This window comes from Harpegnathos saltator, unplaced genomic scaffold (assembly GCF_003227715.2).
Source record: "Harpegnathos saltator strain DR-91 unplaced genomic scaffold, Hsal_v8.6 scaffold87, whole genome shotgun sequence".
Lineage (NCBI taxonomy): Eukaryota > Metazoa > Arthropoda > Insecta > Hymenoptera > Formicidae > Harpegnathos > Harpegnathos saltator.
The window spans coordinates 405,011-475,714 of record NW_020230714.1 but is presented as its reverse complement, the minus strand read 5'-3'; the positions used below and the strand labels follow the sequence as shown (position 1 = coordinate 475,714).

Genomic DNA, 70,704 nt, shown 5'->3' with positions numbered 1-70,704 from the left:
CACACTCGCGCGAATCCCCGCCACGCGCGCGGACATTAGTCTGCGTAAGCGCTCGCATATATCTGCGGCTGATGCGCGCGTCCGTCCGGCGTCCTTCAGTAACGTTCGATGCTCGTTCCTCTCGCGCGTGACGCGAGAGAGCCTCCCCAAAACCGGCCGGATCTCGAGTCTGTCTCGAGATCTCGCTCGTTTTCGGCCGGATGTGTCGCCTCCGAGGAGACGGTTCCGGGGAGAGCGCAGGTAGTCGCCGTGTGGTCGGCGCACTTTTTGCCGGCGCCGAGAAAATTGTGACTGTCCTTCCAGTTGGAATTCCTCCGTCTGTTCTTCCGAAAACGATTGGTCCGCGTCCGTGTCTGTCTCGTTCGATCGCTCGACCGCTCTCCCCTCTCCCCTCTCCCCGCGTAGAAAGCTCTCTCAGCTCCGCGTCGAGATTGAGCATTTTATGCGCGCGACGCAAATGGGATTGCCGATTGGGGGGTGGCTCCAATCGGCAGGTTCTCTCGAGGCTTCTTCTTCTCTGAGGAACAGCGTGACATGAGCGCGTGAAAATTGCGCCGCTAAATTATGAAAGCGTCTTACGTGCCGGATTCCTGATGCGGCGAGGGATGCTTTTCCACAGGTATTCGGGCGTCTGTCGATAAGGGGAAAAGGTGCAAGTGGATTTGGCAGCCGCTTCGCGGGAATGCTCAATATTTACGTCGCCGTTCGATCGGCCGTCAGGAGCAGGTAAGGTCAGTGGAAAATAAGAGCAGCGGAGGGCAAACTGACGTGGGAGTTATCCACAGTAGAAGAGGGACGGACGCGTCAGGCGAACAAGCCACAGGTTGGCCGACTTCCGTTAAGATGGCGCCAAGGGTGCTTCGGGATCCGAAGGAAATCCCAGCCGGGATATACACGCGCTACGTTTTCGCCAGGCTTCTCCTTCAACCCAGCCGTTTCATTTGAATCTCCAGAGGATCCTTCCGCGCTCGGTTCTTCACTTGCTCGGGAAAAAATTTCTCTCCTTCAGCGGGTAGCCGGCGAACTGTGTGTACGGCCTAGACGTGTACGTTGTAGAAAACTGCGGATGAAAGGGGTAATCTAGAGTCACTCGAAAAAGGACGAGATGCGCGCTAGGGGATACTACCGCTAGGACGAGTAGGATCTTTACCTGAGGAGAGCCCGGAGGAGACAGTAAATCACGTCGATACAAATCATGTCGGCGGGTAAAAGAAAGAAAGTATTTTGACCAGCATCGAGTGAAACACTCGGGCGGCCGGCCAAACGCGTGCGTTCCGAGCGGAGGCAAAAGTTGCCGCGGATAAAAATGGTAACGAGCCGTACTGTTTCTCCAGTCAAGACCAGTCAACACGCGCGCGCGCGCGCGGCTCGGCCGAAAAGATCTTTTTCGACGCATCCGTAATACGCATCTGTGTGTTACATCCCCTGGAATAAACGCGAATAAATGCAGTAACTCTGAAACTAAATAGACGCGGACGGAAGGTCGGTCTCTCGAACAATGGAGAGACGAGCTTCCATATGGAAGCAGCGCGCGGCGCGCGATACCAGAACGAACGAGATGCCGGAGTGGGCCCGGCAGGAGAAGAAGCAGCAGCGGCAATGGCATCGTCGAAGACGAAGAAGAAGAAGAAGAAGAAGAGGAGAAGGAGGAAGAGGAGGAGGAGAGGAAGGAGGTAAGAGAGAAGAGAAGAGAAAAGAAGAGTCGAGACGATGGAAGAATAGGCAGTACCAGACGCGAGAGAGGCAGTCGAGCTCGCGAAAGAGAGAGGAGGGGGGCAGAGAGAGAGAGAGAGAGAGCGAGGCACAGCGGACAGCAGGTGCTTTGTCACCGCGCGAGTAAATCCGGCCAGTTCTGTTGCGCGCCTCTGCATAGCACTTTGCGAGTCGCGGCTTCGCAGTCCTCCACACGCGCTCGCGAGCGCGCGCTTTTGTACCGATGACGTCACTGAAATATGGTTGGCCTTTTTTCGACAGTGGCGACGGCGGGGAGAGGAGGTTGAAGGGTCGCGCGGGGCCCGCGCGCCGAGCGCTACGGGTCTGCGCGGGCCTGCAGCCAGAGCGAGAGAGAGATAGAGAGAGGGGGGGGGCAGGGGCCGGGGGGAGCGTTTTTGTTTCCTGGTGACATTTATTTGGGCGCTCGGGGGACGTCGGGGTCCGCGCTTTGCATAAGTCAGGTGTAGCCGTGTGTGAGTGCAGGCACTGTGATATAAATCCTGGCGCGAGGAGACTGCCCAGTGGCTACCTCCTCCTCCTCGTCCTCCTCCTCCTCCGCTTCTTCTTCGCTCCGGCGTCCTTTCCTTCTCGCTTTCTCTCTCCCTCTCTCTCTCTCTCTCTCTCTCTCTCTCTCTCTCTCTCTCTCTCTCTCTCTCTCTCTCTCTTTCGCTCGCTCGCTCGCTCTCTCTTTCTCTCTTTCCCTCCTCCACGTGTCTTCCTGCACGCTTGCTTTTCTCTCGCTCTCGCTCTTTCTCTCTACCTCCTTCTTCTACCGCACCGTGTCCCCTCGTCCCTCGTCCTTACCGCGAGACTCTCGAGCGCAGTATGGTGCACCCTGTTCTGCATATAATGTACCCAACCACTGTTTCACCCGCGCCCTCCCCCCCTGCCCCCTCAACCGGACTCGCTCCACCCCTCCGACACATGCAAGTCGGCCGATCGGTGCAACGTTGATGACCCACGGAAGGATCATTACCGAAGCAACGAGTACCACGGTGTCCTCTCCGGGCTCCCGAAGGAACACGGCCGCCTCCTGCTCGGGCAGGGACTCGTTTGAATGCCGGCGCTGGTACCGAAAACTAACGAGCTGATAAGGCCGTACCGCGGCGAAACGGACGAGAGCGAGTCCGATCGTGCAATTACATGATTAGTATGGATAGATATGGAATTTACGAGGCGGTATTTTTTTTCCTACATCATCCTCCCCTCGGCCGGCCGGCCGGCCGGCCGGCCTGTCGACGGAGCGCCGACGGATTCATCAATATCATCCCGACTGCGTGATATGCGCCGTGATATTAATATTTTCTTTTTTTCTTAGATGATTATACACGCGCGCGAGAGCTCGCGCATGCATAAATCGCGCGTGCGCATCTGTCGACATTCACCTGCCGTGGATGCCGGAGTAATCGGGCGAGTTTCATCAAAGCTGCGCGAGGAAAGATCAATTCGCTGAATTAACGCGACGAACGAACGAGCCGGACGAGACGAGCGATCTGTTGTTCATTTCTTCGCGTCCGTTCGATCGAATCTTTGTTCCCCGCGCTTTGTTTTCACCGCCATCACGTTGATTGATTTTATCCACGGTAAAGCGGAATTCCTTTTTCCAAACTGGCCGCTCCTCGGTGTCTTTGTCCAACAAAGTTTTTTCATTCTTGGATCTGCCGTCGTGCAACACATATCCACGTACACACACACACACACACACACACACACACGTACACAGAGTGTCGGGTTGCATCGGTTACTTCGTAACCCCGTTGAGGCGCCGCTGAAATAGATCAGGGCCACAAGGACTTCGTAACGACCGACCGCGAAGACCGATGCACGAATCGCGGTAATCTTAAATCGATATCTCGGGGTGTTTAGTAGATTTACCGGCCAAGTCGGGGCACATATAATCCGATCGTAACAGCCGATGGTTGATGCCGTGCTTCATCGTAACGAACGGTCGCCGCGCTACCGCTGCACTCTACGTAATACGTTTCAGATAAGCTAAGAACGTAGTAACTCTCGCGTCGTAATAATTCTAACAGACGTACGAGGGCCGTGCTGAATTCGAGTTTCTTAAGCATGGCCGCGCGAGAGCGAGCGAGAGCGATCGACGATCGCTGTCGAAGGCGCGCGCGGTGTTGAAATTCAAGCGGCTACTAAAACAGACGACTGTAATTGCACGTTAGAGAGAGGGAGAGAGAGTCGGATGCCGAGAGTCACCGTTCGCGGCTCGCACGCGCGCGCGCGCGCGCGCGTAAAGGCGGCGTTGTACTTTCCAAGATTTGAATCGCAGCTCGGCCGCCGCGCACGATGTATGATAATAAGGATTCGCCGCACAATTACACACGCCGCGATCGAACATGTGAAATTATAATACGAGAAATATTCACTCGGCCAGGCGCGCGCAGCTGCTCGAGCTTGATATTTCTTTCTTATTTCCGCAGGCGGCCGCCTGCATGTGACTCGCGCGCGCGCGCGCGCGCGCCTTCCTACCATACACGCACGCTTGCTTACTCTCTCGTGATGAACATCAAATCGATTTTGTCGACGTGCAATAAGCTCACCGGTAGCGGCTCATACGTTCCGTTTAATGAAGTCGAATTGACATCGAAACGCGCGCGTTTTGCATCTTTTTCGCTGGGATATCGATTGCAGGTGAAAGAGATAGAGAGAGAGAGAGAGAGGGGGGGGAGGGGGAGGGGTCGCGGATAGGCAGGCGCCTGTGCCCCCTCGTGGAAAAGAGAAGGAGAGAGAAAAAAACAGGTATGCGACGATGGTACTTTCGATCGCGAATAATTCAGACGGGGGAGTCATTTAAACGTCCGAGCACGTCGCTCGACAGGTGTAGGCATCGATTAGCATAAGGTAACGACGCCAGCGAACACGTAAACACGTCCCGGCCGGGCGATCGATGGATCACGATCGCGCCGATCTTTCCGACGATCATGATTAAAGTGGGTCTTTAGAGTGCTCGACGTAACGGATCGCCCGTTCGTCGAAAGGAGCACTTCTTGAGGGACAAACTCCGTATATTCTCGGACGTATCGTCCTGCCTCGTCCGCGCGCGGGCTTCTTTCACCTGTGTGAGCAGCCCGGATGACCTTGGCTGTGATTAACACCCAGGTAAGCAGAAACACCGGCTCGCATATACGTCGACCTGCCGAGCAGGTTCAAGGTCTCTCTCTCTCTCCCTCTCTCCCCCCTCCTCCCTTCCTCCCTCTCTCCCTCTCGTCGTCCCTCCCTCTTTCTCTCTTCGCCGGTACCGATCGGCGAATTTCAGGGAAATTCCGCGCGTCGATTGTTCGTTCGACGCAAATGGTCCAGCCCCCACGTTCCTCTCATCTTCTCATACTTTATGCGTAAGATTCCGAAACTCTCCGGATGGAATTCGAAAGCGAGAAGCGAGTGCCGAATCGCAACGCGACCACGAGGACCAGCGAGGTCATGAGGGAGCTTCTCACTCGTCTCCTCGCTCTTGCATCGGTAACGTCTTCCGTCGCGGCGGCGGTGGCGGCGGCGGCGGCGAGTCCGCCAGGTGATCATATTGGATTTATGCGCCGCTCGGTATAATGGCCTATTACCGGCGCGCATTGTAATGAGCGGATCAGCCGATGTTAACGGGAGGCTGGGGGGGGGGGATAGCGGATTCTTTTCGCGAGCGTGTAGCAACCGCGAAAGTGAGCGCGCGCTACCGAGGGGACCGCGCGCGCGCGCGGTTGCGGCTACGGCAGCCTCCTCGCCCGCCTCGGCCACGGGGCGATCCTTAAAAGGGCTGTCACCGTAGTCGCCCGGATAGGATAATAAGATACCTTCTTGCTCCCGCTTCTTGGACAACGGGCGCTGGCTGTCCCGATCGTGACCGTCTTGTCACGAGGCCAACGCGTGCAGCACAGCGATGGCCAACGCGCGCTGGCCTGCCTGGCGGGCGGGTCTTCCTAGTCTCCCGGTCCGCCTCGTGCTCGTGCGTATCCTTGATGTTCCCCGACACCTCCTTAAATCGCGCTCGACGTCTAACCAAGAAAGATGGACCCTTCCTGGCCGCTATGCCGCGGTCTCGTTTGACAGATCGGCTGTGTTAAGGGGAAAAAACTCTGGGCATTTGCATCGCGCGCAACGGAAGGAAGAGAAGGCGAGATTTATTGTCCCGTAAGTGTTACGTGTGTGTGCGTGTATGTGTGTATGTGTGTGTGTGTGTGTGTATGTGTGTGTGTGTGTATACACGTTGCATGCGGATAACGAGTTACGAAAGGATGACGTATGATGAGAGCAGAACCAGGCAAATGAAGCTGCAGAGGCGTGTGTGTGCGCGTGCGTGCGCGCACGGGTATTAAAATTTATTCCACTGTAAGATATGGAATCGACGTAGCGGCTTCGTGTTCTCGCTCCTCCTCTCTTCCTCTCCCTCTCCCTCTCCCTCTCTCTCTCTCTCTCTCTTTTCTCGTGGTATCTCTTCTTTAGAGATCCAAACTGCGGAGACCCCCTTCGCGGAGAGACGACGGCGCGGGAACAGCAAACATTTTCCGCTTGTTCATTTCCGCGGCTCTCGCTAATGTGCCTATACATTTAATTCCATTTTAATACAAGCTCGTGTCCGAAATGTATGTATACATATGCGCGGTGCGAGTGGTCGTTCTCCGAGCAATAGCCGACACGAGATACCGATAGTCCCGAGAGCGACCTAATCCCACACGTTACACACATATAGGCGGGCAAGTATCGAAGTTCACGAGGATCGAACGGGGTCCGCAGATCGTATCTGGCGAGCGAGTTTACGTAGAAATCCGCGTTCTACCGGCGGAGAGCAAGCAACCGAGAGCTGGACCGACCTAACTTTACCGCGCTCTCTCGAGGAGTCAGCCCCCTCGGCTGCTAGTATCGCACTACGAATCGTCTCTCCTGGATCTTTGCCGCATACATTATCGCTCGGACTGCGGCGAAAGCTCGCCGGAGCCGGCGAGGAAATAATTTTCGCTACTATTCCGGCGGAGGTGCTTCGATCCGCCGCAGGAGGGAAAAAAATCTATTTGACTAACAAATTGCCTTGCCGTGCCGCGCGAGCCGATGTACGTTCGTCTTTGGGATCTGAGGTATCTCGCGACGTTCGACTACGTACGAGAAGAGATATTAAGTACGGACGCGTAAATTTGAGTGTCTCGGCTGGAACGTTTCGGTGTAAACAAATATCGAGGAGCGATCGACTCGCGGGGAGCTGACTTCCTCAGGATCTGCTCTCACGTCGCGCGAGCTCGAACACTTTCGTTTTTCTACAATTTCCGACCTCACGCGCAACGTGCGAACGTTGAGCGTTGCGATAATTTGAGGCAAATTGTGCTCACGTCGGTCTCTGCGTCGGACTTCAGACAGGCCCGTGTCTCGTTCGGCTGAGAAAAAACAACGCTATATCATTAAATTCGAGTCATGTCGCGATTCAAGAATTTTGAGTTACGTTGTGTTGGCCTTTTCGGGCGAATGGATTTAACCAGTTTACCCTGGGATGGACAAGTCTGTGCGAAGATAGTTGACGAATGTATGTTTAAGTGTGGGAATACTATTGGAGATTTGATTTAGGAGACTGGAAATTAAAGAGGTTAAAATTGAAATAAATATTTTTAAAGGAAGCAAACCTACCAACAAACTTCTCAAAGAATTAGAATAATCTTTATGTTTAAGAATCTGTGTCTCAATCGCAAGAGCCTCTTGCGAATGAAAAGTGACTAATTTCTGTCACAAAGTGTCAAAGGTATGAAAAGTATAACCTAGTGTGTTTCACAGTATGTTTCACAAATGATCTGCATTAAGCTTTAAGTGCAAGTGACGACAAGTAACCCTTTGAATCACTAAATCACAAGAAGCTAATGACTTACAGAATGTGTCTACTGAAGAGCTACCTACCCTAGCTTGCGCATCGCCTTTTATAACCAGGTGGTCAGATACTCCCGCGCGCGAGTTCTCATCACCTCGTAAGAAATAGGGAAAAGATGTTTCTCACGACACAAGAGTCATGATCAGTAATCGACGATCAATATTCCATTGTCAATTGTCTTTTATAATTTCTCACGATCTCCCGATCTTACTCCGAGTCGTGATCCTATTTCGAATCAATATCTTATTTCGATAGTCGTGATCATGTTCTTTAAAAGTCTTTAAAGTCACGTAGACACGTGACAAGATAAGTGTTACGGTGTGCGCGTATGCGTGACACCTGGTGTACACGGCGACTTGGATCCTCGAATGCGTCGCGTAGAGTCCACGTGCGTGGCCGCACTTAGCCGAGCGCTCAGGCCGAAAGCCAGTGACGTTTATGGGCCCATACGGCGGTTACTCGGAGCGAGCTGATCGATTCATAAAGCATCCGGGCCGTGATTCTCCGCTAGTCACAAATCAACTCAACTGGATCGTTCGGGCCCAGTGTTTCGGTGCTCCGCAGCCGGACAGAGAGCGGAATGCACCTATGGATGTGCTTGCGCGCGCGCACGACGGCTACGCATCACGGACGCAGAGAATCGAGGGGCAAGAGGGAGGAAGGGAAAGGGGAAGGGGGGTCACACGTATCCAACGTATATACACGTCGCTTGGGAGCGACGGAGGAGAGAGAGAGAGAGAGAGAGAGAGAGAGAGAGCGTCCATCGTCGAGCCAACAGCGAACCTTCGTCTTCTTCGTGGTCTCTCGCAATGGACGCGGTGTGATACACGTAAGGCGACGCCCTTAAATCACTGCGGGCCCCGAACCTTCTCTCTCTCTCTCTCTCTCTCTCTCTCTGCTGGCCCCTTCACCCCACCGCAAGCCGAGCTGCTTCGGAGAAGGCTGGGGCTCGGGGTAAAAAAAGATGGATTTATAAGGGGCCGCAAGCAGCCTGGCGTTTCGGAGATTCCTCTCGTTTGCGATTCGGGGACGTATCGCCCTCGAACTGCGCCTTATGCCTCTCTCTCTCTCTCTCTCTCTCTCTCTCGAGAGAGAGAGAGAGAGAGAGAGAGAGAGAGAGCGCCCTATCGATCCGAGGATTATGCGCGATCTTGGGTCCCACCGAGCCAACTGCCGCAGAATGTTGGACTCGCTCGTTTTAAGAAGACGCATGGACGCAGATGCATCATATCCCGCTTGCTTTTGTATCTATCAACGCGCGCGACCAGCCAGCCGATCCAGCATGGCCGGATCTCGGAATGCGTCTCATCTCATCGGCCGAATGCAATCTTATCAGACTCTCAGTTTGATAGAAAATCAGGTCTCTTGTTACTGCCGACGTGACGAGATTCCGAGCGACGTCAAAGTGTCGATGTAACTCTCGTTCTTCAAATTTCCAGATTCAGGTCCCAATTTTGCCCGAGTTTCCCCCAATTCAAGAAAACCTCTTCGACCCCTCCGATCCGTTGACGTTGCAGCGAGCAGAGAGCCAACGCGGCTTCGTTCGCAGGCCGATCTTGTGTATCGCGAGTAAAAAATCGATGTTTAATAAACATTCAACAAGGACACCGCTTTTCAAGCTCGGTTGAACGCGAACGGCTCGTCCAGCGTCCGCAGCGCAAGCAACCTAACCCTGAAGTACAGAATCAGACTGCGAGCGCGGATCATATTTAATAATCATTCCCGCCGCGCGCGACGCGTGACGCGATTATTACAGCCGGTAGGATGCACTCCGCGTGACGTTGCGTATGCGTGTCGCAGCCCTGCGGAGAAAGCTCGTTGTGAGAGAGAGAGAGAGAGAGAGAGAGAGAGAGAGAGAGAGAGAGAGGAAGAAGGAGAAGGAGAGAAAGGGAGGGAGAATGCCATATTGCGCAGCCTTGATATTTACGATTGAAACAAATCAAAAGTTATCAAGCATTCCGGGCCGGCGATAAAGAACACAGAGGGGACGCGGAGGCATTCGAGGCTCCTGGGGGAGACGTCATCGGGAAATCCTCCTCCGCTGGCATCTCGCGAGCGTTCGCCCACGTCATATTCGCGGCACGCGTTATACACATCCCGTCGCTGACGATTATCGTCTCATCGCCGGCGATAACGACGCGCGTTATTACGTCCGCCGAAACGCCTCGCGAGGATCTCGCCGTCCATCGCGATGAAGACCGCCGCGGTATTCGCCAGTCGAATCTTGGGCTTCGTGTGAAGTTTGTCTTCGGATCGGCGAGTTGAGCGACAAGGGAGCGAGAGCGCGAGAGGAAAGTACTCGCCGCGCGATTTTTGTCTCTCCGAGAGCGCCCTCTCGGAGAAGGTCGCTCGCGACGACTTTGATTTCCCGGCGATCTCGCTGAGGCAACGCGACACGCAACGCTCACCCCGCGGAGCCGAGTCGACGTTCACCGGCATCATTCGATAACTCACGATTAGCGTAACACGCTCGGAACAAGATATCGTCGTCGTCGCGCATGGCAGCGCCGAGCAAAAAGTCCGCTTGTTTCGGCGTGGACGCGCTCTTAAATCCTCCCGGGGGAACGGCGCGAACGGCGAAACGTATAGGTGACACGTCGGGAAGGAAGGAGACACAGAGGGCCAGAGAGAGAGAGAGAGAGAGAGAGGGACGCGCGCGCATCGTGCTTTTTCAATCGGGTTTCGGCGCGTCCTTTAATTCGTCGAGGATAACGCCTCACGTATACGCACGCACGCAACGCGTTTCTGCATTTGCATTCTCCTGTGTAAGAGGCGCGCACACGCACGCCGACAAGTAGACAGCAGGCATCGAATGTTTAATTCAAAGTACGCGAAAGGGCCGTGTGCGCGAGAGTGCGAGAGTGCGAGAGAGAGAGGGGGGGGGAGGGGGGAGCCGCACGTTCATGCGTGAGTGCGCGCAGCAGAAAAAGAGAGAGAAAGAGAGAGAGAGAGAGAGAGAGAGAGAGAGGGGGGGAGCAGGACGAGCAGGGAGAGCGTAGGGTAGCAATTGATGGGACAGGGTGGCGCGTTTGTTGAGCTAATTACTGTAAGGCGAGGCGCTTACGCGCGCCGCTACATACAAACGGCATTAAAGGTGGTGGTCATCAATCCCCGGTAGGGCCTCTTCGCCCGCCGCGGCGAGTCGGCCCTCGCCTCGCCGCGGAGGACTCTTCTCTTCGCTTCGCTCCTCGTCGCCCCTCCGTCGCCTCCTCGACTCGCGCTCTTGCCGCTCTGCCGAGACGCGACATTACAGATAAGATCGCAGCCGCGATACACGCTCTCGGCGATCCGAATTCTACCCGATCTCTCGGCGGCGATCCCCGGATCCGAACAATCCTCTCTTCGTCCTCTCCGAGTCCTGCGCGCAGGCTCGTGCATTGAAGCGATTATACCGCGACATGGTGTTTTCGCCAACAGCGCGCGCGCGCGATCTCCGGGCTCTCGTCGTCTTGGCGTCTCGGTCGAGAGACGGGAGAGAAACGGCGCTCGCGTGGTCCGGGCGAACGTATCGCAACCGCGACGGCGCTCTCGTCCAACCGTCGTTCCCGAGGCCCGGCCTCTCTTCGGCGAAGACTTGATTATCCGAGAGACGCCGGCGCTCCGGGGAGAGCTCGAAAACTGCTGCGTACATCATCGCGCGCGCCGGTCCCGCAGCGCTCTTTCTCCCCTCCCCTCTCTCTCTCTCTCTCTCACGTTCACGCACGTCGTGACGTAAATAATTAAGACGGCGTTTCAGCGCTGGTGCAAGGTGCAGACCGACACCCGCCGTCTCTCCTCGCGACGTGACACCGGCTGAGCTCACGCGTGCGGACACGCGAGGTCGGGCCTGACGAAATATATCGTCCTGAATCCGCGCGCGCGCGCGCACACGATGGAATGCCGGCGGGCGATTCTCGCGGGGGTGAGAGGGGGCGAATGTGCTCGCGTGTATCGCCGCCGCGAGAGAGAGAGAGAGAGAGAGAGAGAGAGAGAGAGAGAGAGAGAGAGAGAGAGAGAGAGAGAGAGAGAGAGTGCCCTCCCGGCGTCGCGCTTTGTCCGCCTCCCGGCGTCTCGTGGGGAAGCGAGTGCGAGCGTGGGACATACGGGGTCGAGAAAGGATCGGGTGAAATAAAAGGGACGCGGAAGAATCGCGCCATATGCGAGAAAGAGAGAGAGAGAGAGAGAGGGGACAAGGAGGAGGAGAGTCCCCCCGCCGCACGAAGTATCGCGCGGATTCATCGGGATAAACCGCGCGGCGCGATCAATCACCGCGGTGATTAACTGCGCTACCTACGGAATCGAACTCGGCCTGTAATTTATGGCGGTTTTTCTCGCCAAGATATAAGGGACACGTTGAGACGCGCGCGCGGCGCAGGTGTTTGTGTAGGAAGTACGCACTCTCGTTATTGGAACGCGTTATTGACGCGGTCGGAGCGCGGGGCGGATTTTTCCTCGGGTCGAGTCGCAGTGCGTTTCCGCACGCGTGGACGACGTCCTGCGAATTCTTCGTCGCGCAGGAAGCGGCGAGTGTGGTGGAACCTGCGACTTGCACGGCGCAGAATTATCGGGCCGGCACAAACGCGAGCGCCTGCCGGGTCTCTTACAAGCAAACCTCCGGGGAACGTCAGACGCTGATTTGTTTCCAATCTTTCATAGTTATTTTTGGTGTCAAAATATAAAGAAATCTGTTATCATTTTCAGCTTGAATTAATTTTTTCAATTTTGTCGAAATTTCTCAAGCTTTTTGTTCATTTCTTGTTGAATTCTTGCCAGATTTTGACGTTAAAATGAGCTGCTGTTTGCTGGATAGCGAGCCGAAAGATTAGCCAACGTCGAATGTAGCGTAAAACTGAACACTTTTTCAACAATGACGTCGGTCATATTAGATCCGCCATTTTGAATTTTACAAAATTTCTGTTCTGATTCATAATCTGCGACATGTGTGTGCAAGTTTCAACAAATCAGATGTATATATTTTTAAGAAATATTGTTTTAAATATGTATAAAATAGTGTACTCGTGCAAAATTTCAAAAATTTCCAAAAAGTTGAAAAAATTAATTTAAGCTAAAGATGATAATAGATTTCTTCATATTTTGATATAAAGAATAACAGTAAAAAATTGGAAACAAATCGGCGTCTGAGGCGTTCCCCGAGATTTACTACTTGTTAGCTCGGGTTTTAAGTCGCTAATTGGGCTTGGACGCGACTTGTAAGTCCGAATTATATTACAAATCACTCGATCGCAGATCGCTCTCGGTATTTCCAGCCCATTGTTCGACAAATTGTTATAGATTCATGAATCGCGCTGATTATCGCGCTCGCCATCGATCTCGCGATTGTTAGTTGCAACGACGAGAAATTGCGCCGGAGCGGCCTCGATTATATACCGTGCGGGTGACAACGTTGATTATGAATAACGCCCGAAGTTTAATACAAATTGCTAACTTTCAGCGTCAAAATCGCGCCAAGTTTGGGCACTAATGCGCTTAAATAAAGAAACATTACTCACACCTCGCGTGAGTAATGCCGTTGTTCCGCCTGGATCGCGCTCGACGTCGATGACGCGGAGCAATTTTCTAAACGAAGCTGACGATGACGCACATTTAGCGTGTTCACATTACCGCGGCTTATCCCTTTCGCAATGGCGCGAATGGCGCCGCTCGCGACTTTTCGCGCGTATTATTCAACCTTCACGATCAACTGCCAGCCGAAGGAAAAAGAAACGAGACACTTTATATCGAGATGTAACATGCGCTTGGCACGGTTGCAGCTCACACGAGATGTGACAGCGTCTGAAGTAGCCTGCGCATCTCGGGAGATGCAAGGACGAAAAGTAGGGAAGGATTCGCATTCGCGATCAAAAGCGACGGGGACGGGGTTAACTACCGCGCGCGCGCGCGAGTGCTCGGATGAGCACTATTGTGAATGCGGCTCCTGCGCCATCGATATAACTTTCCAAGTGTAATTGAGGGAATAAAGTCCGCGAAATTTCGCGAGCCACGACGCTGGCGAGGATCGTAAAGAGGATGAGCATGTCCCGGCGTAACCTGAGGCTGCGAAGGGGCTGCAGAAACGCGACGAGGACACGTCGGGAAATGAAAACGAGGGGCGTCCCGGTGCCGGCGACGTCCTACCAACCCCATGGGGAGCCGGCACGTTATATCTTCATTAAGCAGTATACCTAACCGCCCTGTCGCGACTTCTTAGCACTTCGCAGTTCGCGCTAATTCCATGTTACTTCTTCTTTCTACATATCGGCTTCTCCGTTCGCCGTTCGCGTGCTCAACTAAAGACGTTCGACAGCGGACTGCTGTCCGGACCCCGGCATTCTTCCCCCTTTTTGATGTCCTTCATTCTCGCCGAACAGGCGAACTGGTGAAGACATATTTTATCAAAAAAAAAAAAAATCGGGCACGATCCGCTTGACGATTTCCCTCCACCACGCTTCCCCCTCTGCTCGTCGATGTCTCTTTTCAATTTTGACACGTTGACGCGACGGCGAATATACAAAGAGAGAGAGAGAGAGAGAGAGAGAGAGGGAGAGAGAAGAAAAAAAAGAATCTACCTCAGAAAGCCCGGATGACCTCCCGCGCGATCGAGACGCATGTCACCCGGTCCTCCACGCTTATTAAATCGAACAACCTTAACGACCTCCTTGTCGGTATTCTTCGGCACTGGAAGAACCGGCAGCGCGCGCGCGCGCGCGCGCGCGAGAGAGAGCCTCCTTAGGATTGAAACGCGACCCTTTGTCCGGCGAGTAACGCCCGCGAGAGAGTCTCAGGGCCGTGTCGACGGCGGAGGGTAGGGTCCTGGCGGTTGCCGAGGAAATTCCAGGTCCCCGAATCGCCGTAAGATCGGGACACATCGTTATGGGTCCGCGCGCGCTCCTTCGTGCCTCTCGCTCGCACCCGGGCGGTATCGGGGCGGAGGACCCGGTCCAGAAGGAGGACGCGGTCGTAAATATTCGGGCGCCAAATAATGCCGGTTCCGAGCGAGAGCAAGCGACCAGGACTGCCGCTCGACCCGTAATGAAGGACATCCTCGTTAATTAGTCAATAAATTATCCTTCACGCTCACGACGCCCGTGGTCGGCCTCCCCGTTCGCCTCCCCCCACCCCACCCCCCCCTGGTCGCCGTTCTCTCCGGGGCCGGGAGTGCCCGAGAGGGCCGAATACTTTACGACACCTATCTCCCACGACAGCACGATGCATTTCTCACAATCAGCAGCCCCGAAGACGGAAACGCGTCTCGTACCACGAGATCCACGAGGTGGTCCATCGCGCGTCGCTCGAATCTCCGCTGGGCCGTCGCGACGTGTTCAACATCTCTCTCTCTCTCTCTCTCTCTCTCTCTCCCCCCCCCGCTCTCTGCCCGTGTCTCTTTCCTCGGAGAAGCGTCCCGGTCTTTGCGCGTCTCACGGGAATGTGTTCTCTCTCTGATAGCGAGGTGACGGCCTCAATCACGACGAAAATAGATCCTCACGACACGAGCGAGCGAGGGAATTCGCGCGCGCGCGCGCGCGCGCGAACCTGTTTCGGCAGAAGCGGCCGGCGTTGTCACAGGAGACGCTTTGATCGGCTGGAAAATGAATATCGCATGAAAGAGTGCCGCACGCGCGCCGCGCGCGCGTGTATCGACTGATTTCGAATTCGCGAACGTCGCTTGCCACTCCATGATGAGTTTATCATCGACGCGGCCGGAATGTTAATCGCGCGGCAACTCGATTTTCGCGCGACGCGCTCGTGGGAGCGTTGGTCGCTTCGTGCGCCGCGCGCCGCGCCGCGCCGCGCCGCGCGAAAGACGGCGATTATGAAGTTGACGCGCCCGCGCTGCGCTTCTGTTTCCTCCTCTTCTCTCCCCCCTCTCCCCCCCGCGCCCCTCCTCCTCCCCCCTCCTCCTCCTCCTCGACCTCTGCTTTTTTCCGCGCGAGCCTCCCTCTGCTGCTCGATTAATTCGCCCGTAATAGCGATAACCGAGCTGACCGCTCGTTTTTGCGTCTTCCGAGATTCACGCCGGTATGCCGGCGAGATGCAGCCGCAGATAGCGCAATTACCGTCGAATTCTTACGCTAAACATTGTAAGCGCCCCGGTGGAAGCGCGCGTGCTGCGCGTCCACCGCGCAGGTGGACGCAGAGTATCCCCGTAATGTCTCGCGCGCCGCGACGCTCGCTGCGCAGCGGGCATAAAGATTCGATCCTATACGCGCCCAAGTTACATACCGTGCCACGTGACCGTACATCACTTTAACTACTTCCTGGCTCGGTACAATTCTACCGGCCGCGCGAGAGACGGTGCTCATCTTGCGAGGAATCGGCGCGAGACACGCCGCATCGCCGCGCGCGGTCTGCGCGACCGCTCTTCGATGATAGCGAGAGTAGAAGGGCTGACCGGGCGAGGGAGAGGGAGGGGGGGGGATTAACGTGGTCGAAGAACTTTTGGTGAGAAAGATATATCGACATGCTCGTGTTCTCCTCTCCTTTCATGACACGGCTCGGCTTTATAAAAGCCTCGGGATAAGGCGGTTATAATTGTGACTTTTTTTCAATCGTTGTTATTTGTATATTCAAGTGTATAATAATGTGTACAGTTGTAGCTCAGTAGTTATTATTATACATACATACGGAATGTTTGGCGATATAACACATAAAGCCCTCGTGCGTGTGTAGATTGGACGGAATTCCTCGTCCGCGAGAATCTTGCGAGAATAACCATATAAAATGTTTTGACTCGCTAATTCGTGAGTCAGGATAAACCGAACGAGAAGGAGGTCCCTTGCCAGGAAACCACACGAGAGCCTGCGGCTTGTTCATCAGAGGAGATCGCCGCGATATCGGTCAGCCAGTCTTCTCTCATGAATAACTGAAAATTTCGCGCGATTATTCGCGCAAGACCGAATCTACACGTAACACTCAGGACCTTTGTATGTCCGTATATATATCGCGAGTGATCGTCACACACACACACACACACACACACACACACATACACACAGGCGTTCCACGCGGCGCGACGATCCGTTTTCCGAGCAATTAACCCCTGGTGACACGCGACGTGCAGGTGGAAATAGGATCGACCTGACGAGACCGCGCGAGCGTCTTCGACGTGACGGATCCTGGCTTCCTTCAATCGGACGAGTTCGGGCCGGCGGAAAAGAGCTCGAGGACGTACTTGTGCGCGAGGTCGGGCGTCGGGAAGTGATCGGCGTGAGCTTCCGACAGGTGAGCGCGGAGTTCCTTGGCGAAGTTCGTGCGGAACGGCCCCGACGTCGTGGCGCCGTCGTCGCACAAGCTGCACTCGTAGATCGTCTCGCCGGGATGTAGATTCGTCGACAGCACGTGCCTCCGGAGGTTCTCCTGCGAACAGAGCAGAATCGAGTCCGCGAATCTAAGCCTGAGCTTCAGGGAAGAGAGAGAGAGAGAGAGAGAGAGAGAGAGAGAGAGAGAGAGACCGAGCGGCTGCAAGGCTGCAGCGATTAATGAGTCGAGTGAAACGGCAACAACCGATCGATGCCAAGGGCCTTTATCGGACGAGTGAAGCGCCGTTTTATGAGCGCACGCTCGATCGCTTTGCGCGTTTCTGCGATTTCCGCGGCGATCCGGCGGCCGGCCGCGTCGGGGCGTTGCTATTAAAATTTCATTGGAAACTAAAAGCACACACAAAGAAACCTTTCACCGCGATCGGCCGTAACGAACGGAATCGTCGGTCGCCGCGCGCTAGTCGAGTCGGCTTTTCGTTCGCATTCGTTCGGCTGTGTGGGATACCTGGTGGCGACCCGGTGGCGCGACCGGGGAATCGCTCCGCCGCAGAACCGGACGCCCGCGTTCATTGGCTACGCCGTTGGCGCATTTAAAAGGCGCTTTACCCTCTCGGACTAAGTAGCCGGTCGTAGTCGTAAACATCTTCCTACCAGGCGGGCTTATACGAGCCGTTGATGGCAACGGCAACATCAAATTTAATTTCCCATAAGTAAATCTTTCCGCGGCCAGCGCTCCGTGACGCGGCGCAGATTAAGCCTCGTTCACACCGCCATGGGCGGTCGCGCGCGCGCGCGCGCGCGCGACCGCGGCCTTTATTGCGTCGAGCCGCGAGTCGAGCCGCGACACGCAAATGCCGTCACGCAAATCTGCCATAGGAGTTTCATTAGATCGCCGATCAATTGGGATTTCCACGAGAATCATTCCGTCCGAGGCGCGGCTCCGTTTTTACGATTTACCTGCCAGGGACGGATGACGGCCGCGGCGGCGGCAGGAAGCAAGCGACAACACACACTCGCGACGAGACTCGCTCGAGAAATCGGAGACTTGATTTCTACGTGCTAGGCTCGGCGAGATCGAGCTTCGGGAGAGCCGTCGCTAGAGTCGTTTGCGGCGGAAAATGTATGGGATTCGTCTATTGTTATTTTCGAGAAAAAAAAACAGATTCACCCGTAAGACGGGTAGCGCTGCGTGCGCGGACCTCTCTCGCGTGCGAGCGAGCGAGCGCCGTTATTAATTCGCTCGCGCGATAGAGAGACGCGACCGACTGCAATTGCAACGTAAACATGTCGACGGATGCGCACAAACCGCCGACGAGTCCGGCTGGCAACGACAGGCTCGCGAATAGCTCGTAAAATTTTCGGGAAGGGAGCTTAACCCAGATCGACGTTTCACGATTCGTCCGCCTTCTCCCTTGTCCTCCTCCCTTTCTCTCTCTCTCTCTCTCTCTCTCTCTCTCTCTCTCTCTCTCTCTCTCTCTCTCTCTCTCTCTCTCTCTGTCTCTCTCCGCATATCCCATAAATAAGCGACATTTAATCGGTCGGCTCGCGTATTACAATATTGCGCGCAGGACGATCAAAATTATAACTCAGACCGGTAGAATTCGGCCGATTGAGCCGGGCCGCGCGAGATTTGTCGGTGAAAAAAGTCACGGCGGTAAACGGCGAATGCGCGAGTCATGTCAGGCGTCGGCGATAAGAAACGCCCTGATCGTTTCACATACTTCGCGAATAATTACAATCAGACTACCTCGAGAGAACGAAAAATTCATTAGCGCGCGCGCGAGAGAGAGAGAGAGAGATATAGAGAGAGAAAGAGAGAGAGAGAGAGAGAGAGAGAGAGAGAGAGAGAGAGAGAGAGAGAGAGAGAGAGAGAGAGGGAGGGAGATGGGAAAACGCTGTTCCGCTCGAGTGAGATGCGCGTGTAGGAATTAGCGTTCGAGAGAAACGGCGAGTCGATCTCGGTTCGTCGCGTTAAAAAATGGCAATCGAACGATCGGCTCTTTCACGCTCGAAGGCGCGACGCTTTCGGAGCGGGGGGGGGTGTCAGCTCTCTTCGACGAGTTTCGGCGACTGATGCGGCAGGAAGAGAACGCTGCTTTCAGATTCAGCGTTAACCAGTGTTCGAGGACTTACCACCCTCGGCGAAAGTTTTCCAAGTGGCGGCGGCGGCGGCGGCGGCGGCGCGCTGCGAGAAGCCGGAGGGTAGAACGCTGTCGAGGCGAGGGCGGAAGTGTCGGTCGTGAAAAAAAAGGCGTGTAACCATCCGAGGTAAATCATAACGTGGGGAGGAAGAAGGAAGGAAGGAAGGAAGGTGGTGCGCGTAATCTCGTCGACGCAAGGCGAGCCGTCCGCTCCGGCGGCGGCGGCGGGGAATCCCCTCGTTAAATCGCACCGCGCGTTGCTCGCACGTTCCTTCCTTATTAAAGTGCCGTGCAAACAGCTATCGTCGAGCTCGATACTTTTCGCAGTCTCCCCCCTCCCCCTGTCTCTCTCTCTCTCTCTCTCGCTCGCTCGCTCGCCGTACGCCTTGCGACGGATTATTTTTTCTTCCATCCCCGCAGCCGCGCGAAATGCCATCGCTGATTTATCGATGCCCCGAGATATTTGAGTAATCGGCTAGACTCCGGGCTAGAGCCGAGCGGGATAAACGCTTTCAAAGTCGCCGGCGATCACGCAGCGGACTTTTTCGAGACAGCCAATCCGCGTTGCGTGCACGCACCGCTCGCTCGCACGGAGCGCGCGATCGGTCCGCGACCGTTAAATCAATACGCATCTCGCGCTCTCTGTACGCGCGACGCGATAAAATGGCACCTTTAATTAACGCTCCCGCGTGTGCCCTCGATCGCCGACGCGATGGTGATTCCAACGCTGTCGCGGCGCCGGAGCATCCCCTCTCGCCGATCTCAAAGAGAGGGACGAGAGAGAGAGAGAGAGAGAGAGAGAGAGAGAGACGAGAGAGAACACAGCCCTCTGATCGATGGCCCCGCGGAGGCGATTGGGAACCACTGGAATGAGTTTATGTCGCTATCAAAGAGACACGGAGGCCTCGTATGCGAGTCGCATCCCAACTCAAGCTTCAAAGGACATTAGCATACCGGCCGCTCGGTATGACTGGCCTGTGCGTGTGTGGGCATCCAGTGAGCACAATTAACTCGTTATCTTATCGCGCCCCGGCGGCGGCGGCGGCGGCGGCGGCGGCGGCAGAGGCGGCGGCGCGGTCCAAACGTTAAGGTGTACTTTGCTTAATTTACGCCGCGGACTCAGCCGCCGGACAAAAATTGGACTACGGCGCGAGAGAGCCCCGAGAGTGCCGCGCGCCACCGCGACGTTTTAAGCGGAGCGGACTTCGAGTCCCGATGAGCGCGCGCGCGCGCGCGCGCGGTAGGTCCGCCAGGATGCGTGTCTGGCCGAAGGACGAAGGACGCTACTGGTTTTAGTCGCGGCAGAGCCCCGTGAGACTCTGAGCTCCAGCTCCTGCCTGACGATGACGACGATGAGGTCCGGCGAAACGAGTCGGGACAACTCTCGTTGCTTCGCTTCGCTAAGGGATGCTCGAGTCGACGTTTTCGTCCTGCGCCTTGAGCTTTTTTGAGACTCCGAGCGCTCTCGAGAGGTGCACGTCCGTCGATGACGGAGATTTGAAGGTTGCGGAATCGAGGTATGTGCGAGTCACAACCGCCGGCAAAGTGCCGGGTCGTGAGGTTGGAATATTCGGGATTGATGGATGATGACTCTCGCGCTGGATGTTTGAGTCTGGCATCGAATCGTTTTTTTTTTTCGCTCGGGGAGGAATTCCTCGTTATGAGTACGTGTGTGTGTGTGTGTGTGTGTGTGTGTGTCGGGCGCAACAACTCACCAGATTGTTGCAAACGTAGGAGCAGTGCCGGCACTTGTACGGTTTCGAGCCCGTGTGCAGCCGCACGTGTCTCTGCAAGTGGGAGCTGACTTTCGTCTTGAAATTGCAGCCGGCGAAAGTGCAGCGGTGGATCCGCCGTTCCTCCGCGCTCGCGGGATCCTCGTGCTTCGCTCTATGCCTGCAACAAACGCAATCGCGCATCGTACAATCGCGCGATGGCGATAACGGCGGCGATAATCGGACGGGCCGTAAAGCCTCCTTGCAAATTCGCGCGATTTTATGGAAAGCGATCGCGTTGCACGTTCTTTCCGTTCTTCGGTTAATTAGACCCTCTCGCTGTTGAACCACTGACGCAGGCAATTAAAGCATAATGATAAGAATTTACGCATCCGATACGCACACGATTATTAGCGTTAAATGAAAATTCCCATTGGAATCGAGCGGACGGGCGGGGCGGAATTTATCGCAGCCAATCGAAACATTTTATGAAAGTCTGATTAACGCACACAGCACCGGGCGTTAATACGCGGTCAACGCGGCCATTATCGCCAGATAAACTTTCTACGACGAGCACGCTCCAAGTGCGCTCGAGGGGGAGGGAGGGAGGGAGGGGAATATATCTAATCTGGAAAATATATCTGTCGCCGGCGTCTCACATACGCTGTCGGTGTCGCACGTGAGAAGCAGCCATTGCCGCGATAGTGTCTCGCCGAGAAAAGTAGGTACTACAGGTTTGTCATCGGCAAGGAAAGCCAGCCGAGCGACAAGGAGAGATAAAGATAGATAAATGGAGAGAGGGGGAAGCGATATCTTCCAAGATATTTCTAGTAGCCGTGGAATTATCAACAACGCGCGGCGGCCGATCGATTAATGAGCCGCGAACCCACCGGTCGTCGTACCTAACTTCCAGTCTCCGCACGACCGCACAAATTCCGTAACGCACACGAGCGAAGCGCGCGCGCGAGGGTGTCGCTCGAAAGCTCTTTCACGTAGACGCAAATCATTCTCGAGCGCAACCGGTTTCCTTTTCCCGGCCACCTCGGCTTCTTCCAATTCTAACGCGACGCCGTGAAGATACGCGTCGCGTGAAATGAAGACGGGCCGCGCGCGCGATTCAATTGGCTGAATTCGCCGTAAATCAGAAACTCGCCGGGGACTAAATTGATGAATTCACGAAAGCTCGGCGCGGCCCGGGTATCGCGTGTCGAACGGGACCGCGCCGATATTTCTCTACGTCGCGGCTCTCGCTACGGCGGCCCGCGTCACGAGATCGCATCTCGGAGAGAGGTGTGTCCTTCTCCTCGACCGTTCTTCTCTCCTCCACCTCCGTATCCTCCCGACCAAGTTCATCGTCGCAGTCGCGGCCCGGTGATTATGAACGATGCGATATGCGTGCGCGATATTACGAGGGAGCCGTTGGTCGCGGCTACGTGTATATCAGGTTCGAGATGCGTGACACGTTTAATTAAAATCCCGCGTGATTTACTCCGCCGGGCTCTCGCGCGGCGAGATCCCGCGGCGGGGAGGTGGAGGGAGGACGGGACGGCGGGGGGGGCGAGAAAGGAGAGTGAGCGCGAGCGGGAGGGAGGCCGTGAGAGAGGGAGCCCGACGAGTGGACACACGCGGAAGAGAAGCGTCGGTGGAGGAGAGCCCGCGCGACACACTCTGCGGCTGCGTTGACTTCGACTCACGTAGTAAGTACTCAATTCGCGATGAAATATCGCGGCTACCATCGCCATGCGCGAACGATCATAACGGGTTGCCCGCACTTAGCCGGCTGCTGCACGCAACTTCCGCTTTCGCGGTCCTCCACCTCGATCTCTCTCGCTCTCGCTCTCACTCGCTTTCTCTCTCTCTCTCTCTCTCTCTCTCTCTCTCTCTCTCTCTCTCTCTCTCTCTCTCTCTCTCTCTCTCTCTCTCGCTCTTTCCCTCCATCTCCGTTTCCCTCAGCCTCCCGCGACCTTCGTGCTTCTCCCTCGCTCTCGCGACGACGGAGTCGTCAGACGCGGCGCGAAATTTATTACAGGCGCTTCGCGCGCGCCACAATGTCCTTAATAAGGCTTAATTTAAATCGGATCTCTCGCTTTCGCGCGCATTCATCGGCCGAATAGGAGGGATGATCGTCGATCGCCGCGCCGGGGACGGGGGAGGGGGGGGGGGAGCGGCGGCGGCAATTTCTCTGCGCGGGTGGACAGAAACGCAGCGCGAAGTGGTCGATTATCCTTCGGAGAGGAGTCCTTCGGCCGAGCCGAAGTGCTCCCGCGTCGACGAGCAAGTAAGAATCGGGCGATTAGCGGAATCAAGATCCGCGCGGCGGTCGCGCGCCCGGTCTGAATGAATCATTGAGCCGTGAAATTAATTCAGATACAGATGATGCCGTCGTTGCGCGGCCGAGTCTTAAAATAACCGGCCAATAAATCTAGGAGATAAAAGGCGGTGCGAAAATTGCCGAGCATCGAGGCCGCGACGGGCCGAGCGCGAGCGCGGGCGCGGGCACGGAGAGATGTGTAATCGGATTTTCGATAAATTACTTCTCAAATTATATCCTCCCCATTGTCTCTATCAATAATCCGCGAAGATTGATTCTTTCGCTGTTCGCGTATTCGCAATTATGTATGCGCGGCGGCGCGCGACGCGAGTACGCGCAATTAATTCTCCGCTTCCTCGAAGGCATCGATCATACATACGCGGGCCGTGAGCCGCGCGATTAATGGCGCAGGAATGCGTCGTCCTCCCGGCGGGGACCTCGATTAAAATTAATGTCAATAATATCGGCAGTCCGCCGAGGAAGAGTCGTACCGCGCGGCCCCTGCGAGATGGAGCCGTGGATCGTACGCGAACTGAATTGTTAATAAAAAGAAAGCCTCGCTTTCTCCCTCTTCCCGCCCGCTCTCTCTCTCTCTCTCACACACACACACACACACACACACACACAAGGATCTTCGATGGCCGAAAGCAGACATGCTACCTTGTGGACCGCCTCGGATTATTAAATACATATAGACCGTCCATTTTCTGTCAACTACTTAAATTTCACGGGCCGCTTGTGCTCTGCGTGACGCTCTAGGATAATTTAATCTTCTTTTTACCTGCCGCAGAGAAATTTACAAAAAAGATCCTTTCGACGTTTTTCGCTGCGGATCGCTGTCAGTTTCGAATGGAAACATCTCACGTATTCAGCGGGAGTAACTGACGATAAGGTTCGCAGGGATTTTTGCGAAGAAGACAAGGTCGATACTTTGACAGTCACAGGCGTAATTTTGCCGATAATAATGCATCTTGAATTAAGGAAAGATAAAATTATGCCTGACTGTCGGTTTCGAGTTTCTCGCGAAAATCCCCACGAACTTATCGCGCAAGCCGGCATTTGTTTGCTCAGCGCTTGAAGGAACCGCGTCTCAGGAGGTCGAACTCGATAAATTACACACCTCCCTCCCCTTTGTTCGATGGTCATTTTACCTGCGCAACTGCGTCTTCGTCTTCGCGGCGTACGGGCAGTCGGGACAGGAGTACTGCTTCTCGACGACGTCGTGGGTCAGCTTTCGGTGCCTGTCGAGCTCGGCCGCGGTGCGGAGGACCGTCGGGCAGCCCGGAAGTCCGCACTTGTACTTTTTACCAAAGTGCCGCAACATGTGCTGCTGAAGGGCGTACCTGTGCGGAAGCATAAAAGGCATCAGCGCGGGATGTATTTCATTTCGCGGATTAAACAACGCGCCCGAACGATCGTCGTCGCCCTCGCGGCGCGCGATCGCAGAGAGAGAGAGAGAGAGAGAGAGAGAGAGAGAGAGAGACCGCACACATTCCCGAATACAGTTGTTGCCGTTCGCCGGGAATTCCCGCGACTCGTCGTCCGCGTGCGCGAACATGTAAATGAGCGGCGAGAAATACGGCACGGTCATTAACGGCGTTTTTGATGAATGGACTAGAAAATAAACGCGACTCATAAAACCAAACGTCCGCGACGCGGCACCTCTTTCTTCCTCTTGCCTCTTCTTCACCTTTCCTCTCTCTCTCTCTCTTTTTCTTTTTCTGTCTCACGCTCGTCTCAGCGTGAGTATCCCGGCATCTCGGACTTTACTTCCCCCTCTCCCGCTGTCCCCTCCGCTCGGCTAGGAAGATGTTGAGAAAAAATGTAGCCCGCGCACGAAAAGGCGCGTTCCGCTGATGGATGTGTCCTCGCGAAAAGTTCATCGTTCGCGACAACGACTGTCTTATGCGCTTTCGACAGCCGCAGTGGTCTCGCCAGGTGACGAGAGAAAGAGAGAGAGAGAGAGAGTGAGTCAACGAGACGCGAGTGCGGATCTAGCTGCGCTCGCGCGCGGGAGCGCGCCGCGCGGAATTCCCATTATTTAAGCGCGAGTGAAATACGAGTGCAATACGACTGCCTTATAATTAGATGGAAACGAACATTCCACTGCGCGCGCGTCGTTCGAGAGCGCGGCTCGAATTAGCGGCGCGCCAGGCCGCGCGCGGCCCCGTGGAACTCGTAAACGCGATAAACACGTGGCGGCACTTTTAATTAACGGTCGCCGCTCGCGCGATCGCGACGATACAAACCCTCCGCATCGATCCTTGACCGCTCGTCTTCTCGATCTAGTGCCATTGCGCGGCCATGACGCTCCGCCACGCGCCCCTGCAAATCTACGCCGCCGTAGTGCCGCTCTGTATCTTCCCCCTTCCTTCTCGCGGAGAAAGGGAAGAGGCCGCGGCGGGGAGGAGGAGAGACGTCCCTCGTCCTCGGCGGAGGCGCGTAATACAGGAGCGCGTCTCAACGAGCCGCGACGTCGACGAGGCCTCGTCCTTGTTATCGAAATCGCCGGCAAATTTCAGTCGCGATCGCTCGCGCACGTATCGTCTCCCTCTCCCCCCCCTCCCACCCCCACCCTCTGTCTTTGCATCGCACATTTCTGCCGGCGGATCTCTTCCGGCCGCGGTAGCGGGACGAAGGACACGGACTTTTTCGAGATGGCAGCTAGACGATACCGACCGGAGAAGTCTCGGGTCCTGCCGCGGCAGCGCGAGAGGAACGAGAGACGGAGGTCGACGTGGCCGGCGAGGAGAGGAGAGGAGAACAGATGAGAGCAGAGGAGAGACGAGAGGAGAGAAAGCAGCAGCAGCAGAAGAAGAAGAAGCCAGCGAGAGGATCTGGGCCGTCCTAGAGGGAGCCGGCCTACCCAATTGGCTACGCAAGTGTAACGTCGAGTTTTACAATGTCAGGATATACACGCCCTCGCACGAGCGCTGCGCGCGTCCTCAGGCTCGCTCTCGCACCTGCGAGCCAGGTAGGTAGGTAGGTAGTCGCGCGAGCTGCGTGTCCGGAGCCGCGGATACCTGCGCGCGGATAGCCGCGCTCCGCTCCGCGTGGAAACAGGTAACCGGCGCGTTCGCGCGCACACGCGCACGCACACACACACACATACGCACGCAGGCACACGTACTCGGGCACTTTCGCCCGGCGCGCCCGCGCGCTTTGTTCGCCCCTCGCGACAGCCGGATGGAGATAAGGGTCTCTCAGACGCGTGTGATCTTACTTCGTCATATCGGATTTCGGGCTTCCCCGTGGCGGAAGATCGCGGAGATACTCGCGATTGGCTAATCCGGGAATGTATCGCGGCTTCCGTTCTTTCCCCCTGCTCCCCTCCCCCCGTCGCTCGTTATCTCACGGAGGACGTCGGGAGACGCCGGGTCAGTCGGTCGAATTGGGTCAGTCTCTAATCATCTGTCGCCGTCATCTCTCTCTCTCTCTCTTCTCCCCCCCTCTCTCTCTCTCTCTCTCTGCTCGCCTGCTCGCTCGCGGTCTTTTCGCGGCGCGACGGCCAGCGGCAGCTGCCGCAGCCGGAGCCGAGACGCGCTTCTCCAGCGGAGCGGAGCCTTAGAGGAGGGGACACACGCATCCGAGAAATATGAAGAGGAGGAGGAGGAGGAGGAGGGCCCCGCTTTTCTGTCGGGCCGTCGAATCTTTGTTGCGACAAGACACGCATGCCCTTTTCTTCTCCGTCCGGTATCTCTCGCAAGTGAGAATGCATCAATGCGTCGGGCGTACGCGATGCGCGGCACTGCAGTGTGCAACGCGGACGGGCGAACTCAGTCGCAATAAAGCGACTGAGATGTGGGTGGATAAAATCTCTCACATTTCGCTGGCCGCTGAAGATTCCGTAAAATATGCTCTGCGAAGATGTTAAAGCCCTACCCGGCGTTAAGCTGTTTGGCACCGTAACGTTCGAGGGTTTATGCCCGATGGATTAAGCGTTTTCGGCCCCTTTGACCGCACCACGGGTATTTTGATTCCCCGTCGCATTTTTTATCCCATCTGCGATACCGCCTCCTCCTACCTTCCTTCTGCCCCCCCCCCTCTCTCTCGCTCGCTCGCTCGCTCGCTCGCTCGCCGTTCCTCTCCACGCGGACCCTCCCATCCTCCGCCGCGTTTTTATCGCCGCAATTATTGTAATTCTTTTCGCCGGCGGAAAGCCCGTAGTCTATAAATTCGATAGTCCGGCGATCCGAAAGAAATGCCAAGCGAAGCTGCCGATGTGTGTATTTCCAGTCGATCGCAAAGTCACGCGAGGACACACTTTGTGCGATCGGGACGCCGGGCGACGCGCGCGCGCGCGCGCGCTTATTAGCCGGCGTTAATTAGTATATTCACCTGTGCAACCTGTGCAACGCTCGAACTATCGAGCGCGCCGACGCCGGGTAAAACGGGCCGACGTGTGGTGCGCGTCTCGCATTTCTCGTGCGATGCTCACGAGAAAGATGCATAATTTAGTTAGCCGTGCGAGAACCGTCGTTCACGGCGCACCGCGGAAATAACGAAGAGAGCGCGGCCGTCACAATAAAATCAAAGAGACTCTCGGCCGTCCGCCCCTCGCGCCCCCCCGCCGGGCTGCTTCCTCGATAGAAATTAATAACAAGCGCGCCTCCGGAGTTTCTGCGTGCGCCGGGGCTGGCCGTGGTGAATCGGTTCAAGGTCCGCGTTCACGAACGCCGTAATTGCGTTGAATTATGACAGCCGCGCGCTGCGCGGCTCGGAGTCGCGCTCGCGCGGAGGGACGAGACTTTTCCGGCGGATCGAAGCCGGCGATAAGGAGTGACAGCGCCGCGGCGATTTCTCACGTCGGAGAGACGCTAGAGGAGAGGAGATCTCTCCCGCGCGAGTGACGTCGCGCCCCGACCACGAGGAGAGCTTCCTCCCGACGAGAACGTAAGATGCGCTCGCGCGAGTACTCTCCGGCGCGGCTGGACGCGCGCGCGCGCGCGCACGCGCGTGCACGCCTATTTATTACAGCCGTATATCACGCTCTCGTAATACAAAGGGCGCGGTCCGTTTGGCGCTTTATAGGCATCGGGCCGATTTTCTCCTCCTTTCGTATAAGCAGAAGGCATTAACGACGTCATTGCGCAGCCTTGAATCCAGCCGGCGCGAATCGCGCCCTCGGAGCCTCCGCGTCGCGGAAGACATCGGGGATTTCGAGAGAGACCTCCCGGGAAGTATCGGCGTCGGCTCTCCCCTCCGCGACGCCGTCCTCCACATCGGTCGGTCTCGTTCGCCTGACTTACGACGCGAGCTGGAGAGAGAGAGAGAGAGAGAGAGAGAGAGAGTTCCGATAGAACAACAACATATTAAAATCGGTGGGAAGGCGACTCCCCGCGGGACGCCCGGCATCGACAATGAGGGGACCTGGGTGAAGAGGAGGAGCTGCGGGTTGAAGGAGGGGGAGAGGGGGACGGAAGGAGGAGAGAGACGGAGCCCGCTCTGTTTGCGTTTTTGAGCGGAATGTCACGGGCGTGACGGCAGGTCGTTAAGGGCAGCCTCGGCCGCTCGATTGGACAAGCGGATGCGGTCACCGGCGGATGATTTAGCGCGACGTCCGCCGTCAACTACGTGAAATACGCGGAGGAGGACACAAGGCGAGAGAGGCGGGCGCACAACGGCGGCGGGTTAGATCTCTCTTCCTCTCTCTCTCTCTCTCTCTCTCTCTCTCTCTCTCGCGCTCTCGGCCAAGTCATTTAAAAGTCTAATTCGCGTCGCGCGCGTGTACACATGCGTCGATAAACGGTGGCGTACGGAAAGTACGCATCTCCGCGAGAGACGTGGAGAGAAACTCGTCTTGCGGGAGGTGACCGCGATTTCCGGGCGACCTCGCGACCAGCCACCGCCGCCGCCACCGCCGCCTCCTCCTCGTCTCTCAGGGTCACGCGATCCCTCCGGAGGCTCGGCAGCTCGCATGGCGCTGCGGCCGTTAACAGCCTGACGACTTTATAGCGCCCGGCGCGAGTTTTTAACGCTTTTTATTCCGCCGGGCTCTCGCGCCGGCAGTAAAAGCGATGACGGGCGGAGCCTAAGGTTTCACTTTACCCGGCGCGTCCGTTGATCGGCATTTGTAGCCGATCACGTAGCGAAACGATACCGCGCTAGTGTACAGATTGTCCGCTTGTCTTCGGCCAAGTGCGGGCCAATAGCTTCGAGCGCTTTATGGGAGAGACGTACGGCCGAGCGTTCGGCTAAACGGAATCGTCAGGTAATTTAATATTCCCTCCGCGTGGCGTGCGCGCGCGCGCGCGCGAGCTGTGTTATTTTTGTGTGTACGCTCTCCCCTCCTCCGCTCTTCCCTCCGCTCTTCCCTCCCCTCCTCGCGCGGCGCACGGTGGTGTACGTTTCGGACGGCGGCGGTGTATCGAAAAGAGGGAACGCCGAAGCGCGCCGCGCGCTCGAGCGCTAATTGACTATGTAAATTTCATCGTGTCCGTCAGGCGTGTCGCTCTGTGATTTGCGGAATCGCTGTTAACCGCGCGTATCTCCCTTCTGATATTCTTTCAGCGGCTCCCCCCCCGCCCCCCTCCCCCGCGGCGTATTTATCTTGCCTCGGCGAAATCCGATTTCCCGCGCGCTCATCGGAACATCGCGCGTCGTTTGCGAGGAATCCAATGAGCGCGCGCGAGCTTCTCTTCCTAATTACGCGAGTCGTGTAACCGGTTTATCATATCATATCAGAAATTAGCTCGTACGAATCTAATATATACGCTCGCCGCAGTCGCACACCGCACGCACGTAAAGTAACTATGATGCCCGCGCAGATGGAGAGAGAGAGAGAGAGACGGAGGATAGAGAGCGGCGGCAGGGGGGGAGGGGAAAAGGAACGAGAGTAACATGTACGGTTTCGAATAAACGGCAATAATTTTACAATCCCCGCTCCGTCTGCGTCGGTAATTCAGCTTTATGACCGCGGAACTTCATAAGACGATTAAGATCTTTTCTCCCGCCGGCATCCGCACGCGGTGAGCTACGGCCAGGGTCTGTACACGCAAGGGCGAGCGATGAGTCCACGGTGCCACAAGCCAATCATCTCGCCGACGTTTCCCAGTGGATATGCAAACGACGAACGGCCGTGCGTCTCGTGCGACGAGAACGCCTCTAATTGAGAGCGGTGAATGTCACGTGTGATGCTCGGAGAAAATCGATAAATCTCTCGACGAATTCTTCCTACCCGCCGCCGTCGCCGCCGCCATTGACGACGTCAGGAAAACGCGTGATTCAAGCCTCGCGAGAGATCTCTCTCGATCCGAAAAGCAGCGAGATTACATGAACGCTGCTTGTTCCTTTTTTCTCGTCGGTACACGCAGAGCCTCCCGAGACCGCCGGCTGTTTCGGCGATCGCAGTCTCCTTTCGGCCGACTCGCGGACGACGATGTCTCCTCCTGTGGAAAAATCGCAGCGCCGAGTCTTCCTTTGTGTCTGGCTGTTATTGTCGATACAGATACAGGCCGGTTCTCTTTCGTGCGACTAATCTACACTTTCGCAACTCGCAGAGGAAGCCAGTGAACAGCCGATGGCAGGGATGACAGAGGGAAGGGGAACAGGTGCGAGGTGCGAGCGCCAAAGATCCTGGGAAAAAAAGAGAGAGAGAGAGAGAGGGAGAGAGAAAAAAGCAAATTCAATATTGATACAAACGGAGCCGCGTGAAGTCGCGTGGGGAGGAAAAAAGAAATTACTCCGAGCCGCTTTCCTCACGGACTCGTCCGCGTGTCTGCACGAGCCGCGGAGCGATTCCCTCTTTAATCCCCGAGGCTGAGCGCGATCGCGGCTAAACTGGGCTCCGCTCTCGGCTCAAAGTAACGGCGATATTAGTATCGCACTCAATTCCCGCGGAAAATTACGAGATACACACAGAGCGCGCGCCGCGTCGGCCGGTAAGTCGTCGATCCGCAAACGTGTAATTAAACAGGAAAGCGTTAATCACCGCGCGCGTGCGCACGCGCGCGCACGCGCGAGAGAGAGAGAGAGAGAGAGGGAGGGAGGGAGAGGAGAGAGAACGTTTAACGGTCTCATCCTTGAGTGGCGAGAGAGTCGGTATCCTCGGGTCGGTATCGAAGGGGGCAAAAAAGCGCAACATTCCTTTATCCAGTTCAGTTGGCGGAGCCGCTCGTCTCTCTCTAGTCTGCGGCTAATAAATATAAATCTCGCGGACGCGCGCGCAAGCTGATCAGCGCTGAGAGCGAGATGAAACGCCGGAAAGAGAGGGGTGGTGGGTGGGGACGGGGTGAACGAGGGAGGAAAGAAACGCGGCTCGTAATGTTCGAGCGAAAATTCGTGTAATTAAAATCAAGTAGCTAAGTATAGTAGACTCGTCGGGGATCTCGGCTCTTCCTTTGCCTGCGCCTCGCCTCCGACGAGCGAGCACGGCGCGTTACAGCGATGGCTGTAGCGCGGGCATATCCAGCGCGAGAGAAGAGAGAGAGAGAGAGAGAGGGGGGAAAGAGAGAGAGAGAGAGAGAGAGATACACAGTCAGGCAGGATATAGTGACGTATAGGTTAATATAGCTCTCTCCGATCGCTCTGGGATGGGAATGGCAGAGAGCCGCGGCTGAAGCGATCATGTACTACGCGAGGAGGAGGGAAGCGGATGGGAGCGAGCGAGCACGGGCATTAATTAAAAAGGTTGCGCATTAAAATGATTTGTTTTAATTGGCTGAACGCGCTGAGGTATTTATGGCCTCGCGGTCCTTCGCTCGGTCTGTCGGTCTGCGGCCTCTACAACGACCGTCGACTTCTTCTCCTCCTCCTCCTCCTCTTTCTTCCTCTTCTTCTTCTTCTTCTTCTTCTTCTTCTTCTTCTTCTTCTTCTTCTTCTTCTTCTTCTTCTTCTTCTCCAGCCTCCCCCTTCTGCCTCACCCGCCCTCTCGCAACCCTCTCTTCCCTCTCGCCCTTCCTCACTCCGCCACTCTGCGTCTTCCCCGCTGCTAAGTCCGCGCCCTAGTCCCCTCCCCCCTGACCTCTTCGATTATCTCGAAATCGGACGATCGTTCATCCGGACCGACGCGAGAGCTAAAAGGTGATTCTCTTCTGGCGCGCGGAGAACCGAGGGCGATTCATAAATATCCGGCCACGACAAGTGGATCTTTATTACCGCGAATGATTTATGCATGACTTTGCCGTATTGTTCGAGACTTCGACTCGTGTGTCACTGACGCATCTTCGCGCTTAGAACCGGCCCGCGCACAGTGGTCCGAAGATAAAACTTTTCGGCCGAAACAATAAATCTTGGTCCAAGTTATTTTTAATATGCAGCAATACGGCTCTTTAAAGGGGAGGACTAATGAAAGTGTGCGGGCGATTTGCGCGCGGTGTGTGTGTGTGTGTGTGCAGTTTTCGATTTAGAGAAACGCGTTATTATTTTATTTTTTATAATATCGTTAATATTATTAACATTGCTTTTCAGTATTATTAGAGTACGATAATTATTCTGTTGTGTGAAACACTCGGAATCTTTCGCAAATATTCGTCAACTATTTGCAAGGAAACGTATTGGTATTTTAAGGCATCAACCGCAAATCCAGTTATGTTCACGTCAGGAATAAGGAAAGAAAAGTATGTTCCTGCTACGTACTTCTGACTTTAGTATGACTAGTATCTTTCGCTATGACCGATTAATAAATTTAGAACTGAGCAATTTCCCAAGCTAGGATGGGAATGCAACCAAGATGGCCATTAATTTCGAGGCAAAATAAGTAATTTTTGCGCATACCGCAAAGTCGTATCTCTGCTCATTCTCGAGTTATGGATTAATAAGTGTAACGTATAAATCGATGAAGGATACGATTTTCAGCCTTCGGCATGGCATGAAAATATCTCTGCGAGAGCATATACTAGAAGTAAAAGCCTAGAAGTAAAATGAATAATTTTCGTGCAAACCGCGCAACGTCGTATCTCTGCTCGTTTGCGAGATACGAAATATACGGAATATCATAAATGAAGCACGAACGACGGGATGCTTGAGCGACTGCGTGTGCTTTTTATTCGCGTGAGGGAGAGGGGGAAATCGGAGCGCGGGGCCTGAACAGCTGTGTTGTTGCGCTTTCTCGCTCTCGCTTCAGCGTAATGTAAACAAGCAGGTGGCCTTGAATTTGGCTTGCAAGCGATAAAAGTGCTACTCAGAGAGCAGTTTGATGAGGTCGTTTACATCTCTCTCTCTCTCTCTCTCTTTCTCTCTTTCTCTCTCTCTCTCTCTCTCTCTCTCTCTCTCTCTCTCTCTCTCTTTCTCTCTCTCTCTCTCTCTCTCTTCAAGAATCGTAGAGACTTCAACGAGGACTCCTTGGAAAGAATCGTGCCTCGTGTTAAAAGAGGTGAAAATAAATATATTCTATTAGCGCAAATGTTGACGATTATCGAGGTGCGACTTGAGGTACTTCTTAAGAAAAGTTTTGGAATTAATATAATATGCGTCACGATGATAGGTAGGTAGCATCGGCTGTAATCGGCAATACTCGTGGCTTTGTATTTACCGCGATCATTGCTAATGGGATAACGAATCTTAACGACTTACGATTACTTGGCGAAACGATTACTTGAACGTCGTGCAAAATTGCATTTGCATCAAGCTGAGAGACAAAAGTTTCATAAATGAATTTCGGCCAAGATCGTTGGCCGCTGCTTCAGCGGCCACTGCTGCCGCGCCGCGCCGTGATGCTTCTTCGTCTTCGCCTTCGGCTTTGTCCGCAATTTCGGCCGGCTGGGCTCCCCGACGAAACTCGACGAATGACGACGAATAAATCGGCGAGCTAGCGAGCGAAGCGAGTCGGCCAAGTTGACCAGCGCCGAGGGAGATCCTTGAGATCCTTTACGCGCGCCCTCCTCGGCGGCAGATATTTATGACGCAAGTCCGCGTGATTGTATTTTTCAGCGCGTTTATTTCCCCCCGCGAACATCGGGCCGCGCGGTTCAAAGAGCGGATAACGCAACCGGCGACTCCACGCGAGAGCCATCTCGTTACTTATCTCTTATCGTTTCGGATCTCACGCGAGCCACCACGTCCAATCGAATTATCCTCGTTATCCTCCGCTAGTGTCTACCAACTAAAACCAAGAAGCTCGCGTTTCACATTTCCACCGCCGAGCGGAAATGACGCGGTCGACTCGCGGTTACACGTGTAAAAGACGTGTGCGAGAGGTGTCGAAACCGCTCGTGCCGCCGTATTCTTCGCAGATAAGAATAACAAGTGCAAACGAGCATCAGCCGTCGACAAAAAGCGATTTGGCCGATACCAGTTTGCCGTGGAAAAAAAAAGGGGGGAAAAAGCCGGGAGAGCTATATTGGAAGCAAAACAATAGCGCGAGAGAGAGAGAGAGAGAGAGAGAGAGGGAGAGAGGGAGAGAGGGAGAGAGGAGACTCACTCACGAGTAGCCGCGCTCACGATCGCAACGTATCATAATCCCCCTCCCCGTCGTCCCTGCAGCGGGTTAGCCGGTCGGTAACGAGAAAGTCGGAAAAAGAGAGCATCGATGGAATCTAATGAGCGAGGAGGCAGATCCTCGACGGCTCGACGTCTCTCGAGCTCATACTTCGCCATGATCAAGATCAGCCCTCGACGAGAGGAGAGATACGACAGGGTCGGTAGGAGGACGCGAGAGGGAGGGGGAGGGAAGTCGGCGAAAGAGAGAGACGGATGCAGGTGCAACCTGCACCGGTGCGGGACGGACGTACGGACGTACGAGCGGACGAAGGTGGGATTGAGTTATGACAGCGTTTGCTCCAGGGGGCCGGCTCTGGACCCGGCGAAGCGGATATTCTTCTTATTCTTTATTTCTTCGTCTGCGGCCCCGCCGTAGGAACCGTCGGCCATGCATCACCTTCGGTTCACTCCGGTCCGGCCTCCTCTTCGGCATCGTTGCACGACCACACCGCCATCACGGCCCATCACGATCCCACCTCAGCCATCGTCCTGGCTGGAATCGTCGATTCCACCCACCTTAGCAGGTCGAGAGTGCTCCTCTCGGCCGAGCTCCAAGTATTTACGTTTCGTGCATCGTCTGTCTCGCCTTCTCGCGTCCGCCTCTCCTCCTCCTCCTCCTCCTCCTCCTCCTCCTTCTCTTCCTCCACCTTCTTCTTCTTCTTCTTCTTCTCTTTCACTAGCTAGTCTTTCTTCTCGTCTTCTTCTTCTTCTTCTTCTTCTTCTCCTCCTCCTCCACCATCTTCTTCCTCTTCTCAGCGTTTTCGTTCTTTATAGCCGAACGAAACGATCCGGACGACTCTCTGCGTTAATTGCGTCTCGAGTGACGCTCTCCGCGAGACCTTGACCTTCGGCACTTTTCTCTTTCGAGAGAATCGCCGATAGACCGCGACAACGTGCGGTCCCGAGGAGGCAACGCGAGCATTGGACGAGTCCCGAAAGAATATTACGCTTGGCGATTCTCAATAGCCAGCCGGGCAGCGCGGAAAAGTATGGCACTTCTCGCACGCGTTTCTCCCGCGCATCGCAATGGAACATTCTTACGAGCGACTGCCGCGAGCGGTTTTCCGCTGCGACGTCGCGTCTCTCGGCTGGTAGCTTCATTTGCGTCGAGGCACTTATTCAGCGCACCGATTTCGTCACCTGCGATCCTGCCGCCACCGTGCCGCGGAACCGGTTCGATTAATGATTCACGAGCGTCGCTGTATAATTGTACGCGGCTCACTTCGCGATGATATAAAACGCGGAAAAGACGAATCGCTCGATCAATTATCGCCTTCAGGAATTTGTACAAACAAGCGGATAAATCAGCGATTATCGTCGCCGCGCCGATCGATGCGATCTCGCGACGTCCGGCGGAATTGCGGATCGATCGGAAATCGAGCGGCAGAATCTTTTTGCAGTCTCTCAGCGGGCGTGAGATTTGTCGTTCCGCCGGCGAATATATATGATAACGACCCTCTAATCGGGCGCGATCGCAAATCACGGCAAGTCGTCGTCGTCGTCGTCGTCGTCGTCGTCGTCGTCGTGCTTGCGCGCGCGCGCCGCCGAAAGTAGGTTTCATTAGCGCACACGTGACCGCGCGTCGGAATAACTCGGAATTAACGCGAGTCTCCCAATCAAAGACGGCCCCGCCGGAACAAACAAAACGGAACTTCGTTCCCGGGCGATCCCTCGGGGGAGCGGTTGGTTAGCAGCCCGGCATTGGCGCTGATGCTGAAAGTCGAGGCGAGAGAGCGAGAGAGAGAGAGAGAGAGAGAGAGAGAGAGAGAGAGAGAGAGAGCCTTTCTCTCTCTCCGCGGCCTCGCCGCGTCAGGAAGATTAGGAGCGGGAGAGGGGCTGCGCGAGTAGAGCGGTCGTAGCGTGGAGGGTGAGAGGGGCGGGAGGGACGGAGGGGTGGCTAACGCTTCGCAGTCGGGGCTCAGAATAAACAACAATATTATAACGCGAGCTTAATTGCGCCAGAGGGCTCGGTAACGGGCGCATAAATCGGAGCAGCGCGCGCGGGCGAGCGAGTGAGCGCCCTCGAAACTACCCTCGTCCTCTGTCTCTCTCGTTCTCCCTCGACGGCTCTCTCCGCCGCGTTGCCGTGTCCCCGGGACACGTAGCAGTCCTCTCCACGAGCCGCCTCCGCAGTAGGATTCATTTACAATAAACATGTCCCCCGCTAATTTCGTCGGCGGAAAAGGAGAAATCTCCGGAACAGAGAGAGAGAGAGAGAGAGAGAGAGAGAGAGAGAGAGGAGCGTCTTAAGTGCGATATACGTTGACGTTCCGCCCGGCGCGGCAGAGTCTTGCCTGTCTGCCGTCTCCGAGAGAGGAGGACGATCGCCTTCGCGGGGCTGAGGAAGAGCGATCTCTCGGCGCGATCGACGACGATGGCTGCCGATTTAAGCTGCGCTCTTTGCCGTTGCGGCGCTCGTGAATCGTGCGAGGCGCGTTAACGGGGATTCACCGTCGCGCAGGCAGGTCCTCGTACGCTTTTCGCACGCCTCGTTGGTTGTTGCATTCTTGCGAGGAACTTTCCAACGGCCAGGTCGCGTTTCGCGTAACCGCTGCCGCGGTGGAGAGGCCGCAGGAGCGCGGATTCCACGGGACGGAACGTCGAGCGGAGCGGAGCGGCGCGGCGGTGGGCGAAAAATTTGGACGCGCGCGCGAGGAAAGCCGGCGTTACGACGCTTGCGGCTTGGCGGCGTTTCAGCAGACCGTGGATAAATGTACGAACACGTACACGAGAAGAGGGGGGCTCGAAGGGGAGAAGATGAAAAAAAAGAGGGAGACGGAGAGAGGCCAGGGGCAGAGCGGGGGCGGCGGCGGGCTGAAATGATACGGACTCGGCGGACTCGAATTACAGTCCTCGGGAGACGCGACTATGCGTGCAATTGTACCTCAACATTCGTAACTCTAGTTTAATCGAGTCTATAAAACGCAGCGCGCCCGCAGCGCGAGGTGCGCGGAATGTAACTTGAGTGAAAACGCCCGCCGACGGAGTCTGCAAAAATCTCCGCGGCGGCGGCGGCTCGAATCGACGATGACGGCGACGCGACGCCGGCAAATTGTGTAAGAGTATTCTCAGCCTGTCATGCATATTGATACTGGCCGACCTGTGCACGGCTGTGCAGGTACCGTTATAACAACGCTATTAATCGCACGACGCGGACTCCTCGATCATCGTCAGCGGCGCCGAGACGACCCGCCGGGAGACGGCGGTGCCGAATTTACGCGCGGCCGCTATTTTATCCCACTGTCCCGAAATATTTTCGATTGCGCGCTCTTTTTACGATCCCCCCAGGAGCCCCGTGGTCTCCGTGCCCATTGTGCCCGATGGATAATCCAGCGACGGAAAGAAAGATAAAGAGCTGGGCACAGCGATGCAGTCTGGAGGGCCGGGAAAGAAGGGAGGCGCGCGGGCCGAGCGAGGAAGCAGAAAGACAGAGACAGAGAGAGAGAGAGGGAGGGAGAGAGAGGGAGGTGGGGGAGAGAGAGAAGGGCGCGAGGAGGGAAACGCGGGGTGTCGGGAGAAGGGCCGCGTTAGAAGGAAGAGTACGCGACGGAGGAAGGGTAGGAGAGGGCGAAAAGAGAACGAACGAGCCGGCAGGGCGCGGAGGTGCGCGAGGGGGAGGAGAGGCGCGGAGGGTGAGGGTTAGGACGGTTAGCGGCCGGCGGCTATATGTACGCGTCCTCGACCGCAGGCCTGTTTTATTTTATGAATCGCAATATTTCACGCGACAACTGGACTCGCGGGGCGGCCACCACTAAACTGTCTCTGCGTACGGGGCCGTGTGCTTACCGCGTGCCACACAGCGTACCGTATCGTACCGTAGCGTGTACGGGACGACGCACCGCCGCCACCACCGCCGCCACCGCCGCCACGACATACTCGTCGCGTCGCGTCGCGTCGCGTCGGCAGGCTCGCGTGCACGCCGTCGATTTTGCCGGACAAAGTCCGAAGGAGCCGGCGAGCCGGATTTATACGCGGCGTCGGAGAAATCGAGCAGGTCGACGGCGACGGTAACTTTCGGAGAACTTTTCCTCTCGACTCGATCCGCCGGCCGCTCGGCGAGTTTGCGCCGTCTGGTCGCGGTGAAATTTTTATCATCGTGAGCGGGTAATTCGGGAATGACGGCGCACGTCACGGTATATACGAGATGAAATATCGCGACGATGGAGATTTCGCGATGACGCTCGAACTGGCTCGGCTCGTCGTCGCCGACGATCTCCGTCGTGACGACGTGCGTCGGAGGATATTCAAGTTGCGGTGTTTTTCGGCATCTCGAAGAGCCGAGCGCGGCGCAGCAACGCCGCATTGTTTCCGCGCGACCAGCGAGGGAGAACAAGAGAGAGAGAGAGAGAGAGAGAGAGAGAGAGAGAGAGAGAGAGAGAGAGAGAGCGAGCGGATCCTCCCGCCTTTCTACGCGAGTCTTCATGTGAACTTCCCCTCGCAGGAGCGGTAGCGTACGAACGCTCCTGTGGGACGCGTCGAGGTGTCTACGGGGTGATCCGTAAAGACGACACGGCGCTTCGTTAGCCCGGCGAGCGGCGAGCTGATTGAAGCTATCGCGAGCGAACGTCGCCCGAGCTTTCTCGGGATTTTCCTCGGCAAGGCGGGAGTCCGGAGGTCGAAGTGCGGGCACCTCGCAGTCATGATCGAGCTTGATGCCGACTCCGAATCATGAAAAGCTGCTTGTACAGAACGAGCGCACTTTTCGCCGGACATTCGCGGCAACAAAAGAGATGCGTCACACGAGTCGTTGCTTAGTCGAAGATAAAACGCTGCGAAAACCGCTCAGGTCGCAAGATCGTCGCGTTGTCGCCAATGAAATCCTGATTGTTCGAGGAGAGTTCACGAACGACGGGAAAAGCCAAGAGCCACCTTCTACATGCCGGCTTTCTCTCTCTCTCTCTCTCTCTCTCTCTCTCTCTCGCGAGCGCGCGCGCGCAGCGGAAGCAAAAAAATTACACCCTACCGCCGGCATCTCCCCCTCGCGCCGGACGAGCATCGCGACGCTTATTCTCCGGCACGGTATCGGGACCGTCGTCCGACAGGATGTCAGGACGGCGAGGTTACGCCAATCTCACCCAGTATGCCTATCTACGCGGTGTTTACCTGGCCAGGTACGGAGGAAGGTGGACGCGCCATTACTGCTACGGGAGATAAAAGATACGTGCGCGCCACGCCGCGGTCCATATATGTAAATACCTCTGGGGATCTCGCGTACACGTCGTGAGGCCGTAGAAGAGAGGAGGGTTGCCGGAGGTTGGATAGGGCCGACAGAGGAAGGGAGAGAGAGACAGAGAGAGAGAGAGAGAGAGAGAGAGAGAGGGAGGGAACGAGAGAAAGAGAAAGAGAGAGAGAGAGAGGGAGAGGACGAAGGAGAGGTCCGCTGGACCAGCTAGAGCGAACGGAAAGAGAAGGAGAGCGCAAAGGCGAAGGGAGCAGGGGCAGAGGTAGAGGCACGGAGAAGGGCGCGGGGGTGGACGAAGGAGCGAAACGTACGATCAGTAGCTCGCGTATGTAACATACTATCTTGAATATGCGCATACATCGCGAGCTGGCCACGTATTCTGAGAATCGGTTAGGCGATCGGGTGCGCGGGAGCTGCCCGTCTCTCCGCGTAATTACCTTCTTTCTTTCTTTCTTTCTGGATTCCCCTCGTTCGCCACCCGGCGCGCGGCGTCGTGCTCCTTTTCTGCGACCCGGCGGCACGGTCGCGATTCCGCCATCGTCACGTTCGCCCGGCTCCTTTTATTCCCGCTGCGTCGCTCTCTCGCGCGCGTACGAGCAGCGAGCACGCGTCTTGTTCTACAGGTAACGAACCTGGCCCGGACGAGGGGGGAGGGGAGGGGAAGGGGGTATCGTGCGATCGTCGGAGCCGCGGGAAGGTCGAGCGATCGATCGCGGGGGCGCCGGACGTTTCGTTTGCGAGTTAATTAGATTATTCGGCGACGGCGGATCGTGCACGAAGATGAGCGCTTAGATGAGAATTGCTCAGTCTGAGCGAGGCGGAGGAGTCATGTCGGAAAAATCGCAGCGCTCCGGTCGGAAAACTCAAGGGAGAAAGAGAGAGAGAGAGAGAGAGAGAGAGAGAGAGAGAGAGAGAGAGAGAGAGGGAGAGAGCGGTCGCGTCATGCGTCGGGATTGAAACCCCCTTCGCCGTTTCGAAAGCAGCGTGTCTGATTATGATTCCGAAAGCGAAGTGTGTCGATCGAGCGGTGCTCGCGCACCGTAAGACTGTAAATAAGGAAATAAGGAAAATAGTACCGTTCACAGAAGAGACGCGCGATCGTCGAGGTAAATCACCGCGAAGTACACGCTGCAGAAATCTCTCGCGGTATTTCTGAATCCACTTCGGGTCCACGGCGTCATTAATTTCCTCCGCTGGGCCGACTCGTCCGACAAGTTGCCGCACCAAACGTTTCGTCGATAACTCCGCTCATATTTCCGTTCAGTAGGATTGCCATTTTGTCCGCTTCTGAGTCGAGAGACGGGAGGGGACAAGTTTGATCCGCAGTCTGTTCCTACCGATCGCGAGGGAAGGGGAGGATCTCAGCTTTCGAGATCGAGTCGCCGAAAACGAAACCGCAGCAGCGCGAAGGACGCGCACGTCATTGCGTCATCCCCTCGAGTCCCCTCGAGTCCCCTTTTTCTCCGTGTTATTAATCAGCATTTCGCCTCGCTTTTCAACAGTCGATCATCCATCGCCGCAGCTCGCAGTCGCGCATGATCTCAGGCGAAGCTCCTCGGTCGGCGCGAAATTGTCTCGGCAGCAGGTATATATATATACGATCCTCTCTCGGGGGGATCCTTCCTGTTACTCCTTTTCCATTTCTTGCTCCGGGAGGGAATAAATCGTGCAGTTAGTAGCTCGCACGTATGACATACTATCTTGAATATGCGCATGCATCGCGCCAGACGCACGCGTATTCTGGGAATCGCTTAATGCGCGATCCATCGCTGCGCTCGGGCTCGTCTTCGGCGTAATTGCTTTCCTCCTCTATTTTCTCGCCGTCTAAGCCTCCGCTCGATTCATCGCAATTTTTTTGTCCCTCACATACCGAGACCCGCGCGCTGACCCGAGCGCGCGATATGACTTACACGCCCGCGAATTTATGCGCGTGTCGCTGCTGCGCGTGTTGCGCGAAGGGGCTCTACGTCGACCGATTATTGCGACTGCATGTTTTCTCCCCCCCCCCGGCTTTCTTTTCTCCGCCTTTCGAGCCCTCGGCACGAAAGACGCAACTATTCACGGACGCATTGTTATCTCGCGGGCTACCGAAACTGCTCTCCCGTATTCATTAGCCCCCCTCCGGGGGGAGGCCGCCGCGGCGAGAATGCAAGGCGGCCAGGTAGGCTCTCGCTCGTGGCGTTGAAATTGGCGACGAAGTAGGCGACAATTAAGGCGCTCCCGGCTGGTGAAGGTCAAGGCGCGAGGGACTTCCTACTTGTCCGTTGCGTCAGAGAGGTTTTTCCTCTCGGCATCGCCGCGTTCGTTTCCGCGCGCGCGCGCGCGCGCGGCGCGCGTTACTTCGCCGCGAACACGCCTGGTCTTCGGGCTAACGAACGATCTTGCCAACTGGCCCTCGTAAGAGATGACGCATATACTCCTTCCTGGTCTCCCCTTTTCTATTACGAGAGATAGTGCCATGCCGACAAGAAGAGGCGGCCAGAGAGAAAGAGAGAAAGAGCGAGAGAGGCGGGGATGGGAGGGAAAGAAAGACGGAGAGAGAGAGAGAGAGAGAGAGAGGGGGGAGTTCTAATCAAGGTAGCTTGCTGGAACTTCCAACTCCTTTCGCTCGGAACGGGACGTCGAGTTGCAGGTACGTCGATCTCGCGTTCCACGCTACAGGAAGCTCCGCAAGATTATAGAGTGTCTACATGGAGACGGTCCGAGTTTGCGCGAAGATGATGCCGGGGGAGCGTCGTTGTCGGGGGGGAGGGGGGAGGGGGCGAGGGAGACGACGGCGAAGAGTGATTCTCGGGGATGAGCCGGGCGAGGCCGTAAAATTTGTCGATTAAATAATTGGAAAACTCGAAACTTTCACAAAACTAGTCTCGACTCTCGCGAGATAACGGCGTGCGCGAACGCCAGGTTGAGCTGCGAGCTCCGTGGATTATGAAAACGCGCGCGGTTCTTCGCGCGAGAATGTCTCGCTCGAGTTTGCTGACGAGTCGACGCTCGGACGTCGCGCCATCACGATTTCAACCCCTTCTCGGCGGACGTTTGCGCCACGTAGAGTCACCTGGCTGCCGAGGCAGAGGGTCGCGAGGGATATGTGAAGCTTTCTCTTTTCCTTTCGCCTTCCGATAAAGTTAGGTTGTATGTCGATGCGCGTCACAAACATCGCTGTGGCTAAAACACGAATTGCTATCGTGAGAAGCGACATCGGTATTGCTAAGATGGGACGAGAGATTATCCTGAGATGCACGTCTCGCTTTATTAATAACAAGATAAAGGGGACACGAGGGGGCTGTGTCGAGGGTAGTCGACGTTCGCGCCTCGAAAAGGTTGACGACGAAGGTTGTATGTAGAAACAATCCGGCCTCCCTGACACGAGGCGAGGCAAGAGGGTGGCTTCGGCTTCGTCGTCGTCGTTGTGGACGACGATTTCCGCATCGAAGAAGGAAGAGGGTATCATCGTCAGAGTGCGCACACTAAAGAGTGTCCCAAACGGCGACGGTCAAACGTAATCCCTCGAAACGGTCGGAATCGCGGCATTAAGCGAAACCCTCGTCGTTCGGGCTGCATGTTGAGACTTCTGGCCGGTCGTTCGGCTTCGAGGCGGCTGGCTGTGAGAATAGGTCGGTGGCTGGGTGTTGAATAGGCGCCGTTACAGGCAAGGTAATGCGTGTACGAGAGAGGACTCGGCGGCGGCGGCGGCGGCGGCGACGGCGGCGGCGGAGACGGCGGTGGGGACACGGAGGGAGAAGACCGAGGCCAAGGTGTTAACATTTGCTTTATAGCGACCGCTCTACACCCGGGCGATGGTTTAATACTTATGTCGCCGCGCACCGCACGAGCGACACACAAACACCAGCGAACCGCGCGACGCCGCGCGCTCCCACCTGCATACGTTGGTATTAAAGGGACACGGGGTATATATCCGTCCGTAATGCGAGCCCGTTAAACACCGAAATGATCCACACGCGCTGGCGCTCGTGCTGCACGTGTGCTGTTCACACCGCGCGAGCGCGCTTTGCCCCGCTTATTGGCAGTCTGTGCGGCGAAATGACGGAAATCATTTCTGCTCGGAGGGAGAACGCCGAGAATGCCTCCCCATCTGCCTCGACCTGCCAGCCGGTTGCTCTCGCGGAAACTCATACATTTTTATCTCACTCGCGTGTCCTGCACGGGGGAGGGAAGGGGGGGGGGGAGACGACGACGGAAGCGCGATGGTGCGATCGTCGCGAAGTCGGCGAACGAGCGAGTGCGAGCGAACTCATCGTGCGAGTCATTGCGGCAAATCTACGGCGTAGCAGGCGCGGTCGCTTCAGCGCGGAATTCAATCGCGAGAAGAGGGAGGGGGCGAGAGAGAGAGAGAGATTAAAAGCGATCAACTCGGCGATCTGTGTATTCTAATTTTACGGTGGCTCGCGTTAATGCGTGGCATAGACATCGCGCTGCCATATGTCGGCGTCGCCGGAATATACGACGCGTATCACCGCGGACTATGTAATGGAGACCCGTTAAATAGTGAAATGACCGGCGGGTTTATACACGCCGCTATGAGATGTTAATACGACACCCGTTGTCGGGCCAACGCGTGCGTCTCTTCCATCTCCCGTTTGTTTCTCGCTCCCTCCATCTCTCTCTCTCTCTCTCTCTCTCTCTCTCTCTCTCTCTCTCTCTCGTTCTCTCTCTCCCTGCCGCGAACGCGGACACGCGGCGCCTTGCGCTCGTCTCGCTTCTTTCCTCTCGAGCGTTTTCGATCCGCTCCGCCTAGCTTCGTCCCCCCATTCGACCACGCTCCTTTATTTTATAGTTATGCAGCGAGGACACTTTTACTACGACCACGCGAACATTTCGCGGTTCCAGTTGGCGGCGAGCGCTTTTATTGCCGCCGGAGCGTTTTTACCGTCCCCCCCCCCCCGCCCTCGCCCCCGTTCTCCTCCGTCCATGCCGCCTTTTATTTATCACAAAGCAGTCACGTTGCGGGAAGAACGTGGCGCGAGCGGCGCTCGAAGCGACGCGCGAATCTACAGGTAGACGATCGAACGATCGGGAATCATCACTCACTTGGTGTAGAAGCTCTCTTTGCAGTCCGAGCAGGCAAAGTTCCGCTGCCGGCCGCTCTTGTCCAGGCACCGCGGCGACGACGAAGTGCCGCACACCTTCCGGTGGGCGTTGAGGTCCGACCTCTTGGGGAACGACACGGAGCACTTTGCGCAGGGGAACGGCCTCTCCCCGGTGTGCTGTCTGATGTGGATCCGCAGCGAGGCTTTCCTCAGGGCCTTCTTACAAATCGGACACTGATATTTCGCCGGCAGCTTCTCGGCAGCTGCGTCGTCCGCCTCGACGGCGCCGGCATGGAGAGCCTCGTGAAAGACGTACTCGGCTTGAGAATCCGTGAAGAACACGCAGTCCTTGCATTTCCATCCTTCCTTCTCGGCCTCCGTCTGCGCCATGCTCGTTTCGTCGTCCCTGCTGCAGTTGCCTTCTCGCGTGTGCCTCGTGACTTCTTGCGACAGGGCGAAGAGTACGCCGCAGCGGGGACATCTGCCGATCAATCGATCAAGTTGGGTTACGATGGAGTGCACAAGCGATGCGCAATTTTGATCATGAGTAAAAAATGACTTGTTGAAAATACCACAGTTGGTCGAGAGTAATGAGATGTCACCGAGTTAAGAGAGAAAGCCAGGTTGACAAGTCGATAAAGAATCCGACATCTCGAAATCATGTCGGAATCGTCAAGCTGGAATCGTCAGATCAGTGGTGATGGTTGAAGGATATAGACGCTCGACGTCTATATGGCGTCTTTCAGATATCAAATCGATATCGACAAATTGATATCCGGCGAATTTGTCAATAAAGAGCCCAATTTTCACATGAAATCGAACGTCCAAGCGAGAGATCAAACAGTCCGACATGTGAACCCAACTTGTGCACTCTCTTTGTGTCTTATAAAGCAAAAATTGCAAGACAAGCGATGTCATATCGACGAGTTACCTGTGGCACAGTTCCGGATGACAATGGAGAAGATGATTCTTGTAGGCCAGGAGATCCGGACACCTCTCGTTGCAGTGAGGGCATTCCCGCGTCGTAGCAGGCGACGATCCTCCCGGATTTTTGCGGGCTTTTACGGCCTCCTTGTGACTGGAAGTTCTCCGATGTCGGATCGCTTCGTGGGTGGTGGTGAAGTTCATGGAGCAGAACGAGCAGAAGTACGGCGCCGGTCGCGCGACCACCGCCGCTGCCGCTGTCGCCACCGTCGTCGTCGTTGTCGTCGTCGTCGTTGTCGTTGTCGTCATCGCCGTCGTCGTCATCGCCGTCGCCGCCGCTGTCATCGTCGTCGTCGTCATCATCGTCGTCGTCGTCGTCGTCGTCGTCGTCGTCGTCGTCGTCGTCATCGTCGTCGTCGCGTCTTTGCTCTTTCCCTCGTCGTCCTTGACGACGTGATAGTGCAGCTGATGACGCTGCAGCGAGATCAGAGAGTGCACAATCTTCGGGCACATATCGCACCGAATGCGTTGCTGATACTCGTCCGACGCGCTGAAGCTCGGCTCGTGGCCCGTCTCCTTGGCATGCATCCGCAGCTGGAAGTTGTATCGAAATTGCCGGCCGCAAGTGCCGCAGGGCAGGCTCCGTCGGCGACTAATTACTACCGGCACGGAGCCGTTCATCATGGACACCACTTCGCGATGACTCGCGCTCAGAAGGTGAGACTCCATCATGCCGTTGTCTTCGCACCAAAAGTTGCACGGAGTGCATTTGCAATTGCCGCCGATCTGACGAGAGAGGAAGAAAGAAAGACCAGGAGGAGTCAGCAACAACATCTCTCACAGGTGAACAGCTGTGCGCGCCCTGTGACGCGAGCGAAGAGTGAGTGTTGGGCGATTTGTCGAGCGAGTAAAGTCACAATCGGGAAGTGGAGGAAGGTCGCCCGAGGCTTCGTCAGACTACAAGTAACTGTTCGCGCAAGGAGCGATCGACGATCAACTCACCCGTTCCAAGGTACTGATGTGGAGATCAGAACGCCAGTGAAGCAGGAAGGTCTCCTCGGTGTTGCAGTAAAAACGACAAGGGGCGCATTGGAAGGAGCACTGGCGGACCACATTCGCCATGTTCTCCAGCAGGAAGCGACGTGCGCGCGGGCTGCAAGGATTCATTCCTGCCACGCGGCAATGGTAATGGGAGAGCAAATGTTTACCCATTTGAGGCCTCCTCACGCGCGTGCGGCACATCTCGCACGAGACGAACTCCTTCTCCCGTCTGCGCACACGTTTCTTGCCTTCCTTTCGCTCGGGCTCCTCCTCCTCCGTCGGTTTCTGCCGACATGTATTGTTGCGACGTCAGCGAACGGTTCGTATCGGAGCCGGTCGCTGCGGAATGTCTGTCTCGCGCTTGTCAAAGACAGAGCGAGATTTGTCCGACTCGTCGAAGGATCGATGAATCGAATCAACGACATCGACTCGATGTTTCTTTAGACGAGTCCAACGAGACGAGGACTCTGGATATCCAAACTTGCCACGAGAATCGAACAGGAAGGAAAACTCCTGCACCGACCCAGCGCGACTCGGCAGGATAACGAGAGATCTTTTGTTCTTTCGTCGAGACGAACGACATGGGAAGAGGAACGATTGTAGGGAGAGGAGAAAGTTGAGGGACTGGAGAGAGATCGACGTGAACGTTGTTTCGAGTCGCGCCGACCGAAGGACACTTACCGTTGCGAGCGAAGCCTTCCTGCGAGCGGACACTCTTCTATTCGCGCACGAAGCCATCCCGCGCGCTAGATGGACACCGTCGTCGATCTCTCTAATGCTCCTTCTAGCGTGCAAATCAGAGAGCAGATGCCTGTTGTAGACCAGTCGTGAGGCGAGCTTCCTGCCGCAAGGATTGCACCAATATCCCGATTCGATATCCGTCCGTGCACCCGGTATCCATTTCCCTCGCGTGTGTCCCGGCGGCGGCTGTCCGGATGTGTCCTTGCTCTCGTATTCCTCGATCTTCTGCAATAGTTGATGTCCCTTTGTCATCGGCGGATTATTATCGCCCGTGCGAAATCGTGGCGTGTGAGTAATGCCGCGCGTTACTTCATTTATTAATTTATTTACTTACTCCCTCGGGAAAAGTAAAGAAGAAAGAAACCGCGCGAAATAAGCAAGCTGTGGCGGAAATCGAAAGGGGGGTTCATTAAAAAGTTGACGCGCAGCAGAAAAACGACAACGTCCAGCCAGCGAAAGCCGAAAACACGAATTTTCGGCGGGCACACAAGTGTACTCTCTCTAATCCTTGCACTCGTAATTTCCCGCCTTGCGTGACGCTGAAGAGCGTCACGTAAGGCGCTTGATGATGATCCGCGAACTCCATTCCGTTAATTTCGATGTTGAAGGAAATTTCCTTCCTACCTGCGACGTCTCCGCGGGCTTCCATTTTCCGCCGGTATACGTCGGCGGGGGATGTTCCTGATGGTCGTCCTCAGGATCCACGTCCTCCTCATGCATATGCGGCATGTCCTGCGGCAAATCGCCGAGCTCAGGCTTCCGCTTGCCGCCGGTGTGAGCTCGCGATGGACGCTCCCGATTTTCGCCGTCGTCGGAGTCCGAGTAAGAGTCGTCCTCCCCCGCCGAGTCGTCGTCCAGCATGTCGTCCTCCGAGTCGTCGTCCTGCTGGTACTCGAAGTCGTATCTAGTCAGCTCCTTGTTCTCGCTGTTTCCCAAGATAAGGTCGGCGAGGATCGGGTCTTCCAGCCAGGTCTGGTGATCGGACTCTATTCGCTGGGGATTCTCCTGCCTCTTCCGTTCGGTCTGCTTCGTGTCGGTCATTAGAATCTCCAGCGACGTTTCCGGCTCGTGCTTGATCGGGAAGTTCGCGGCGTCCATGTTCGAGCCGGCTTGTGACATCGATTGCGTCAGTTTGCCCTGCGTAACGGTCGCAGGGGTCTTGCCGGTCAACGAGATCGTCGAGGCGATGTCGGGGAACACTAGCGACTGGATGCACAGGTGAACCGGGTCGTCCAGGTCGCTGACGGCGGGTAACATGCTGTGGAGTTTGTCCTTGGCGCCAGCCTCGTCGGCGTCCACCACCTGCACGCTCTTCTGGCTCTTCTTCTTCCGCTCGCCTTTCTTATACTTTCTGCCAACGTTGTCCAACGGACTCGGCGCCCGCCGCGGGTTCGACTTGCTGCTCTGCAACTCCAGCGAGTTGAAGAACGCGTCGGCGTTTAGAATCTCGGGATAGGACACCGTCGTCGGCGTCGACGGCGACTCGTGGACGGTGTCGTTCTTGTCGTCGGGTGGACGACAGCCCGACTGACGATGCCGTACGTAATTATCGAGGCCGTGTATCGTCAGGTTACACTTGATGCAGAAGTGCGTGTCATCGTCGTCCTCGAAGGTCTCCATTCAGGTCGATTTCAGGCGTCGCTGAAAAAGACGGCTAAGATGAAAAGAGAGCGGCGATCGCGCGGTCTACTCTCAAGTTGAGAGAAATCATTGAATTCGCTTGTCGAGCGACAAGTCATCTAAAGTGCAGATTTTTTCACTTGTTCTGTTCCCGTGTTACAATTACTCGTCATCGATGACCTCCGTGAAATCGGTAGCTGTGCGATATCGTGAAATATTCGTACAACGAATGCTGTCTAAATTCGCACTAGAGGATCGAATCCTCGAAAGTAGTTTGCAATATCAACGGCATAATGTAACGAACATTATACAATCAAAAAACGCACATTCGGGCGTACAAAAAACGCGCGTACGAATAACCTTTCGTTCAAACTTTGTGCTTAGTGCGTTTCCGAACACACACACACACACATATATATATATGCGTAGTGAAGTTAGTCACACGTCACGGCCGCGGTAATGGCGTCGCGGAGACGCAAAGGCGTTATTTTGCGGCGCTCGATCTTCTCGATCATTTCGAGTCGCTTCGGACAATCGTGAGACCTACTGAACACCTCTTACGTGCGATCAGCATTTTGGAATTGGAGCATTAGCGGTATGTTTATATTCGACAAGTAATTAAGGGTCTATCGAGAGATTATCGGATCTAAAATATGCGCGCGGGATCTAACCTAATTTTTTCGCCCGATTCTCGAGACTCGACGCGACGTCGAGCAACGTCGTTTCTTGCAACTAATTATATTTGTCATGCGATTTAGTCACGATCGATGAAGAAGACTGACGTTTCTGTTTCAGATCCGAGAATACGCGGTCACATCTCGAAGACAGCTTGAAGATTTCGGCGGATGCTACGATTGCTACGGACTGCATCGCGGAGCGGTCCGTCCGGCTCGGGCAAGATCGACTCGAAAGTAAGTTCGCAAACTCTCTGTACTCCTCCACTTTACGCTTGACAAGCTAGATTTCGTTCGACAGAACGCCGTTTTCTTCTGACGTACGCTTCTCAAGACGAGAATTGATTGACGAGAATTACGATCGCGAGGAGTTAACCGTTTCCCTCTATTCATCAGTCAGTTAGTTGCAGATTAGGTTATGTTTAATCCAAGCCGTTGGCCAAGTCGCAAATCTGAAGCTAAGGGTAGAATTGTTTTCTTTTTTTGTTCTAGATCTGAAAGTGGCAAAATTCGCATTGCGATTACGCCTCGCGGATAAATATGGGTTTCGTTGAATTTCGCAACACGCGACATGCATCTAAGCTTATTATTTCGGGTGAACTTTCGCAAACCACTCACGCTTTTATTAAATGCTACAAATTTAATGCCAAAAATATTCGAGTAACATTACGTATCGCTGTTAGCATTGCTTTTCCACATTTGGAAGATGCAGCGTGTGATGATGTTTATTTATATGATGACAGGTGAATATTTGTTCTTGACCTAACTTAACCTAACCTAACCGAATCTATCTATGCCACTGCAATATAATTTTATCTTTTAATGCAATGTAGCTTTATTCTTTAATTAATTAACGTAATCTTTTAATTGAATATGCTTGATCTCTTTTAATTAAAAATATTAATGCGGACAATTAGGCAACCCAAGGTATCAGTTAAGCAAATACATCGACGGAGTACGTAGGCTCATCTGGGAAAGTAGTGTAATATTATCAGCGCGATTTATATATAACGTTATTTAAACGTTTTATTAAACATAAAACTTTGTCGGTGAAAATCCATTTATTTGAGCGTTTATTCAAGATTATTTGAAGTATTTTCACCAAAATTCACGGCAATAGAGTATGAGATGGTTTTCGGAAGTTCATCCATTATTCCGCGCATTATTTTCGATTATTTCGCTCGTGATCGCGCGGCTTCCATTATCGCCGAGAATAGTAGTTTACCAAAATCCATCGCCCTTTCGATCAGTGTCGCAGATATATTTATTAAAGCCGTGCGTTACAGTTACAGCACGTTAGATATTCGTTTAAATAAGTGGTCGCGTCGCGAGTGCGTCGATAAAGCGAGCGAAGCGTACTCGACGTGTGGAACCGAACGCTTCGACGACTGGATCCTGAAGAGATTGGACGGAGCAAAGTTCCGTCTGAGGCGCTGCGGCGGATTTCATCGAGCTGCACGACGTCGGCGGACAGGCAACGGCAGCGGCTAATGCGGTGAGTGAGACGATACAGTTTCTCAGCAACGTTATCAGTAGCGCATACGTGTTCACGTGTAAATTCGTCATTTTTCGCGGAGATCAATGCTGCAATCTGTTGCTCAAAACTGCGAGCATTGCGAGTCTCCGCGAGCGCTGTTGAATATCGAAACTCGCATTATCGCATATTTATCGTACTCGTGTCCGTACGAGAGCGAGAGAAATGTCTCTCGGTTGTTATTATTCCGCCGAGTCGCGCCGGCCATGAAGAGAGAGAGAGAGAGAGAGAGAGAGAGAGAATTCATTCGCGCTTTCGAGAGCATCGCCGCGGAGCGAATTCGGAAGCCGTTTAGCCGTCATACCCCGATCACGCGTCACGCAACAACCGCGTCATGGACAGCTCGCTGAGGACAATCGCGTTAGCGGGGACCGCAGTGGGCAAATTGAAGGTCCGATATTCGCGCGGCAGAAGGGAAACAAGTTGACGCTTCGTGCGGGCCGGGGGCAGGAAGATCGGTCGATGCCGCTTGGCCGTTATTCGGACGACGACACTTCGCCTCCCAGTCCTGGCCGCCCCTCTGCAGCCCTCGTCGATCCCCCTCCGCGCCCTCCCGCTCCCCTTTCCGTCCTCCTCCTTTCCGCCGGCAGCCCGTGCGCGTCCTCTCCGCATCACCCCCGCCCTTGTTGCGCCCTTTCTGTTTCCCCTTTCCGAAGTCTGCGAACCGGCAGCGACCTCGTGGCTCCGTCTCTCGTCTTATTAAGCGGAGAAAACTACCGAATGAAATTTCCATCCGGCTCCGAAACACGCTCGTCGGTGTCATCCCCCGCCGCCGCCGTCGCTGCCCCGCCGATCGGCTAATATCCCCCCTCCCCGGTCTCGTCCTCGTCCTCGTCGTTCTAGTGTACCTTTGACGTGACTGAAATTCGATTTGCGTATAGTCGAGAAGTTGCAAAAATGTTTCCGTTACAGCGTAACCAACTTAGCGCCCGGGTTAACCGCTCTTGATCGGCTATCGCGTATCACGCGTATCAGCGACATAACCGAAGCGAGCGACCGAACGAGGGAGAGAGCCCTTCGTGGATTATTTTGCTGTTGCCCCGGTGAATACACAGCTCGAGCTGACGAGCGAAAAAGCGCCGTGTGAATTTTTTGTAATTTGTCCTCGCGATATCGAGCGGTGTAAGCGAGACTGATAAAGTAAGACGGCGTATATTGCGGTCTTACTGCGCGCCGGCGGCCGTCATATTCGATAATGAATTTCCTTGCCGATTCAAGGTATCTTCGTATCTCCTACGCGTCCCGGGTAGGAGATAATGCACACAGGGTGTTCTCAACCCCGTTCTATTTAACGGTAGATTTCTTGGGGAATTCAGGGCCGGCTTTTCTCGAAAGAAAAAGACGAGGGATAAAAGGGAAATGTGTAAATTCTTGTAATATTGTCTCCGGTCGTAATATCGTCAAAATGGAAGATTCGTTGAGAAAGGGACTTTGATCGCATCTATTTGCATTCTTCCGACCGAGATCACTGAAGATTCGTCAGTCGATTGGGATCTTTTTTTTTTTTTTTTTTTTTTTCCAAGACATGTACAGTCGCGTTAATTACACGCGACGAGACGAAATCCCGGCACCAGCCGCAAATCCAAGCATCCGGCTCAGCCGAGTGGGAATAAACAGGTCTTGATGAGAGACGCGATCAGCACGACGGAGGATTACGATCCAAACGATTCCGCGTAAATCCGTCGTGTCACGTACACAACACGCGTACGGCGCTAATAAGGCGACCGACGGCCGCGAGTATCGCCGCGGCTATCGGAGGGTAGAAAAATCGGACGGGGCAGATTCGTCGAGATTTACGAGTGTTTGCCGAAAAAACAAGGACGGCCGTTAATTGGCCGACGCTCGTGAACATCGCCGAGACACCGATATGTCAATATGATATCCATGGTTGACGTATCGCGCGACGTTTCTAGCTATCCGCTCGTTGTCGTCGTTGATCGAGGATCGTCGATGACTAATCCCTAATTACCGGTCGCAGTGCGGAAAAAGGATGCGCACCTGCTACCAACGAGGCTCGCGTAAGCGCGAAATAACTTTCGCAAAGTGATCTTACGGTTTGATCGCCAAGGTAGAAACAGAGGGAGGGGGAGAGAGAGAGAGAGAGAGAGAGAGAGAGAGAGGAAGGGAGGGGAAGGGGATAAGGCGAGAGAGATAACTTGTTGAGCGTCATAAATGTGACGAATTCTCTCGCTTTCTCTCTCCCTCCCACTGTCGCTTGCGGTGTGTATCACGAACGTGAAGCTTGCGAGATTAACACATGCAGAGGTGACGTTTAATTAAACGCGTTGAAAAACCTTTTCACGAACAATTCGCGAACAACTTGCCCTCCGTTCTCGAGGATTCTTATTTCGACGCGGATCAATACACGTGACGTGAACGCAAGTGTCGCTCCGTTGCAAAGGATTAATTGTTTCGCAGGATAATGAGAGAGGGAGAGTGAGAGGGTCTCGTGTTTTAGCTACGGTTTACACAGAAAATTTATTTAGCACTGTGCGGGCGGTGACGCGCAGTATCTATCGCGCTTTCGATCACCATCGCTAATCTGAGCAGAGTGATCGAGGGTCCCGATCATCTCGATCAGCCCTCTCTCACTCTTAATGCCCGCTATAATTAACAATAATCAGCGCGATCCCTCGGACGCGGGCGCGCGGCGCGACGGCGGGCTCGCACGACCCCGAGCGTCACCGAAAGCGAAGCCCGGCTAAAGTAGAAGACGAAGGAGGAGAGGAGAGAGACGAGACGGAGAGAAGGATCCTTTCGGGACTCGTCGAACGAAATTAGACGATCTCGATCCGAAGCCGTAAGCGGCCACTACTCTATTCCCGCAGACTCTCTTAACCTCCTTTTCATCGCTCTCCTCTTCCCGCTTCAGGAACTGTGAGATCCTCCGCCGAGTGATCGCATGAAATCGACCGAATCTCCCTAACGTAATTCTGCCCGACTTGTTTGTATTTGTAAGAAGAACGGCGCGGCATTCGTTATCTCTATCTCTCCATCTCCAATTACGATTTCCGGCGAGCCATTTATTCCGCACACCGCGCGTCGGCCTTCCGTCATTAGACGCGGAATTTGATTAGTGAATAACACGCGAAAATGGATTCCTCCCGGAGTGTCCGAATTTGTCGGGCTTATCGCGCTCTTCGGTCTACACTCGATCACAACGTGGCACAGATATATAGCCTCGCTCAACGACAGTCTAGTCTGGATTCTTGCGTAACAGCTCTCTCATCGGCAAATATCCGGCTGACTCGTGCTCCTCTCGTGCGTTTCCGCGTTTCCGCGTTGCCGCGCGACTTTGACGATTCGTCGTGCGTGCAACAAGGCCGCGCTCCGTGGCGTATTGATTCCTCGTTAAAGAGGAAACTTTTTATTCAAGCACCGAAAACGCCACGTGGCGTCAAGTGACGTAGTCGGTCAAGGTACAAATGGCAAACGTCGTATCGCGGCTATAGTCACGGCTACTCGAATCCCCGGATTCTCAAGGCGATCTTCAGAAGTACAGACGATCCGCGAACAAAGAGTCGCATTGTCGGTCGAATGAGCAACGCTCGAAAGCCGGCGCCGCACAGCAGGTAGCACTCGATATCTCGCTCTAAGAAGCGGCGAATGCACCCTCTCGACTTGGGCCAGTCGGAGGCATACCTACAACAACTAAGTAACCCTTCGTAGGGTCAACGAAGGACCCGGAAACCGTAGCAAGGTGAGAGCTCGCCGCATGCGAGCGTCCAGTAGGCGGCGGGGCCAAGAGGAGGGAGAGGTGGTGCTCGGCGGCGAGAAGGGAGATGGACCGGAGGTAGACGCAGGGGGATGCAAGGTCCGGGGAATATTGAGCCGCTCCGTTAATGTTTATAACGACGTTAGACGTTGGTGTCCCCGGTGGCGAGTGTGTAGGTGCCACGGGATAGGTAGAGAGGTGGCCGAAGCCATCCCTCCCTTCCTCCCCCCGCCGTAGCCGCTGTCTCTTTTTCTCCCCGAGAGTCCGTCGCGTTCTCTCACCCTCCGCTGCCGCCGCTCTCCCTCACTCTCTCTCTCCCTCTCTCTCTCTCTCTCTCTCTCTCTCTCTCTCTCTCTCTCTCTCTCTCTCTCCTCTTCGCAACGGCAGCGGCGGCGGCGGCGGCGGCGGCGGCGGCGGCGGCGGCAGTGGCAGCGCCGGCAGCAGGACAGGAACTGACATAAGCGCGCAAGTGTGTATGTAGAGCACGTACTCGGGGGCTCTCCAGTTCGACGGAGTAGGTGGAGGTGGGTGGTCGTGGGGACTCCTGTGTAGGGGGAGGCGGATGGTGGGCAAGTGGGTGGCTGAAGGTGGCGGAGGAGTAGGAGGAGGGGTGGTGGAGCAGGACGGGGTGGGCTGCATTCTAGCAATGGGATGAGGGAGCCTCTGTCTAATCGATGCCGCGGCGGTGCGCGCTCGCCCCGCTGGCTATTACGCACCTTAATGTCCTTTTCCCTCGGTCCCCCTCCCGCCACCCGTCCAGCCAGCCACCCACTCGGCGGCCCCCGCGTCGTTCTCCTCCACCTTCGACGCCGCGCCGCGCCGCGCCGCGCCACCCGCCGCCACGTCGCTGCCGCCGCCGCCGCCGCCGCCGCCGCCACTACCGCTCCTTCTCGCTTCCTCTCTCTTATCCCGCGGCTTCTCACGGCGGCCGGCGTCCTTCTCTCGCTTTCCTTCCTTTCGTTCTCTCCGCCACCGGGAGAGGCGGCCATGACACGTGTCAATCTACCGCAGACGCCCGATCGATACCGACGGACCTCGGCTTCTCTCTCGGCGCTCCTCCGCCTCTTCCTTCGCCCTACTGCCGACAACTGCCGTCCCCCGTCACCTCCTCCTCCCCCCGGCCGCCCCCTCGCGCCGGCTCTGCCTCTTCGCCCCTCGCTAGCTAACGCGCACCCTGCAACGAACCTTCTACGAATGCTGGCGCTGTATGCCAGGCTAGCACTCAACGTCTGACCTGCTGTCTCCATCCTGCGAGGAATCCTTTCTGTCCGAACGCGCGCCGTAGCGAGGACTCTACGAATCCGGCCCGAGAGAGCGCGTTTTCGTCTTTCGCTCTGTCGAGTCTTTCGCCGCGGGATCTCCGCTTCGCCCGGGGAGTGGATCTACGCTCGCTCTTCGGCGACAACCGGCCGCTGGTGTTTCCTCGCCCGGATGGGCGAAGAAGAAAAGGCGCAGACCTTCTGTGACGCTCGCGAGCGAAGCGGAGAGGCGTCCGTTTAGGGACGTCCGACATCCGAGGTCGCGTCGCGACTTTTGCCGACGGATCTAATGTGGTTATCTCCGCTACCCTGAACCCTGCCTGTCCCCCCCTCCGCGCCGCGAAGGATACCAGATTTTAAGTTAAAAAGATGTAACGCGGTCAGTAACTTCGCTCCGTAGTCGGAACTAACTTCTTGCGTGGCCGGAACTTTCTCCGCAAAGTGCACGATTATTCATAGGAGCTCCGCGAAAGAAAGGAACGGCCGCGTGAGGGCGAGAGTATCCCCTGCACCCCCTCGCTCCGGCCGTCCCCGCGACAACTCCCTTATTCTGCTCCCCGCGAACCACCGAGCGACGTCAGCGAGGCGCGAACGCGCGGGGAGATTCGTCGATAGATCGTTGAGTAATCATCGGCAGGACGAGGTTAGGTCGCGAGTGAAAAATCCTCGGGCTCGGAACATCTCGCGAATCAACGACGTACGACGTCCGCGACGTTATTTAAGAAACAGAGAAAAAGGCTCGGCCCGAAGGACTTTGCTGAGCCACCCGGCTGCGATGAACGTTGCGGGGTAACAACGGCTAGACTCTCTGGCCGCGCGACCCTCGCGGAAAAAATGAAGCGAGCGATCTGGACCACCCTCGCAATCGGGGAACGACTCTTCGATCGAGTCGTAAAACTTTTATTCCGTCTAACGAGCGCGTAACGCTTATTTATAACGGCGCGAGCTGAAAGGGAGAAGCGTGCAGCGCGAGGAAAGGCGACTCTGTTTCAACCGAACCCGAACGGTCTTTGTCTCACTGAAATGCGTCGCGACATACAGACCGAGAGAGAGAGAGAGAGAGAGAGAGAGAGAGAGAGAGAGAGAGGGAGAGAGAGAGAGAGAGAGAGAGAGAGAGAGCGCGACAAGAAGTAGGACCGAGCCAGTTTCGAGACATGCGAGCTTACATTCATTTAAATCGAGCATTGTCTGTTGGTTAATCAGCAGTTGGATCCGCTCGATGATCGGAAATGACGTGACATGTGACAAGCACAACGTGAAACGCATTGTACGTCGAGACGGTTTTGGATTTTAGAAAGTCGTGATGTCGCTGTAAGTGCGTGCATACACACACGCGCACATATACATATATATGCACAGATAGGAGGCTTTACATATTGAATTGCACACAATGTTTCCGGTTATCGCTCGCTGTTTCCAGCTGAAGAGACGATTGATAAAGCAGTAATTAAATAAAGTTTATCTTTTCTTTGCCGCGTAAACGAGCTCTCATATGTCGTTTAAAGCCACTTTGATATCATAATTAAGCGGTGCGAAATAATTTCTCTTTGATATGAAAACACTCTCTCGCGTACGTGTGTGTGTGTGTGTGTGTGTGTGTGTGTGTGTGTGTGTGTGTGTGTGTGCACGCGCGCGCGTGCGCTTTGTACAAGTAGCAGGATTAATTGCGTTAAGAGAATGTCGACGGCCGTGAACGAATTACAGTGCGATAATGTTCCTTGCAAAAGTGGAGAGATAAATTAACGTCTTCCATCCGCACCAGCGGTGTCCCCTCGCGTTTCTGGTACTTGGCTACACTCGCCAACTTCACAATATTATCGCTCGCATCACTATGAAAAATTGTATCACGTCGCGCACGGGCCCGGATTGCGGGGAGTCCGTTGCAACTGGAACTTTTTAACGCCGACGAAAGTATGCCGGTGTCGGGAGGGACGGCGTAGTAGAGAGGCGGCGAAATACAAGATAAAATACAAAAGACGTATGGAACGATGAATAAATATAAGCGAGAATCCAGCGCGAGAGCGTGGACCGTTTCGCACCTCGCAGATCGAGAAAACGACGGCGAGCCGCGCGACTCGCGCCTGCGATCGAATGTCCGCCGTAAGGACACACTTTACCGCGCGAAAGTATAATTTGCAGCTGTCACGTCCCGCCCGTCCCCTTCCCTCCCTCCGCCGAGGCTCGTGGTTTCACGTACGAGGCGCATCGCTTACTCGCGGATATCCCTAAAGGTCGAACGTAATAGACGAACTTCGGGGGCAGCGGGCTAAAAAAAGGCGACTCGGTAACGAATGGAGCCCCCGTGGGGGGGCTCGTCTGCGACTTCTCCACGTCGAAAGATCGCGGCAATTATTTTCAAACAGGCCGCCCCCGGCCCGGTCAATCTTCCCATCCGGTACCCGTAGGTATTCTAATCGCCCGGCTCGATCGGCCGCTCGAGCTATTTTCGAGACTACGCGAAGGTTACTTTGTTGGAAATGCGACCTCTCCTCATCCCATCCCACACTCGCGCGCCCCTCTTCCTCTCGAGCCCGAGACGAAACCTTTCTCTATTCTCTTCGCCCTCCTGCGCTCACCGACTTTCTTTTCGTCGCTGGAACAGCGAGTGCGGGATAATTCATGGGGGTCTCGGGGAAAGAGGGGAGGAATTCAGAGAGAAAAAAAAAGGGAGGAGGATGGGGTATTGGTGCGAGGGAGGGAAGGGGGGGGAAGAGAGGATATCGCCGCGGCGCTTTCTTCGCGACACGTCGCGCCCGAAGGGGAAGAATCCATCGGTCTTGGCCGAAAGCGTCTCGTCCAATTGGACGCGGCGATTGGCAAGAAATTTGCCTGTCGCGCGGCGTTTAGTCGCGCGGCGGAAAGCAACGGCTGGCGGGAAGGACGCAACGCGCGCGCGCGCGCGGTACCTTTTGACAGCCGCGAGAAAAATAGGACGGTCCGGCGGGCGAGGGCCGAGGGGTAGGTATTTGCGAGAGGCGCGATGGAAAAATAAATGTAAAAGCCTGTAACTCGCGCGCGCAGATGCAATTCAATTCGGCACGCGAGCGCCGAGTATTTAACCGGCAGCGATCGACGTCTGTAAACTATTTGGTATACGCGATTTTTCCCGCCGAATTTATGGCCGCGAGAAGCGAAATGTCGATAGTAGATCTATTTTCAAGCGTGTACACGCGAGCTGTACGTTCACCGTAGAGCGTTATGCGCGATTACGCACATCGACACGCGCGCGCGCGCGCGCGCGGGGACGCACACTCGCACGGCCTTGCCGCGCGCGATCATCTACGCCCACGCGAAACGGTCGTTTGCTATTCGCTAGACGGTTCTTATTGCGCCGTTGCGCTACGCTTTTTTTTTTCCGCGTGCCATTTTTTCCTCTTTAACAAATCAGCCGGAGATTTAATGCGATATAGAAAAGCGTTTAATACAAAAGAGCCACGCGGCGCTCGCTGTATATAAATCCCGCCATGGGCAATGCACGCTCGCAACTTGCCCGCGCGGATTTTTTTGCCCTCCTTTTTCCACGCGACCGAGAGCCCGCTCGAAAAATTATCATTGCGAGCGAAGCCGCGGGTGAATTAGAATATTTGCCGCATGTTCCGCTGTATTTTTTGTAGCGTCGCTTTGCAGCAGGAAAAAATCTGATCGCGGCAGTAGCCGCGGCGAGGCCTTGCAGCGCGGCTAAGAGCGAGCGATCCGCCAGGCACTTTTGGCGAGGAGTCGCGAGAGCGGTTGACAGATCGAGTCTCGCTGTTACATAGCGAACGTGAACGTTGTTCCGTATCTCCCCAGGCATCGGGATTATCGGGAGTATCGTCGTCCGACAGACTGACGGCGCCGATCGACAGCCAGCCGGCTCCTCGCGCGTTCGCGAGTTTCGTCGAGCGCGCGCGGCCTTGAGATCTAGGAGGATCGTCGCGCGATATCGTAAGATCGACCCGCGACAGCGGATAACTCCGGCAGGGGGAGCGGTGCTTTATTTTACGAGTTGCGCTTATTTCGGCTCCCGCAGGGCTACACACACACACACACACACACACACACACACACACACACGCACGCACGCACGTACACGGAAGCCGCGCACGGCGGACTTGTGCAGTGACCCACATTGTCGTTGCATAACGGGACGCCTTTCGAAATATTTGCGAGTTTAGTGCCTCCGGCTACGTCGGCGGCGGCGCTCGTAAAAGGAACCCCCGCGGTCAACGGGGGGAGCCAGACGCGGCTGGGGTGTCGTAGGCGCGCGTGAGACCGTTTTTCGACCGGCTCGGCTGTCGAGTACGCAGGCTGCAATCGCGCGAGGATCTCTCGGCCGAGGATAATTGACATGAAAGATTTCGCAGGCAGACAGACACGGCGCTCCTGACGGCGCCGATGGATCTTGTTCGCCGCGACAAACAAAATCCATCGGCGCAGGGCGGCCCCCGGGCGAATAAAACACGCATGATCGCGCGACATTAGCCGTTGTCTCCGGCAGAACGCGGTCGTATTGTTTTTTTGACCCGTAGTGACCAGAGTGTACAATGCTCCGAGTTGCACTGGCCGGGTAAAGTTTGCCGTTGGTAAGACGTCGGAAGAAATATTAGCCTGGACGGAACCTCCCGCGCGGAGGAAAGTTATCGCCAAGTTATGAGAGCCGTCAAACATACAAGTTAATGATTTATCGAGGAATTTATTTCATGAATCTAAGGTGACTGCGAGATACGTACTTTCCTCGGCGAGCGGACGTTGTTGTCGGCACACTCGGCTAGCCTTTCACCTCTTTCAGCATACGAATACGAATGCAGCATCGCGAGTGAATCTTACGTCGTGTCGCGATACACAAGTTCGCGCAGCGCCGGAAACTCGAGTGCGCCCGCGACATTTGTGCGGGACGCCTTAGACATCCCGCGCTTCTCTCTCGGCTCATATTAAGCCGCAAAGAGTGTTTTCGCAAAGAGTGAGAGCGTGATCCTACTTGTTTTGAGTTCGAATGAATTTCATACGCGTGCGTCTTGCGTTTTTCAGAAAAATTTACAGACACGCTGAACGACGAATCTGACATGTATTCGTCGCGTGCGTGTAAAAGTGTATCTAAATTTTACTCGATATGATAAGCAGAATGCGCAAGAGAAACGGGATAAACTTTCGAAGAAGACCCACCCCAAATTGCCATAAGTTTCATGCCAATATATATTTGTTGCCAATTAATATTATACATTTCCCCAGATTAATCTCTCATGCACGTGTATTTATGCGGTAAGAAATGAATATTTATCCTAACCTAACTAAACTTGAGCCACTGCAATGTAGTTGCTCCATCTTTTAATTTGAGGCAAAAACTGCGACATTTTTTTACACATTTTAATGGTGACAAATAAGTGTCTACAGTGTGCGGGAAAAGTAGCGTAATGTTATCAACGTTCTTTAAATCTTTTTGACATTAAATTTGTCTGTTGGTGTGGAAGTCCATTCCGTTATTTATCTGAAATCGTTTGAAGTACTTTCACCAATATGCATATTAATAGAATGTGATTTTTAAAGGTTCTCCGTGAAAAGATTTGGAGAGAATGTAAATTCGGAAAAGAATAATAAGAAATGTTTACACTTAAACTTGACCCGTTTCGTCATTTTGCGAACGAGACATTTTTCAACGATATCGCAGCAGCGCTCATATAAGAATAGTATCGGACTCGCCTCGGTCATTTATTAGCCGATCCGACAGGCGCGCGTTGATCCGCCGTTAGAAAATTCTCGTGAGCGAGCGAGTAAAAGTTCTTACATTTGGTCGATTTATGCCGCGATATTTATTATCTCTGGCTACTGCTTTGTTTGTCTCGCGTCGCGAACTCTGCCGATATTTGGTCAAGTTTCACGATCATATACGGCATGGATCTTAGCTGAGACGCGAGTCCTGGAAGGGGCTGGCGGATTCAGTCTGCAGCCAAGTCGCCCGATGGTAGCATCGGCTAATAAACGATCTCGTAAACGTCGCGCCGCGAACGTCGCCGACGTCGAATTGGCTTGATGCGATATGACTCCTTCGACCTCGTTGCAAAAATAACGCTACCATTGCCGAAGTAGCGAGCTCTTTATAAAATCTCACGTTTGTTTGGCTGCCTCGCGTACAAAATATTTCTATCTTTGTTCAGGTTTAGGTTCAGGTTCAGGTTCAGGTTATCTCGACGACCTGATCTTTCGATTAAAAACTAAAGATTAGTACAACACCCTGTATTAAAAGAAAAGAGAAAAAGAAAAGAAAAACAAGTGTATAGGCAAATAATCGTGGGACGGATGGAAGAGTAAATATTTCAATAAAAAACGCGTCATTACACACCAAGCATTTTATAATAATAGTTATTCATAATAAGGAAACTCACGCGAAGCTTTACGAATAATTTTCGCTCGTTGTTTGTGATTTATGCAGGCGGTAGCAATCATAATCAGTGCCACTTACTGTTGAAACCGATAAATAAAGGGAAACCAACAAAAGTTGCGAGCGAGTAAAATTTCTCATTTACATCAAGTGAATGAAAACAACACTGACGACGTTGGAATAAAAAAACTAGCTTTTCAATAAGCAATGTATGCCTGGACACAACAAAGTTCACAATAAAGTCGTGCCGCGAACGTCTATGGTCTGGGCCTAATGGGCTGTCAAAAACACCCAACTCGAATAAGTGCTGGTGATGAGACTTGGCCACACTTTCTCATCTGAATTTCTTTCTGAACTTTCACACACGAACCGACAAGGAAGATATTTATGCAAAAGAACAACGCACGATTCTGTTGAAGAAAAAGATCCCTTTTTAGTAAATAGCTGTGTATCCACACGAGTTTGGATACCCGGCTAGTACCTGTGACTTTACACAGATACTGCTCGAATGTCCGGATATGGAAATACTCGGTTCATACTGACAGCGTTACACATTATGAATAATAAAGCAAAATCATTAATAAAGCACCTCGTTTAAGTTTCAATACGAAACAGCGTAGCAACATTACATATCTCTCTCGACGTGTTCGCCAACACGCGCACCGAAAAAGGACCGTTGCATTGCGGGAGGACGCTGCATCCCTTCGCAGCGCTACGCGAAAATGAGAGCCAGCGCCATAATCGTAAACCAAGGTACATCTGCATGCGCGCGCTAACGAAAAGCCCATAAGTACGACTATGCCCTTCTGCTCGGGAATCCAGCAGGAAGCGCGCGCGTGCGCCAGAAAGAGAAAAATTAAACAAAAAGGAAAGAGAAGCAAAAAGCCACGGCCAGCCTCGTTAATATCCGATCCGCGGGGCGAGCTCGGCTCGCCGGTACGACAGACGACCGCCGGTGAATCGGGCGTCGGTGCACTTTTAATTGACAGGAATGTTTAGCGGTAATGAACGCGCGCCGAGTGGAAGGAGCGAAGGATAAGCCGGGAACGTATACCGACGGTAGCCAGTAGTGGCGTCGTCGTCGTCGTCGTCGTCGTCGTCGTCGTCGTTGGACGACGACGACGACGACGACAGGAGAGAAACAGCGCAGCGCCAGGGCCACGACTAGATAGAGACACGGCGGCAGGAGCATAAACATCCTCGGCCCCCGGTGGTGGCGGCTACGGCGACGGCGGCGGCGGGGGTGCAGCGCGCACGTTCCGCACCGTGGGCGTCGCCGTTTGGTTCCTACCACGACGGCAGGGATGTTCTATGACGCTATAGATCATGCGGGCTCCGCCCGTGGGCGGAGACTGCACGCCAGTTGGATACGTCAGTGCAGTTTGCCCCGCAGCGTTGCCGGTTTCGCCGGCATTGCCAGCTCCTCCAGCGGTGCCCGCCAAAACGTGCTAAACGGAGTCGAGGGAGAGACAGAGACAGCAAGAGTGAGAGAGAGAGAGAGAGAGAGAGAGAGAGAGAGAGAGAGAGAGAGAGAGAGAGAGAGAGAGAGAGAGAGAGAGAGAGAGAGAAAGGGGCAGCCCTGAATGCTGGATTATTTCTGGAAATATTTTCGCAGGGATTTTTCGGCTTTGAGCAGGACTCGGCTAAAAGGGGCAAGAAGATAGCTCAGATATGACGGGACGGTAAAAAGGTTTAGCAAGAGTTGCCTCAGGAAGATGTTTCTCGTGCGAATATGACATAGGAATATGATCGACTCTTGGAAGTTGACGTGTTACTCTCGCGACCTTTTTCATACGCGATAAATGCTACTTTGCACATGAGCATGTACGATGTTCATCAGTTCATCAGATTTATTGGAATCGATAAGAGTGGAGGTTTCGCAAACTCCAAACAGTGTCGTTTTTGAAAATTGCTCTCACTGGTGTTGTATAAGTTACGAGGATTCACGAGATAACGCAAAGTAGGTTACACGCGTCTTAAAATATTATAGCATTATCGGAGATTATAATTTCTAAGAACATTTAGCAAGCACATGGATTGTGCATCCAGCGGAAGGCGATGCCAAGTTAGCTCAGCATTGTGCTACTAATAGCCGCAAGCTTGCGCCGAATGTTTTTCCTCCTTTAGATTACATTTGCCTACACTCTGCGCGACGCAGTATGCATTTACTAAGTGTATTTTTAGCGGACCGGACGAAAGGACATTCACATTTGCCAATATTAGTGCAACATTAGCTGATCACTGCACTAAAGTTAAGTAGAGCGTTGTTACGGCGGAGCTACCTTCTCCACCGGACGCAGCTAGCCTCTGTGTGTAGGTATTGTGCGTTTTTGAGGTTAAGTTAGGTTAGGTTTCGAAATATTGAGATTACGCTCGACGACGGCACTCGCCAGAGTCAGCTCGGGGCTCGCGGTATCAGGCCGCTGAGGGACAATGTCGATCGGGTACTCACCTCAATCAGCGGCGCCTCGGATACGGTTTAATCAGCGAGAACGGCGAGAGATCCTCGGCTTGCCTTCGCGTCGCCGTAGTACCGTAGTTCATTGCGCAACAGCGCCTCTAGCGGCGGCAATCGGGAATTACCGAGAGCTGAAACGACGTCTCCCCGTGCACCTCCCTCGCGCGGGCCGATATAGTCGAGAGCCCCGCCCCCTTTTTCGACCTCCCCTCGTGCGCGCGAGCGCTTCTACGGTCACGCGGCTTCTGTCTCGACGGGCTTTTTTCGCCGTGCGAACGGATCCTTCCTCCAGCGGCTTCCTCTCGCGCGCGCATACTTTCGGCCTGAGAAATTTCGTCCAGTCCGCGAGGCTGCCGCGGAAGGAGCGCGGCAGCCGGCAATTTCGCGGGATTCCCCGCGTGCGGTGGACGCGCGTGGGTGCCACGTCACGGCCACGTTGCAGCGGGCAGCACATCCGCCAGCGTCTGGTGCATCCGCAGACGAGAGTGGCTGGCTTTTGCGCCGCCGCCGGCGCGGCGAGCCCCTCGCGCCGCGCCGCGCCACGCCGCGTCGCGTCGCGTCGCGTCGCGTCGCGTCGCATCGCATCGCGTCGCGTCGCGTCGCGTCGTGTCGCGTCGTGTCGCGTCGGTTTCGCTCATTCACTCCGGTACACTTCACCCCGGTGGATGTCCCACCGTCGATTCCTTCCTTCCCGCACTCTTCTCCCACCTTCCTTACCGCGGCCTCCGCGGCCCCGCCGGTTGCCTCGTTCGCGGATCGCGCGCCGCGGACGCGATCGCGGCCGCGGAGGAGAGAAAGAACGAGGGCGACGGAAAGCGGGAAGGAGAGAGGTCGAGCGAGCGCGAGTGAGGCCAGCAAGGAAGAGCAGGCGAGCGAGGAAACGAGAACGGGCGGCGGAGGAGTTGGAGGAGGTATAGATAGTGGAGGAGGACGAGGAGGTGGAGCGGGAGGGGGTGGAGGAGGAGGAGGGGGAGGGAAAGAGGACTACTACTACTCCTGGGGTCCCCCCACCACACGGCCTGCCGCCGCGACGCCAGTCCGTAGTCAGTCAGCGCTGGACCGCCGCCCGCTCGATTTCGCGATCCACGAACGACGGTAGCCTCCACCTCCACCTCCTCCCCGCTTCTTTTCCGCTTGCTGCGCTCTGGATCTTTCTCTCTCTCTCTCTCTCTCTCCCTCCCTCGCTCTCTCTCTCTTTCATATATTGTCTTTCTCTTTCTTTCTCTTTCTTTTTTTTTTTCCTGTTGTTTTTCTCCCGCGCGTCTCTTTCTTCTCTTTCGTCCGTTCACTCTCTGTTACCGCATTTTCTCGCTCTTTATCTATCGCATGTGGTTTTATCTCGCTTGTTCTATTATCGTCTTGTATCCGATTATCTACTTTTTTTTCTTTCTCCTTCTCCCACCTTTCTATCTCTTCCCCCCCTCTCTCTTTCTCTCTCTCTCTCTCTTTCCACCTGTCCGTCTGTCTTTCTATCATTTCTCTCTCTCTCTCTCTCTCTCTCTCTTTCTCTCCTCTCTTTCTCTATCTTCTCAGCTTGAAATCTTTTGGTACTCACATACGCACCGTGCGCGTCTCGAGTGGACGCGACACGTTGTCGCGGATACACAGCACACACGTTGCCGCAAGAGGTTATCGCGCGATTCTCAGGATCTGCCCGAGATCCAGCCGCGGAATAATCGCCGGCGCGATCCCGACAGCGGTCATTGACGAGCGCGTCGCGTTACGGTGTGATCGGCGATCGGTTGGCAAAGTGACGAGTGACACTGATGATTGCTTGCAGAGAGAAGTGGTGAGAGAGAAGGAGAGAGAGGGGAAGAGAGAGAGAGAGAGAGAGAGAAAAGCCAAGGGTTGGTGCACACAGATTGTTGAGATGGTCCTCGCTTCGGAGTAGCTCGCTCCGCCGAGTCGAATAATCGCGATAATCGCGCGCGATTTCAGTGTATCGAGATTGTCAGTTGACGCTAGTCCTCACGGAGGAGGATGTAGTGGACGATAGTCGACATTTGTATTCATACGGCGCAGCCGTGAGCGCGCTGTGACGCGGAGTGACGAGTCATCGACACTGCTTGGCACCGAAATGGCGGCGCGCGACTGCAAATGACTTGGCGACAGTGACAACAACTTTGCGTCTCCAGCACGCACGAGGCCGCCTGCTCTCCGCCTCCGCCGATTTGTCTCGTCGCGTCCATCTCGCGTGCGTGCGTGCGCGCGCGCGCGCGCGAGCGAGCGAGCACAAGCACACAGGGGGGTGCACAGGTGCGCCGTACGAGGCGAGTCTCGCATAGGATCATGACGATCTCCAGGATCGCGCCGCTCGCGACGACCAGCGGCTCGTCGGCGACCACGATGAGGTAGTGATCGTCGCTTGGACACGTGCTGGTTGGGTTGGGTGGAGCGCAAGTGTGCAACGCAAGAGGCGGCGGACTATCGCAGGTGGTTATCCCGGAGGGAGGTAGTCGGAGGGATACTTCCGGTGCTCCGGACCGCCTGACTGTGGTTGGGGACCAAGCGATATCGCGCGCAGCCAGGGCAGCCAGGAGAACTGGAGGTCGTACGGATAATCGAGCATCCCCGAAGGACGCAGATGCCCCGAAGGAAACAGCACGCACCGCAACGCATGAAATGTGAGTCGTCATGTGGCAGCGCGCGCGCGCGCGATGTAGGAAGTCGTTAAACGGAGAGCGAGCCGAGCCGAGCCGAGCCGAGATCGGCTCGAGCGAAGCGCACTTGTCTCGAAATTGATGACCCGAGCGCAATCGGAGACGCCAGTTGCGCTCGGTCGCGAAACAATGTCATTCGGAAGAGCGGTGAAGAGAATCGTCTCAGCCGGACTCGGTGTCGGCGTCTTTCGCGCCGAGGCGGACGGAATTGTTCGCGAGTGACAAAGTCCGATGGAGAGGTCGGCGTTTCACCGTCGCTGATTCGCCCACGAGTTTCGCGGAGCCACGTGGAACACCACGTGGAATGGCGCGTGATTTCGGGGGTAATCGCGGGCAATTCCGCGCGCGCGGCATTATCCGTTTATTTTCCTGCCGGATAATCCGTGCCGTGCTTGTTCAAGCGACTATTTGACGTGCGCGCGCGCGCGCGCGCGCACGCACGCACGCACGCACGCACGCAAAAATGCGATCGATGCGAGCGCACGGCTGGTGGTTAAACCACTGACGATCGTCGCACGATCGTCGGCCGGTTACGCTCAAGCGAGATCGTCGACGCGCGCAGCAGCGGCGATTTACCGCATTTCTGCAGCGCGTATTTATGGATTAATTAAAAGGAAGAAAATGTCTAGGCGATCGTAAGGGAGCTTCCATAAAGTCGTAGAATGTCTTTTACTAGCAGTTTGGCGTTCGCGCGTACCTCCGCGCCGGAGTTCCTAAGTTACCGGCGCTGTCGTGCGCCGCTGGAAATTATCGCGCGGAGAACTTTTAATGTGACGATTGAAGAAATAGAAAATATCTCTCTCCCTCGCCGCTCCCTGCATCCTTCCCGAAGCGCGCAAAGTTCGCGACTAATTCAGACGGCAGTTTTTTTCCATCGAGTTTTCTCGAAATCTCTTTCCGATAAGATCGCCCGAGTGACACGTGTCGACGACACGTATCGGCGATGGTCTCAAATTGTGCGCTGTTTCATTATTGCTAACTTGCGCGGCAGACATTGAATAATTTCAATATGCAGCGCTTGAAATAAGAGACGCAGAATATGTCTGTTAGTCGGTCAGGTTACCATCTTTTCGGCTTGAAATCTCGCCGTTGAAATAAGATGATGCATGAGACGTAGCTATATAAGAAGAATCGATTTTTAATAATATTTTTACCCCGCCATTTTGCGGTCGAGCTGTAAGATGTATGAGGTGGGGCGAAGGTGTAATTCCAAATCGCGAAATTGCCAAAGTGCGAAATGGGTCGTCTCTTTTTCTTCCCCTCTCTCACTTCCTCGGATAATCTCGAGGAAATTGACAACAAAATAATTAATGCGTCGACACTAGAATGGACAAAATTGCGGGCCTCCTCGCATTGGAATGGCTGAGATATATAGTTTTACAGCCATCCCCCGTTCCGCAGACACGGGATACACCCCAGATCTCCGCCGCAATTCGGTTCATTCGACTACTTTATCGGTCTCCTTCCGCAGCCTGTTTCTACCAGTCTCCTTCTGCCTGTTTCTACCAGCGTCGATTAAACCCCCCGTAACTCGAGTTTAAACTCTATTCAAAGACTTGAACTCAGATTAAAGTTTAACCGACGCTGATAGAAACGGCCATTAGAGGATCGCGCAACGCTCGGCAATTGACTCGCGTGCAAAATAGACACCCTTTACTTATCCGTCGCACGCGTCGCGCGCGTGAACTCTGGAAACATCGCCGAGGTAATCTACTATTGCGATCAGTTAGTTACCCTTTTCGTCGAGGCCTAAGCGGCCTAAACGTCTTCTCTCTCTCCCTCCCGTGTCGGCGCGGCAGGTAAAATTCGAAAGCGCCGAGGGCCCTCGGTCGCGGAGAGAGAGAGAGAGAGAGAGAGAGAGAGAGAGAGAGAGAGAGAGAGAGAGAGAGAGAGAGAGAGAGAGCGAGTCCGAGGACGGCTGGCTGGCCGAAGGCGAGCGCAACGCCATTGCGCCGTATCGGCCGACAGATGGGCAGAACGGCCTCGGCGTCAGGCCGAGGCGATTTGTGCGTTTGCGGCCGTGACGGGCGCGCCATGCTGCCTTTCCCACGTGGAGAATCATGAGGCGTAAACAAACTCGCCCCCGCCGGCCGGGCGGGCGGCGGGGGAGTCGCCATCTTGGTGGAGTTTTGTGCCGGAAACATTTACAATTCACTCAACTTGCCTTACCGAAACTCGGCCAAGCGCCGATAAATCTCGTGCGCCCGCGCGGCGGCGGCGGCGCGGCGCGGCGCGGCGCGGCGCGCCGATGCCCGCCGCACGTACATAAATCCCGCGGCAGTCCGCGGAGCTTCGCCGGCCGCGTGTGTGCCGCGCAGTTTTCCGCCGCGCTTCCGGCCTCGTCTCGGGGCCTCCTTCCGAGTCTCTTCACGTTCCCGTCGATGCTGCGCGCGGCTGCGGGAAATTGCCTCTCAACCGGCTAGCCCTGCTGCCGGCTAGCGTGCCCTCCGACGCCCTCCGCGTCGACCTCCTCGTCGATCGAGGGACGCTCTGGACGTCTCTGGACGCGATTAGGATAATAGGCTAGCTTGACACCGCGACTCTGGCCCGTCCTCCGTCGAGAAAACGTGCGCTCGCGGTGCGCTCTCGGCTGTTTACAATGCTCGTCGGCAGCGCGTTGAAAAGAAGAGCCTCGACGGAGGATCGATGGCTGCTTTCCGTCTCTGCCGTCGTCTGGCAGTTTGTGCGCGCGCGCGCGCAGAGTAATTAATTTGTGCGAATTTTCGATCTGCGCTCGCGATCGCCCGCGACATTTTCTCGCCCGAACATCTTTCTCTCGCGTATATGTTTATCCCACGTGGGCGGTCCAATCGTACAGATCTAGAATTTCACGCTGATTTTTCCTCGTGGACAAAGTCTCGACGAGGTGCGTGAACAAAGGGAGTATTCTATTCGGCCTTCCGCAGAGACGTGACCGGTTAATGGAGCGCCGCTCGAGTGACGCATGCAGTCGCGATAAAAGACGCGCTTCTGTACCTCAAACTCGAAAGTTCGTGCCAATCAGCGGCTTATCTGAGCCGGAAACGAACGCGAAAGTTTCTAACCTGCCATGCGAAACGATGAAGCCATCAGCGAAAGTAGACGTGCGCGGGTTAAGAAATAACGAAA

At 55.1% G+C, this 70,704-nt stretch overlaps 1 protein-coding gene across 1 annotated transcript; it reads right to left on the bottom strand.

Moving 5' to 3' along the window:
• Positions 1–16,491: 16,491 nt before the first annotated feature.
• Positions 16,492–65,102, bottom strand: LOC105192017 (zinc finger protein 585A). Its single transcript, XM_025307457.1, has 10 exons — positions 64,931–65,102; positions 47,946–48,962; positions 47,262–47,546; positions 46,542–46,865; positions 45,968–46,325; positions 45,547–45,796; positions 44,617–45,096; positions 24,119–24,310; positions 20,660–20,837; positions 16,492–16,900 (listed from the first exon to the last, which is right to left on the bottom strand). The coding sequence occupies exons 2-10, from the start codon at positions 48,939–48,941 to the stop codon at positions 16,670–16,672; spliced, it is 3,294 nt and encodes a 1,097-aa protein (XP_025163242.1). The 5' UTR covers positions 48,942–48,962; positions 64,931–65,102; the 3' UTR covers positions 16,492–16,669.
• Positions 65,103–70,704: the final 5,602 nt, after the last annotated feature.

What these genes read in the sequence shown, in the direction of transcription:
- LOC105192017 (XM_025307457.1), bottom strand. Translation starts at nt 48,941, where the DNA reads ATGGAGACCTTCGAGGACGACGATGACACGCACTTCTGCATCAAGTGT. An exon ending in CAAGGACGACGAGGGAAAGA is followed by an intron (nt 45,797 to 45,967) that starts GCAAAGACGCGA and finishes CGGTGGCGACAG; the next exon opens with CGGCAGCGGCGGTGGTCGCG. An exon ending in ACGAAGACGCAGTTGCGCAG is followed by an intron (nt 20,838 to 24,118) that starts GTAAAATGACCA and finishes CGTTTGTTGCAG; the next exon opens with GCATAGAGCGAAGCACGAGG.